Raw genomic sequence first — 72089 nt, 5'->3', positions numbered from 1 at the left:
GCTTGACAACAGTAGTCAATCCCTACCTGGTCAGATCCAAACATGATCTAATCACCATGGCAATCCACATCTCACCCACACACCCAACAAAGGTAACCACCTTCAAAAAACTCTCCAGAGCTGACTTTGGAGTCATAAAAACAGGGGTGAATGACTTCTCTGCACCCATGTCAAATGACAATTGCTGCATGACTGTTGACTCATACATAAATGCACTGTACAAGCATGTACATGAATGCATGGTACTAGCCATTGCCAACAGAATCAAGACGCTGTCCTCCAAACACTGGAAGCCAATGTGATGCCCCCTGCCATTACTAAAGTGTACAACAGAAGGAAGACACTGTTGCAGAAAAAAGCGGTGTCCCAAGACCGATAACCCCCCTTATTAGCCTCAACAACAACTTGAGATCCATCATGGAATCATCTACAGCCAGCTATGAAGGCAGAATCACAGCAGACACTGACAACAATCACAAAAGCCTTTGATAGTTATACCAGCAACCTCCACAGCAATATCCCCAAGTGCAGTGAGTTACTGCACAATGCTAACTCCTATCCTAAGCCAACAGATATTGGCAACAGTCTTGCCAACACATTTAGTGCTAGCCTTACCAATCACTCCTCTCTAAGGGAACAATCACAATGGCAGATGAATGCCAGGCACCCAGCATTACTGCAGCCCAGGTTAGACCTGCATAAACCACAGGCAAGAATACAGCTTCCATAGGACCCAAACATATGCATGGCTATGTTCTACATGATGTACAAATCTACCTGGTACCAGATCTGTGTGCTCTGTTCAGTCACAGCCTCACCTCAGGCTTTGTCCCTCCAAAATGGCACACTGCTACAGTCATCCCTCTCCATGAAGGGGTAGCAAATACAGACCCTAGGGATTATTGGCCCATTACCCTAATGAGTCTACAATGTACAGGTATGGACTGCATCATCAGGGACCTGATTGACAAAGATATAGGTAATCTCCTAACTCTGGAACCCACACAATTTGGCGTTGTGAATGGCAGACCATGCTTGCTCAACCTGGTTGACTTCTTTGAGTGAGTCACCAGGGCTATGTATGGCAGTAAGGCACTGCATACAGCCTATCTCAATCTGGTCAAGGCTTTTGATACCATTCCTCAGTCAGGAATTACTGATAAACACACCAAACTAGGCATCAACCCCTATATCTATAGGTGGGTTGCAAATTGGTTCTCAGGACACACACAGTGTGAAAGAGGTAAACTCCAAGTCAGACTGCTAAGCAGTCACAGGTGGAGTCCCACAGGGATCAGTACTGGGTAGTCTCCTGTCCAGAATCTACTTCTCAGGAGTTCAGCCCAGCACAGCGGAACTCTGGGTGATCAAGTTCACAGAGGACTGCAAGCTGGGAGCCATCATTAATGCCACAAGTGATACAACATTCTACAGAAAAGCCTCACTGAGCCAATGAGTGGTATGGAAACCCTGACCAGAAGCGTAACACCACAAAATGCACCATCATCCCCTTTGGTAAAACACTCAGTTCCCAGTAAGTACCACATCAATGGGAGCCCAATGAACACTGCAGGCATTATAAGAGATGTGGGAACACAGGCTTACAGCAACGTCCCCTTCAAACACCACATTGCCACTGTGGTCAGTTCCCAGTAAGTACCACATCAATGGGAGCCCAATGAACACTGCAGGCATTATAAGAGATGTGGGAACACAGGTTGACAGCAACTTCCCCTTCAAACACCACATTGCCACTGTGGTCAGGAAATTCTTCTATGTGGCACATCAGATTACCAAGGGTTTTGTATCCAGAAAGACAGGTAATCATCTCTGTCTACTCTTCCCTCATTAGACCACTCATCAAGTATTATGGCCCATTTGGCATGTACCTCATTAGACATCTGCAACAGCTGAGGTGGCCACAGAAGTACCTCACAAAGAGGTTCCTAGGCATTAAACATGTGTCCTACACAGACAGACGCAGAAGACTCCAGCTATTCTCTATGTCATATCACCTACATAGATGCTATCTGTTCTTGACTTACAAAGCCATGTCTGACCCAGCTCTTTTAGAAATGCTACATATGAAGACATCCCAATCCCTCCACATCAGACATTGCAGAGACTTCTAACTCATTACCACAATCGACACAACATGCTGGTGGGACAGGTCTCTCACCAAGAGACTGCAAATGTCCTGGAATACACTTCCCATACATGTCATGCAAAGCACCTAGCTGACCCTATTTCACAGAAATCTTGATCATATAATTGCTGGAGCCTTTCTGTGTCCTGACAGAGTGCTCTTCAAACTATCTGGAGATATACAGAGCTGAGTATATTTTTCTGGCACTTCAGAGTTGTGTACTGGTAATTGTTGTTTGACTAATTTTATATCATTGCTGGCTGACTTCAGAGTTGTGCGCTGTTATTTTGATTCAATGCATAGTTTTTCAGATCTCTGCTGACGGTGTTAGTTTTCCCATACCACCCTCCCTATTCCTGTGTTGTTTTTTAAATTTGGAGGCTTTTGCAGCTGCCCGCCCCCACTGTAGATTTGATCTGGGACACTCCCCCCGTCCCATCTCTTTACCTCATTCTACCTAATAGACTCCTTCTGCACTTGTTTTTAGTCATTTTTTTATTTAATTGCATTTTTAAACTGTTTGGTCTAACATTGCTACATACTCAAGTGTGCTAGCTTGCACTGCATTTGAATTGTTTTTACTGCTGTTTTAGCTATTTTTCTGTAGATATAAAAAATATATATATATATATATATATCTATATCTGTGCAGTGACTGAGACCTGGTTCAAGGTTCCATAGAACACCCCTGCACTACCAGGCTATAACTCATACCACACTTTTCGGCCATGTAACCTGGACCGGAACACCAAAGGCAGAGGTGTGTCCATATTCATTAAGGATATCCACACCTCCAGGCTAGCTGCTCAGCATAATGTAGCCGAGGTTATCCAAGTGCAACTAACTCTTGGCAAAACTGCAATCCAAATTGTAGCTTGCTACAGATCACCCACCATGTCCCTGGATTCCCACTCCTCTTTTCTTGATGTACTGGAAAATATTAGGGTTCAACCAAACACCCTAATAATGGGCAATTTCAACTACCCCACCATTAACTGGGAAAACTACTCATGTACCAACTTCTTCGCTCAACTCTTTCTGGAATTCATAAACTCCAATGCCCTGGATCAACTTATCCACACCCACACCAGGGGCAACAATATCCTAGATCTAGTCATTACCAACATGAATGACCTTTGTTCCACACCTGAAGTCAATGCCTCATTGGTCCAATCCAACCATAAGCTAATTAACCTAGATATCCACAACCTGCCCCCACCCCCATTAAAGAAACCAAGGTAAAAAATTTCTCTAAAGCCAACTTCATGCTTCTTAAGACAGATGTGGTGAACTTCATGACACCCATGCAGATGGACAATACAGTTACAACTACTGAATCCTACACAATTGCACTTTATAAGCACTTACGTGAGTGCATGGATCGTGCTATCCCAAACAGAACCAAGACGCTATCCTCCAAAAAAAGGAAGCCAATCTGGTGGTCCCCTGCCATAAACAAACTGCACAAAAGAAGGAAGAAACTGTTGCAAAAGAGAGTAAAATCCCATGAGTGGAGGAGCTCACTGGTGAGCCTTAGTAAGAAGCTGCGATCCCTGATAAAATCCTCCAAAGCTAGTTATGAAAAACAAAATCACCACTGATTCTAAAGACTACCACAAAGCATTCTATAGCTATGTCAAGAATCTCAATGGCAACAATCAGATCTGCTCTGAGTTACAGCACAGTGGCACTAAATATACAGACCCAACTGATATTGCCAACATCCTGGCAGATAGGTTCAGTGCTAACTTTACCCCCCTCTCACCCTCTAAAGAGCCCATCTCTATACCGGAAGAATGCAAAGTTCCTGTAATCACAGCTGCACAGGTAGAAACTACACTTTCCAAAGCCAAGAACACAGCATCCGTGGGACCAGACAACATCCAAGGCTGCATTCTACATGAACTACAGAACGAACTGGCACCCCACCTAAGTACCATGTTCAATCATAGCCTCACCTCAGGCTTTGTGCCTGCTGAATGGTGCACAGCAATAGTTATACCACTCCACAAGGGGGGAGCCACCACGGACCCTGGGAACTACCTCCCCATTAGTCTGATGAGCCTGGTCTGCAAGGCCATGGAACATATCATCATGGAACTTATAAACAAAGACATTGGTAATCTCAAAACTCTGGACCCCACACAGTTCGGGTTTGTCAAAGGCAGATCGTGTCTCCTAAACCTGATAGACTTCTTTGAAGCAGTCAACAAAGCCATAGACAATGGTAAGGTGGTTCACACAGCCAGTCTAGATCTTGCCAAGGCTTTTGATACCATCCCCCACTCTGGAATTATAGATAAACTCACTAAACTAGGTATAAATCCCTATGTCATAAGATGGGTTGCCAAATGGCTCACTGACAGAACCCACAGTGTGAAAGTAGTAGACTCCAAATCCGACTTCAGACCAGTGACAAGTGGAGTACCACAGGGTTCAGTCCTGCGTCCTCTCCTGTTTGGTATCTACTTCTCTGAAGTACAGGCTAACACAGAAGGTCTTTGGCTAATGAAGTTCGCAGATGACTGCAAACTAGGAGCCATAATCGAAACTCCTAATGATGTGGATATCCTACAAAAGGGCCTTTCTGAGACTGATGCCTGGTGTCAAAGCTATGGCCTCAAGCTCAATGCCAAAAAGAGCATTGTCATTCCCTTTGGTAAAAACTCTGTACCGATGAACTACAACATAGGCAGTAGTATACTTAACACCGAAAGTGTGATAAGAGAGTTTGGGACACAGGTGGACAGTAGTCTCTCCTTTGGTAATCACATCGCCACAGTAGTCAGGAAATCCTTCTACGTGGCACACCTCATCACAAAAAGTTTCTCATCCAGAAAAAAAGAGGTCATTGTTCCCCTCTACTCTTCACTCATTAGACGCATTATAGAGTACAATGCCCCTTTTGGTATGTACCTCACAAGACATCTACAACAACTGGAAAGGCCGCAGAAATACCACACAAAGAGGATTACTGGCCTCAAATAGATGCCTTACACAGATCGTCTCAAAAAACTCCAGCTTTACTCTGTTGCATATCACCTACTCAGAGGTGATCTCTGCCTAACATACAAAGCTATGTCAAACCCAAAGCTGTTGGACATGCTCCATTTAAAGAAATCCTAATCCCTCCAAGCTACACGCTCTAGGGACCTAAACCTTGTCACCACAATAAACAGAACACACAGGAGGGATAGATTTCTGCCCCAGAGACTTCCCATACACTGGAATAAACTACCTATCTATATCAAACAAAGCTCCTCATTAGCACTTTTCAAGAAAAATTTTGATGATTGGATGGGAAATAGGAAATTCATCATGGGGATCACCTCTGTGGCTCTACTCGACAGTGGCACAGGAAAATAATTTTCTTTGGTGGCAAAAGCCAGGGTAGCTTTTTGGCTGGGCTTGTATAGGCCCCAGGGCTGATAGCCTAGTACCTACCTATGAAACTATGAACCTATGATGAGTAGACAGTTCACCCCAAGGAATACTGCAGTGGCTCTACTTGATACAGGAACTGGGAAGTAACATCAAGCGGCACAATGGCAGGGCTCTTCTATGGGCTGGGCTTGTAAAGGGTCTTGGGCCATTAGCCTACTACACACTTAAGAACCTATAAGAGGAATGACATCAGCAGGTTTGATAAAGTTGGGCAGTGGGCGTTAAACTTATCAAAACAATTTGTCCTACTAGCAGACACACACACACACACACACACACACACACACACACACACACACACACACACACACACACACACACACACACTCCAAATGTGAGGGTAGAACTCCTACCTAACTAGTTATTTGTACCATAGTGTTATGCAGTTATTGCATGTGCTAAAGAGCTTACTGAGCTGACAGCTGGCCAAAGGTACTGATATGGGGAATGACATCAGCAGGACTGAAAAAGTAGGGAAGTGGGTGGGAAACATATCAAAATACTTCTGTTTACAAACATACACACATTTGCCAGATAGAAGAGTAGAACCCCCTATCTAACTAGTTATTTCTACTATAGTGTTAGCCATTTATCACATGCACTACTAAGCTTACTGGGCTGACAGCTGGCCAAAGTTGCTGATAAAGGGAATTACATCATCTGGACTGATAAAATAGGGCAGTGAGAAGTGCTGTGGGTGGGAATGGAATAAAACTGTTTCACCCACAAATAAACAAACACACAACTCCTTCAGTCTTCCACACACAACTGTAACTCACACACACACACACACACACACACACACACACACACACACACACACACACACACACACACACAGTCGCCAGTACTGGGTTTAGAACTCCTACCTATATAGTTACTTGTACTATAATGGTACACAGTTATCGCATGCACTACAGAGCTTATAGGGGTAGCAGGTGTCCAATGGTACATCTAAGGTGAATGACAGCAGCAGATCTTGTGCAGTTGGTCAATGTGAAGTGTACTGAGTGGGAACAGTCTGCTAATATTTAGACCTACAGAGACACACACACAGGCAGGTGATATGATATTAATACCCCAACCTCTTTATTATTACACAGTGGAGCTCACATTTTATGCTTGCATGTGCCACTGTTTAACACCAGTATACCACTGTCCACAGCAGAACATCACTGTATGCCATTCAGGGTACCCATGTGTGTCACCAATGCTACTGTATCTGTCCCCCTGTGTCTCTCTATCTATCACTATCTGTCTCTCACTTCCCCACATTTATGTGTGTGTATGCTTGACATATATAGTTATCTGTTGACCATGTATGTCTGCATGTGTGTCACACAGAACAGATACGGATATATCACATATGGGCCACCTACAGCTACCTGGAGGTAATCTTGTCTGATGTGTGTGTTTGTGTGCAGGAACAGTTAAGGTGTACATAGCTATCTGTATGCGCAGCTATATCTACACAATATAGTCATATAGACCAATGTAGGATCCAACATGTCATGTGATTCTCTAAGTGTAGGAGCATGCCCAGTGTGACCATGTATAATTAGAGTGGGACTCCATTTCAAAGATAAGTGTACTCCGGTCCAGGGTTTTGTGTGCTACAGACATACCTCTCGGAGGTACAGAGGACTTTCCTCGAGGTGATGTTTTTTTTGGCAGACATTTTCTGACATATCTGTATTTTGACAGTGCAATGTATTGTGTCACTACCTAGTGTCAGACATCCTCAAATCATCACAGTGCTTTACCAGAGGAATACTAGTGGTATGATGCATAGACTGATATTATAATGGCAGCAATCTACATTCTTGTCCAACAAGGCAAGTTGGGAGGTGTGGCTACAGCCAGTCGAGTTATAGTCCAGCAACTTGTTGATATACTGGCTGGGGATCTTCTGCTTCTGTGGTATCTGTGTAACCTGGGATGTGATATCCTGGTGTGGCCATACCTGTCTGCTGTACATTTTTTGGCAGATTGCCCAGATGTTTGGCTAAAGGTTTTGTCCAGTCTGCATAAACATGTGTTTTTATGGCAAGTTATTTCAGTATAATTGAAGAGTTATGTTACAAATTATTGAAAGACATTACTGTGTCAGCCTACATAACCTTTAGACAAGTCCTGTTGCTGCAAACCCCTCACCCTACCAACTTTCTCAGTATGTCAGGGCAATATTTACAACACATGCCTATCATTGTGCCTTTGTTCCACATTTCCTTCTGCCCTTATTCAGACATGGTCCTGTCAGAGATTTGGTGTTATGGGCGTGGGTACAGACTGCATTGTACTGTGCAGGCATGCCCATTATAAACAACAGCAGACATAAAACAAGGAAAAAAGCCATATTGAAAATGACCACTGGCAACAGTACCAAGAACCATGATTATTCACAAAAGCCCTAGCACCTCGGCTACACAGCCCACAAGAAGTTGAATATATGTGTAGTATATTCAGCATAGCACTGTGACTTTCAGGTATGTTAGTGGCAGTGAAATAGGTGTCACTGACATGCATAATCATTGGCACTGCAGTTTTCTGCAAATAGCCCTGTGACAGACAGCCTGTACCTAGGGCAGTACAAGATGACAGTCAGGAGAACATGCTGGCCAGATCATGACAGCATTGACCACACATGGACATAGCTCATTGACCCCTGCATATTGAGCACATGCAACATGTTTTCTTGTGCATTAGGACATCCCTACCAATCTGTGTTGTGCTGCTATTTTCCTGCAAATATACATGTTACTGCATTTCTGTGGGTATGTGGGGGGGGGTCACACCTGTCAACTGTAGACATTTGCAGAGACTGTGCTGATATTTGTTTTACATTTTGAATCCATTTACCATACTATTGTGCCCTGTCTTGGGGACTACATACATATCAGTAAGGAGCACAGGTGAAATTGTTATGGCATACATTTGCATGTCAGACTTGTTACCCTTCAGAGCCTTATTGCAACTGCGAGACCTGCTGTGCTATGACTGTGTGTGTCTGTGGAGAGGGGTGATTCAACATTGCTGCCATTTGTGGAGCTTTTCCCGATATTTCTCTCTGGTTTTCTACAGCAGACTTGCTGTGTGGGTCTGAGGGGTGGGTATGGGACCCCACACTGACATCCATGGCTGTGAGCTATGACCCCCCCATTTAGTTGGCCCCTCACATATACAGCAGTCGGATTTGCCACCTTGGGTACTACTGCATAGTGTTGGGAGGCCAGTATTGGGCAGACATTTCCTGGTGTCCCACATAACTGTCAGTTGTCTGCTGCTATCCCAATAGTCCACCCCATTCCCTTGCATGCATGCAATAATACCATAAATATGCTAGCAGAACATACTGATACATTAATTTACTGTTGAGGCAACTGACATACCTTGTGCCTGTGGCAGTTGTGTGTACGGAGCTTGAGGGCTGCCTATGTTGGATGCACACTGTACACTGCCTATACATGGTAAGTTACAAATAGCATGATGTGTGTGTCATCCCTTTTTACTTTGTGTGTGAGTAGAGAGAGCTGTCAGACCCAGGGTGCCTACAGTGTCAGTGTGTGCTATGCATTGCCTCCTTGTCAAGGCCTGCCTCTTTGTCAAGGCCAGGCTTTACTGGGCACACCTCCGTCTGCCTACAGGGGCTGGCTCAGAGGATTCCTCGTCTGAGTCCCTCTGTGCCTGTGGGCACTTTGGCAATAGTGGGGGTCTGTGTGGCCCTTCCCCATCCTGTTCCTCCTGCAGATGTTTCCACATGATCATATTGTGTAGCATGGAACATACTATGAGCATGTGTGCAGTGGAGAGTACTGCAAGGCTCCACCAGATATGTCCAGGCAGCGGAACTGTGACTTGAGCCTCCCAAATACATGCTCTATAATGATCCTGGTTTGTGTATGTGCCTCATTATGGTATTCTTGCATGAGTGTGTGTGCATTTCTTATGGGTGTCATCATCCATGGCTCCAGTGCATAGCCAGCATCCCCCACCAGATGGCCATATGAGATGCCCCCCCTGGCAAATCCCTGATACAGCTGTGAGGAATGCCAGATGTGGGAGTTGTGATAGCTTCCAGGGATGCCAGCACACAAATTCATGATAATGCCCTGGGCATTGCACATGACCTGGCAGTTTATGGAGGGGAAACCCTTGCAGTTTATGTAGACCCTACCGTGCTCACCGGGTGGTGCTTTGATGTGGATGTGCGTGCAGTCTATGGCACCTACTACCTCCATGTATTCAGCTACACGGCGGGAGAGGCGCATATTGCTGGTCAATTCCTCACGGGTGTTGGGGAAGTATATGTGGTCATGGGCATTTGGTAACATGGCATCCAGGAACTGATGGAGTACTCTGGATGCAGATGACTGTGACACCCCCATTATATCCCCAGTAGGTCTTTGGAAAGTATCTGTAGCTAGTATTCTTAGGGTTCCACATAGCTTAGTATCCACTAGGATGGGTTCCCCTCTGTTCATTCTGGATGTGAGGTGAGGCCGGTACAGCTCCATAATTTTCTGAAATATGTCCCTGTCCACCCTGTAGCTCTCTACTATCTCCAGGATATGTAGCCCCTGGTAGGTTACCCTGGGTCTGAACACTCTTCTTTTCCTCCTGAGTCTGTGGAGGTTGTCAGCATTATCCTCCTCTCCACCCTCAGCCTCTGGCATATACTGATGGGTCAAAGCAATGGCAGCCCCTAACATTTTTCCAGTCATAATTCCGCTGTATGTGTACACCAATGGTGCAGAATTTGTGGGACATACCAGACTGTAAGGTGTTTCCATACTTTATACTGTGGTGCTACAGATGCTGCCTGTATGGTTGGCTCACTATGATACATTCCAGCTGCCACCTATGTTACTCATGGCTTTGATTTGGCCACTGTGAGTGTTAGAGGCATTACTGGTAATTTGTGCATGATTGCCTTTATTCTGCTGTTGCCTTCTTTTTTAATTATTTTTTACTTACATCTCCTCCAACTTTCAGCTATGCAGCCACCTGCCAGCTGTATTATTATGTGCTTTGCCTGCCCATTGTAAGTTGCAAGGGTCCCATATTACTGATTTCGACTTCATATTTCTCCTTTATTGTGCTGTTGCCCTTTAATTTGTTTTTATATCTCCTCCTATTTTCAGCTATGCAGCCACCTGCCAGCTGTATTATTGTGTGCTTTATCTGGCCCATTGTGAGTTGCAAGAGTCCCATATTAGTGATTTCTACATCATTTCTCCTTTATTGTGCTGTTGCCCTTTATTTATTTAATTTTTTTACATCTCCTCCCATTTTCAGCTATACAGCCACCTGCTGGCTGTATTACTGACTGCTTTCAATGGCCCTTTATTTGTTGCAGTATCCCATATTGCTGTTTGTACTGCATTTCCCTTGTTCTGCTATTTCTTTTTACTTTTCCTATGCCCTTCCTGTTTAATCCCCGACGCACAATCCAGACCCATTTAGCTAGTGTAAACAGCAAGAAATGGCCTGACCTGGCCGTGAACATGCTCCTCAGTTAATGGAATAAGAGTAAACAACCTCAGACACACACCCTCACTTAGCTGTGCTTAGCTAAGCAGAAACCAGCCAACAGAGCTCCAATGTGCTTAGAGCAAGCATGGCATCCCCCCTTTTCATGTTACTTGCTCCTCCTGCCTATGCGATCATGTTAAAGCACCTGCATGGTTAGGTGCAGTCTGACACTTAGAAGAAATCTGAGATTCAGTATAAGTCCCCTCATTAACATACCCCACTGCCTTAAGCCCTAGTTACTGCACTAAGCATGAGCCTTCCCCCTTAGCAAACACTGTACCCGTCCATTGTTTACTTTCTGCATGCCATTGCTTATAATGGCAAAATGCAGAATTCCCTAATGTTCATGTTTTCACCCTTCTTTTTTCCTTCTCTGCCCCCTTCCACTAGCATACCGCTTCCCATGCACTCAATGGCTGGGATCGGCCATCAAAAATAAAACTTTTAACTATTTTTCTTTGAAGGAGTTTTGCATACCAATGGCCATATATTTGACCATTGGCATGCATAACTGCTCTAATACATGATTTATTGCGTGCTGACATGCCCTTGCTGTGTAATTTGCAGAAATGTATTTGGTTAGTAGCCGAATACATTTCTGCACCTTACACTGTTCCAGGGAGACCTGATGACTTTCTGGATTGCTAGATCAACTCATTTACATGGTTTTCAACAGCAAATGAGCTGATTAGCATCCATCATGGATTTCCATGCTGGAACAGTGTAGGGCCACTTGTGCACATCCAAACGGCATGTACCTGGATCACAAAGTGGCCATTTTCCATGCAGGAGCAGTTACACTGTTCCTGCATGGAAAATTTCACTTCATGAATCCTGGGGAGGGAAAGAAAGACAGAAAGAGAGAGAGAGAGAGATAAAAGACAGAGATGGTTAACAATAATTTAGGGTGAAGAACATTTGGAAATATTTATTTTCATAAAGAGAGGATACAGTTCTAAGATTGTAAGTAATTGGTTCAAACTACCACAGAAAGTACTTTTTGTGAACACATAGAAGAGAAATAATTAGAAATGATTATGTGTGTACGCCAGTTTCAAGAAAGACCAGGCAAATACTGTGAAGCAGAATATAATGGTTAGGGAATTTTAACTGTAATTTAAGAAAGAGTAGATGTGAAGACACCTGAAGTAAAAAAAAAAGAAGAAAGAAAAGTATTGATATTGTTTATCATGTTTATTTTATTTTTGTATGGTATCTGATTGTTAAACAAACACTGCCTTTGGTTCAAAAATATGACTAGTGTGATCATGGATTGTGCAAGCATCCCTCATAACTTAATGGTTGCAAAAGCTTACTAACAATCAACAAGGTGGAAAATCACAGCTTTAGTCACAGCTAATTAGTAATTCTGCTGACAGCTGAATCAGGACCTGCACTGAGAGATGGAATTCTGTGGTTATGGCTAAGGAGGCAGATGAGAAAAAAATTGCTGAGCAAAGTAGGCTTATGGACCTTAGTTACTACACATGTTCTAAGGAGGGAGAATATGGTAAAAGTGACACACTACTTTAAATGGGCCACAGCACTGCTTAAATCTGTTTATTAACCATAAAATATGGGTGAGAATGGGAGTGTAGGACAGTAGGAAAAAGGGGCATTAGGCAGAGAATAACACATAAGGAAAACAGGTAAGTTAAGAGTTGGGAGCTGAGAGACAAAGGAAGGCTATATCTCCTCTACTGTGTGTGTGCACACGAGCACGTGTGTGCGCGCGCGCGCGTGTGTGTGTGTGTGTGTGTGTGTGTGTGTGTGTGTGTGTGTGTGTGTGTGTATGTGTGTGTGTGCGTGTGTGCTTGAGACAGGTGTCCTTTTTTCAACTAGAGAAGCAAGGAAAGGATGTAAGGGAAGGTGAAAGTGTGATAGGAAGTTGAGAGTCAGTTGCAGGAGCAACTATGCAAACATATAACATAAATAAAGTCTGATGGAGAGGTGTTGATATTTTGAGAGAGGGAGAGGACATTGCATTCAGAGCCATACAAATACATGTAAGAAAATGTTGATAAGAAGGAAATACTGGGATAGAGCAAAGGTAGAATACATTGCTCCATATTGCACTGCCTGTGTGATACCCAAGAGAGGTCAGGCACACCCTGACGACCCTCCCAACCATGCCTTGCTGAGGTATTGCTCACAGAGTCAGGCATTGAAGGGGCTCTGTCAGTTACAATAAGTATGTTTCTAAGTGGTCAATGCAGTATTCCAGCTGCTAATCCAAAATTTACATTATCACTTCCATCATCTCCCTGTGGGTCACAGACTCACCACAAGGACTGATGACATTCAAAGTAGGTGAAGCATCACTAGGGTCAGTGCAAATAGCTTACTGTCTGTCTCCTACCAAAAGCACTGGGATGGCAGCCTTTGATGTAGTTTGTGTAGATGCGAGGGATGATGTGGCCTGCTGAGGGACTATGGAGCAAGCTTTGTCCACTGGCAGGCAGTGCCATGACAGCTGCAGTACAAAATGCAAAGTAAACTGAGCAAAATAACAAAACAAATATAAAACATAATTTTAAAGAAAGGATAATGACAAAGGAATGGGGGGATAATAGAGAGACAGACAGACAGACAAAATGTGTCCTGTCATCAGTATTATAAATATGTGAAAGAAATTAATAAGGACAGCCTATAAATATCTAAGAACTGCTGCATAAACATACAAAACTGTCTAACTGCACAGCTGTATTGGTATCCTACAATGAGTGGTCACGTGTCACCACTCTGAGAATTCTAGTACTAATGACTATGAAAATAATGTGTTGGAGTACTAAACTGCATAAAAAATGCAGGGATATTACTGTGAATGAGTGGCCAGTTGCATAGTATACCTACCCTGTATTGTAACATTTCCATTTGTACAGTCCTATTACTGCACATGTCACATACAGACAAACTGAATAACTGTAGCCTTCATTCTCTAAATAGCATCAAGACTGCAGTGTGAATACCTGCACACCTAAACAATCACATCTAAACCAGTTCAGCATGACTCACATGCATGCTGCTGCCTTAAAATTAATGCAATTATCTCTTACCAAAACAATTTTTATTACAAAAAGTAAGTAAATTATATGCACCCATGCTCCAGGAAAGTATTTCATCCTCCTCTGATGCAGGAGACTATTCTCCTGTATGGAGTTTGGAGTTGTAAAATAAACTACTACATTCAACAACATGCCAGGAACTCAGTGGTTACTAAGCAGGACAGCAATTTTCTCTCTATAGTGTGGGCATTTGCCCTTACTAGCAGCTGTTCTTCCCACTGGCCTAGAAGGTCAAGATGGCTCCTCCACAGGTCACTGTAGTAGTGCCTGCACTGCTCACCAGGAAGGGTATGCCAGTGGCATCTCACACTGCTCAGGCAAGACTGTGTTAGGCATCCATTTTCTACTGGGGTCCTACTTAAGACTCCCAAATTAGGTATTCCAGGTTGTCCCTCTGCAGAAAGTGCAGGAAGATTTTGTGACTCCTTGTATACCAATAGTGAACTATTGACACACAGTGCCATCAGAAGTACTAGTCACTCATTTGCTTTAAGTCCAGACAATTATGGCTGGTTTCTTGTGGTCATGCCGATTGTTTATTTTTGTGAGATTTGCACACCATAGAACCTCTTAGTAGAAAGATATGTGGCATGGAGTCCATCATGTAGCACAGAATATGTGTGCATATCAGGATGGCGTAAAGGAATGAAAATAGCACAAAATGTATGCACTGTTCTTGTGAAGCTTAAGTTTGACAACTAAAATGCTCTCCAGTATTTTCTTCAGCTGCAAATGTAACATATGTTTAAGATGTCCCTGTTGGGGTTATTGACCTGCCTCATATGTTGAGAGTGCACTGTAGGTGTTCATGCAGGTCACAAGACTAAGAAATCCACTTAGTATGACTATGTCTGCATGCTTGAGGCATAGAAAGTGTAATTCATATAGCATTCATGAGTTAGGCCATAATTAGTATAAGCATGACCTCAGAGCCTCACATTTACGCAGCATAAATCCTGACTTGTCCAAGAGTTTCATCACACTATGGAAGATTGCTGATAGGTAAGCAAAAAATTACAAACTGGTCGGCATTTTGTATGTGCCTGAAGCTTCAAGCACACACACACACCTGGTAACAACTCTTGTTTGCGAGTTATAGATGAAATTTTACAACATTTCATTTAGCTTCTTTGCCTCCAGAAAGTAGTGTTTTGTAAACCTTGCTAAGCAGTGTGCATCATGAAAGAGTGGTACTATTTGTAAGCTAACACTAAAGAAAGGTATAGTCATGCCAAAAATGTAAATTAAAATAAGATCACATAGGTCAAGTCACTTGAAGTAAATTAGCAATTCAATATTATAGTTGTAAATCATACATCATCCCTTAGTTAAATACAGTGTTTGTTCTGTAATAGTGGAAACTGCAGCATAATGATTATGGGCCAGATTCACTAAGGCTTGCACAGAGTATAAGACTAGAGTAAGACTCCATGCAGCCAACATGTCTGCTGAGCGATCCAAGAACAGCCGGCAGGGGTGTGCAAGAGAGCTCCTAAAATGACTTGTGCACGGACAGGGTTAGTTTATGCAAATTACCTCATTTGCTGCTGAAAGCTATGCAAATGAGGTAAATTTGCAATCCAGGAAACACTAACCTGTCCAAGCAAGAGTAGTGTTATTTGCAGAAATGTACTCAGTTGGCAACTGAGTACCGTTCTGCAAATAGCAAAACGGAGCCATGACAGCTCCAAATAAAGGATGCATCCAGTTGAGGAAGCATGCCAATGGCCAATTATATGGCCATTGGCATTTTTATGTGTTGCAAAATAATAAAAAAAAATGTTTTTCCTCGATCTCCGATGTTTAAGCGTAGCGCAGCGCCGCGCAAATGTGCTGCACTCTAAAAAACATAAAAACAAAAAATAAAAGCCACATATTGAGATTTTATTCAAAATATTCAACTGCCATGCAAGTGAATGGCAGGCTGAAGACAACATGGCTACTGAGTAGAGGTTGCTAAGGGGGGAAGCTCAGTCTAAGAGATGTAACCAAGCATTAGTAGGCAATCCTATGCAAATGAGGATAAGGATAGTGAATCCCAATTTTCCCTGCTATGTGAACCATGTCCCTAGAGTGTAAGAGTTGGATAAAGGGAGTAACAGAGTAGAAGATGGGTGACATCATGGAGGGGTATGTATCAAAAAGACTGTAAGCTGATTGGAGCAGAGTGGCATGTGTTTGCTGTGAGTTACTCAGGACTAAAAGATGTGTGTCTACAGTTGCCTAAACTGAAACCCAGAAACTGAAGGTGTATGCCGTGGCTATCACTAAAGTTTCTTGCAAAGCTGCTTACACTGTGTGCACGCGTGTAAACCCGTCTAAGCCTGTGTGCGCCCGTGTAAGCCTGTGTAAGGCCGTCTAAGTGTGTATACATGAATGTGCACCTGCCTACGCCTGTGTACACTTGTGTAAGACTGCTTAAGCCTGTGTGCATGCGTGTGTGCTCATGTGCACGTGTTTGCGCTTGTTTGAGCGGTGCTGCCCCCTGTGGAAACAAAAAGGGAAAAGGAAGGAAAATAAGTAGTAGGAAGTTAACCAAGGAGAACTAGCAGAGCTGCCAGGTGAAATCAATCAGAATCAGCCAATTACACAGGCAGTTCAGTATCCAGGCCCAGCCCAGCACTTAAAGTTCTGCAAACAACATTCCCCCATGTTTTTCTCAGAAACACTGCAACACTGCAGTCAACAAAGAGAAGTGAAAACTTAAAAAGCTTAAACTGAGACATAAAAATGTTAGAGGCTGCCATTGCTGTTATAAGGCAACATGTGCAAGATGCTGAGGGTGGTGCCATTGCAAATCCTGCTGAGCAACCCACAGTGAGGAGACGGAGAAGAGTGTACAGACCCAGGGTAACCTACCAGGGGCTACATGAGCTGGAGATAGTGGAGCGCTATAGAGTGGACAGAGAGCTCCTGCAGCAAATTGTAGAGCTGTGCAGGCTACACCTCACACACAGAACCAACAGAGGGGAACCCATCCCAGTGGAAACCAATGTATGTGTTGGCCTAAGAATACCAGCAACAGGTACCTTCCAGAGACCAACTGCTGATATGATGGGGTTTTCACAGACATCAGCATCAAGGGTACTGCACCAGTTCCTGAATGCCATGTCAGCACATGTCGGTGATCATGTATATTTCCCCAATTCCCATGAGGTATTGGCCAGCAATATGCGTCTCTTCCAGCAAATAGCGGAATACCCTGAGGTAGTGGGTGCAATTGACTGCACGCACATACACATCAAAGCAACAGCTGGTGAGCGGGGTAGGCCTACATCAACCACAAGGGCTTCCACTCCATCAACTGCCAGGTCATGTGTGATGCCCAGGGCATAATACTGAACGTGTGTGCTGGCTGCCCTGGAAGCTACCACGATTTCCATATCTGGCATCTGTCGCAGCTGTACCAGACATTTGCCAATGGGGACATCCCTGACAGTCACCTAGTGGGGGATGCTGGATATACACTAGAGTCGTCGCTGATGACACCCATCAGAAATGCACACACACCTGAACAAGAACTCCATAATGAGGCACACGCACATACGCAAAATGTAATCGAGCGTGTGTTTGGGTTGCTCAAGTCACGGTTCCGGAGCCTGGACACATCTGGTGGAGCCTTGCAGTACTCACCAACTAGGTATGTGCCATGCTACACAATATGATCCTGCGAAAACAGCTGTAGCAGGAACAGCATGGGGCAGGGCCAAACAGCCCCCCACCATTGCCAAGGCCTGAAAAGGCACAGCGTGACTTGGAGGAGGAACAACCTGAGCCTGACCCAGTAGGCAGAAGGAGGCATGCCCAGTATGCCTTGTCCTTGGCAAAGAGGCAACGCATAGCACATACACTGGCTCAGTAGGAACCCTGGAAATGATACCTCTCTCTGACTCGCACATAAAATAAAAGGGATGCCTAACTTGACACTACCTGTTTCCAAACATGTATAGGCAGTGTAGTATGTGCATCTGACATAGGCAGCCCTGCAGCACCACCTGAGGCATGATTGACATGTTTTAAGCAATATAAAGCAGTGCTAAGCAGCTTTCACCAATATCTAGTATATGTAAACAAAATCACTTGTGGACTGTTGGGCAAGGTCAGGGACAGTTGGGCAAAGACAGTTAAACATGATCATATCTGCTTTACTGTTCCTTAAGCAGTTTGGTCTGGCCGGCATGAAAATAAAGAGCAGTGACAGGGCTTGAACCCAGGATACTGTGCACTATATTTACAGTACTGAACCACTAAGCCATGATAGCATTGCAGTGGCACAGACACAGCAGGGCAATTGTACACTAATGCAAATGCAAAGCAATGCTGTATCTTGCCCCTAAAGAGGCAAATGGGTAACCTCCCCCACACACATATGCAGACAGAGAACATCAGGCCAGGTGTTGTGATGTGGGTTGTGTAGGCTATGAAGTCGCAAGCTAATATACGTGGCATTGGATGCTAAGATCTGTAGTACATTAGTATGCCTCAAGCCAGTATGATAGGCAACAGTACAGACTCTAATGGTGTCCTGTAAATAGTACTGCAGGCACAGCAAATGTGTATGAGTGTCAGGTGAAACCCACATCCTATGTACATCCACAGTAGCAATCTGGTGTGCCCACGGGTAAAAATGTACAAAGAATAGCTGTCCTCCCTGTATGTAGAAATGTTGAAAAGTCTATGCAAAGTGTCTCATGGAAGCCCTGCAGGCACAGCATGATCTCTGTTGATCTATGACGCAAAGATGAGCCCTGCTTCAAAAACACAACTTTATTTACCATACACATATTGTATAAATGTGTATACTATGCGTGCTCACACACTCCAACAAATGTAGTGGATTTCATTCAGCATCACACTGAAAGGTCATACTGGGCATGCTCACACACTTAAAGAAACGAAGCAAATGTTAGGCAGGAAGATACTGAAAGGTCATACTGGGCATGCTCACACACTTAGGCTAAATACGGATGTGATAATAAGGGATCTATGGACAAATGTGTATAGTCATCTCTACTTCCAGAAACACATTCACAAAGTGGTCTGAAAATCCTGCTATGTGTTCACACAAACTGCCAAGGTCTGTGCATGTAAGTCAAAGGAGGTTGCCACTAGTCAGCAGTCATCAGACCTGTCAGAGAGTACCAAAATACACTTGCGATGAATCTGACTATGCATGTTCAGCAGCTAGAAAGACCAATGAAGTACCTTAACAAGAGGATTACTGGCCTCATATAGTTGCCCCATGCAACAAGACTGAATGTAACCCAGTCTGTACTTTGTTGCATACTGTCTACTCAGGAGATCTCTGCCCAACAGACAGGTCCATGTCATGGTTACACTCAGATCTGTTCTGAGTTACAGCTCAATGGCACTAAATGTACAGAGCAAACTGATATTGCCAACATCCAGGCAGATATGATCAGTGTTAACTTTAACCCCCTCTTACCCATGAAAGAGCACATCTCTATAATGGAAGACTGCAAATTTGCTGTCATCACGGCTGCACATGTAAAATACGCTTTCCAAAGCCAGCATCACAGCAGCCATGGGACTAGATAACTTCCCAGGCTGTGTAGTATTGACTTCCCTGAAGTAAACATTAACATGGGAGGCCGGTGGGTACTGAAGTTTCCAGAGGACTGCAAGCAGGGAGCCATCATTGTAAACACTAAAGATGTGGACATCCTACAAAAGGGCCTCTCTGAGACAGATGTCTGTTGTCCAAGCCATGGGCTGTAGCTCAATGCCAAAAGGTGCATTATCATCACCTTTGTTAAAAACTCTGTAGCCAAGAACTACAACATAGGTGGTAGTATACTTCAAACTGTAAGTGTGACAAGAGACCCTGGGTCGCAGGTGGCCAATGGATACAACTGTGATAAGCAGATTCCCACAGTAGTCAGGAAACCCTCTTATGTGGCACGCCTCATCACAAAATGTGTCTCATGCAGAATAGAAGAGGACATTGTTCCCCCCTACTCACCACTCACTAGATCTATAAAAGAGTACAACGCCACTGTTGCTATGTACCTCACAAGACAACTACAACAACTGGAAAGCCAGCAGCAATACCTCACAAAGAGTGTCAGTGGCCTGAAATACATGCCATACACAGACCATCGCAAAATGCTCCATATGTACCCCCTTGCATATCGCCTACTCAGAGGTGTTCACTGCCAACATACAAAGCTATGTCAAACATAGAGCTGTTGGATATGAGCCACGTTAAACACTCACAATCACTTTGACCTTTGGACCCAAAACCACGAGTGAAATGCAAAAGGAAGGTGTGTAGCCATTTACCTTATGGATATCCACACCTTCAGGTTACTGGCACAGCATGAGGTCTTGGAGACCATGCAAGTGCAACAAAGATTGGGCAAAGCTGCCCATCAGATTATAGTGTGCTACAGATAACATACCTTGTCTCAGGAACCTCACTCAGTATTCCGGAGAACAATGGCAAATATACAGGTCCTATCAAACACCATTATATAAGGAGATTACAACTACCCAAACACTGAGTGTGTGAATTACTCATATACAACATCCCTTGCCCAATGTGTCCTAGAGTTAAGAAACTCTAACACCCTGGAACAGCTGGTCAGCATGTCCATTAGAGGTGACAACATACTGGACATGATCATCACCAACATGGCGTACCAGTGTTCCACAACAGAGATAAACTCCTCGCTGGTAATATCAGATCATTAAGTAATCACACTGGACATCCACATCCCGCCCCCACGCCCAGTCAATGAAACCACTGTGAAGACATTTGCAAAAGCAAACTGCACACCTCCCAAGACCAAAGTGGAACGTTCCGAAGACCTCTTGCTATAGGATAATGGTATGCAATCTGCATAATCATTTACAAGTGCATCCTATGAGCATCTACAGGGATGCTGGAATGAGACATCACAAATAAAACCAAGATGCACTCATCCAAAAATAGGACAACAAGCAGGTGTTTGTTGTCCATAAATAAGCTAGACAAGAGAAGGAGGAAATGAACACATGATAGATCCAACTTCACTAAAGGAAAGGCATCACTGATCATTATCAGGAAGAAACAATGATCGCTCATAAAATAATCCAAGGACAGTTTCTAAAGACAAATAGCCAAGGAATGTAAGAATAACACCCACAAAGCCTTTGGTAGCTATACCAGACATGTAGGTGTCAACTTCCAAATATGCTGTCAGCTACTGTAAAAAGGAATGAAATACATCAAACCAACTTTCATTGCCTACATCCAGGGGGACAAGTTCAGTGTAAACTCCCCCCATCACCCCCAAAAGGGCCTGTGTCCATCACAGAAGGATGCAGAGACCCAGATGTCATGGACATTCAGGTAAAGACAGCCCTCACCAAAGCTAAGAACATAGCATCCATGTGACTGTATGTCGTCCCAGGCTGCTTCTAATACTAGGCCCATAAGGAACTACACCCTCACTTACATTCACAGTCCAGACTCAAGCGTACCACAGGCTATGTACCCAAAGAATGGCATACACTAACAGTCATCCAGCTTCACAAAGGGTGTGCCAAAACAGAACCTGTAAACCATTGCCGAATATGTCTACTCAGCCGGGTCTACAGAGCTGTTGAGTAAATTGTCATGGAACCCATACACTGAGACATTGGAGATCTCAAGACACTGGACTCTACACAACTTTGCCTTGTTAAAGGCAGAGCCTGGCTTCCAAACCTAGTTGACGTATTTAAAACAGTTACCATGAACATAGATGGAGGAAAAAGTAGTCCACACAGCCCACCTGGACCTCAGTAAGGGTTTACTTTACCATTCCCCACTCTGTCATCATGGACCAGTGTACCAGCTTGAACATTAACAGCTATGTCACAGGATCGGTGGCCAAGTGGCTCACAGATCAAACACACCTGTTCATAGTTGTGGGTTCCATGTCCAACTCTAACCCAGTCATAAATGGCATCACACAGGTCTTGGTCCTGGGACCCCACTTGTTCAGTAGATACTGCTCAGAGGTACAGGCACGCATGGCAGGTGTATGGCTGAACAGGTTTGCAGATGAATGGTAACTGTGGTCCATAATCGACTGTACAGCTGACACAGACATCCTCCAGAAGTGTCTTACAGAGACAGATACCTGGTGTTAAAACAATGCCCACAAGCTGAATGGCAAAGAATGCATAGTCTTCACCTTTGGGTAAAACAAAGTGCACACAAATTACCACATAGGTGGTAATTCAGCATGTACAGAGAAAGTCATTATGGCCCTGGGGACACAGGTAGATAGTAAACTCACCTTTGATGATCACATGGCCAAAGTGTTTAGACATTCCTTCAATGTAGCCCATATAATGTCACCTAATGTAACCCACTTTGTATAGTCTGATGATGTCACCATCCTACAAATATACCTGTGGAAAGGCTAACTTCCAGTAATGTGTATAGCACATTGTGTTAATGCGTACTCCTGTAGTATGATGAAGTAGTTAGGTAGGGGTTTGAAAATTGTGTGTATTTGCGTGTGTTCTCCTTGGGAAGGGGCAACCTTTTAGGAGAGTAGTAAGAGACCTCAAAAGCAGTAAACTAACTTTTGTCAAGTCTGATGATGTCACCATCCTACAAATATACCTGTGGAAACAAGAACTCCTAGTAATGTGCATAGTGCATCGTATTAATGTGTATTCCTCTAGTATCATGAAGTAGTTAGGTAGGGGTTTGAATCCTTCAGTGGACAGCTGTGTGTTTGTGTGTATTCTCCTTGGGAAGGAGCAACCTTTTAGGAGAGTAGTAAGAGACCTCAAAAGAGGTAAACTAACCTTTGTCAAGTCTGATGATGTCACCATCCTACAAATATACCTGTGGAAAAAAGAATTCCCAGTAATGTTCATAGTGCGTCATGTTAATGCATACTTCTCCAATGTCATGAAGTTGTTAGGGCAGGGTTTAAATCCTGCACTGGACAACTGTGTTTGTGTGTGTTCCCCTTGGGAAGAAGCAGACAACTGTGTTTGTGTGTGTTCCCCTTGGGAAGAAGCAACCTTTTAGGAGAGTAGTAAGAGACTTCAAAAGCAGTATACTAACCTTTGTCAAGTCTGATGATGTCACCGTCCTACAAATATACCTGTGGAAACAAAGGCTCCCAGTAATGTGCATAGTGTGTTGTGTTAATGCGTACTCCTCTAATATCATGAAGTAATTAGATAGGGGTTTGAATCCTGCACTGGACAACTGCTTGTGTGTGCTCTCCTTGTGAAGGAGTGACTTTTTAGGAGAGTAGTAAAAGACCTCAAAAGCAATAAACTAACCTATGTCACGTCTGATGATGTCACCATCCTGCAAATATACCTGTGGAAATGAGAACTCCCAGTAATATGCATAGCATGTCATATTAATGCGTACTCCTCTAATATAATGAAGTAGTTAGGTAGGGGTTTGAATCCTCCACTTTGTGAGTGTGTATGCTGTATGTGTGTAACACTGTTGGTCAATGTGTTGTAGGTTTTGCTTTTACCACTGTATCACATATCAGTATGCATTGCACATGTGAACTAGCTGTGCAAATGCATGTATGTACATGTTACCTCAATGATTGCATGTGTGGGAACCCTGCTTTCCCCAAGAACACAGCTGACATCCTTGCCAGACTGTGCTGCTGCTTCCCAGACCTTAGGTGACATCTGTATGCTTGTAACAAGCCCAGCCACAGCAGTGATCCCTGGCCTATGTCATCTGTGTCAAACAAAGTCATTACGGTTCCTATTGGAATGTGTGAGTGAGGGTCTATGGCTGAGGTATATGTCAGACCTGTTCAAACACAGCAAAGTCTGTCAATGATGACTTTCATAACAGGTGTAGAACAACCTATGTGGATATGCATACAGACCCCTTATTGCTTATGTGATCCACCAAGGGATTCCAAAATACCTTTGGAAATGTGATAAACAAAGGAGAGATGACATAACACTTGGTTGCATGTACACATCGGTACCTGTTCATCATGTTGGTGGCTACTACCTATGCGGTACTGTGGGGATAATATGTTCCATAAAGGTGGCTGACTATGCTTAGCTTGGCTTATAGCTTTACAGCATGTGTTTGACAACAGGCATCTGTCCATATGATACCCTTGTGGAGGATGTGTGTGTCATCTGGAGAATGCATTATAGGCCACAGTATGCATTACCAGACATGGACGGACATATCCCTACTGTGATTGCTTGTACCTAAGAGAGCTATATGCCAAACAGGAGTGGTGTCAGTAATGGGTGCAGGTGAATACCAGTGGTTACTGCCATTGTATAGTACCTGAAGGATCCAAATGTTGCTGTGTGTCCTACATCTGTGTGTCGTTTGGCAAGACATCATCTAACGATTGGTTATGGTCAGGCTGTTGAAGTGATGTATAGTACCAAAATGCAAAACAATGACAGATAGTAACAGTATCACCTACAGCACAGTGTCAAACCATGTCATACACACATGTGTAGTCAGGTTCCGGAATGTGTGTAGTACAATGCATACTGGCCACCAATAGAAACTATGGAGTGTTACTGTGTAATACAGAGAATGTCACCCTGGCCATGTGTCCACTATGCACATACATGCAGGCAGTGCCCCTCCACCATGTTCACAACTGTACACCTGCAAATCTGTGCTACACACATCCCACACATACTGTTCACTGTCTAACACATGCTGCCAATACTGCACACATCAGCCAAGTGGCACATGGCTGGACAATACACAATTGGATCCAACACTGGTGTAAACAACACTACAATGACAATCATAGCTTTAATGCATCATGCCTGCTCAGCTACACCTTCAAGCATATCATTACACTGTACTGCTGACAACATGCTAACATTGCTATAATGCTATATAGACACCCTGTGCATCAGCACCATGGTAGCCTGTTCCTGCATCGAAGTTACAGATGACAGGAGGCGGCACAGGTTTCATCATATGCACAGGGTGTGTTGTTGGTTTGCCAGAGGCCTACAGTGGACCATCCAATCGACATGTATGTGTGTGTGTGTGTGTGTGTCTGAGTATGTGTGTGTGTGTGTGTGTGTGTGTGTGTGTGTGTGTGTGTGTGTGTGTGTGTGTGCGGGGCAAGAATACTGGAATGGGCCAATGTTGTTGTAATGTGTGTGGGTATGTTTTAGCCCTAGGTGTCCGTAGTATGTGTGTGTGTCTGCATGCACACAGTTCCACCATGTGGCTGCCATATATGGGTATTTGTGGGACAGCCACAGACTGTACCTGCGAGGCTTTACAGATCACTGTCTCTGGCCAAGGATACGGTACCTGTGCCTGGCAGGGGTGCTACTGACACTATCAGGTGCTAAGCCAGACTGGGTACTATCCCCAGAGGTGGATGGTTGTACACTGGACACAGGTCCCTGCTTGGACTGTCCAGAGCCATGCGCACGTGGTCTTCTAGGATGTTCTATGAACAGCCCACCCCAACATTGCTGGGGCTGGTACTGGCACTACAGGAGCAGCTGTGGCTTGAGGGACGTCCGTGGTGACTGCCAGCTGCTGATGTTGCTGGCATACGTCCACATCGATGTCTCAACTGTCCCACACTGTCCTGATACATGGACATCACATTGCAGAGGATATCTAATGCCTCTCCCCAATGTCTATCAGTGACCTCAGTGTAATTGTGGATGGTACCTGCTAGGTAACGGATACTCTCAAGTACAGCAGTGTTATGTTGCCTCTGTGCCTTTAGTCCCTGTCTGGTGTACCATTCCATACGTGCTCGTGCCTCCATGACAGCCTGGAACATGCGTGAGGTAGTAAGTCCTGTGGCATGTCTGCCAGGGGCATGATGAGCAGCAGTGCTCCTACAAGAACCCCTGAAAATCTGTCTATGTGGTACCCTTCCATACATCTGGGTAGGACTAGTGTAAAGGGATGCATGTGCCATAGATACCACACTGTCCTGGCCAATGCCGACTGTATGCTGTCCCTCACCTAAGGCCATTGGTGATTGATGTATTGGCAGTATGACTGTGTGCATGGATGGGGTGGACAGTTGTGTACTGTCGATTGGTGGCCCAACGACAGACCCTGGCAAACATGCCTGTGCCTCAACACACCTATCTTCATTATCACTATGTGGCTCAGTGACATCATTTTCCCTGTTGCAGTGAGCCAGACCTAACACAGCACCTGTGGGAGGAACACAGGAAACACACCTTATGACCTGTACATGATGTCTGCACACATGCACACATGCACACATGCACACATGAACACATGCACACATGCACACATGCACACATGAACACATGCACACATGCACACATGAACACATGAACACATGCACACATGAACACATGAACACATGCACACAAATACACTCCTCACTACTGCAGATACCCACACACACACCACAAGCAATCCAAAACATATTCAATAGTGTTTGAAGGTGGGTTACAGTATCACAAGGCAAACAGTCATATCACACATGTCAGCATGCAAAAAATCTGTTGCTCAAGACCATGCAGTGCGAGTGTAGACAGCCCTTGTTCATAACAGTATGCATGGCTTTGATGCATGTGTGTTGTTGTTTAGTGATTGGCCTCACCCTGGAACACAATGTGTACATGGACACAACATTGCTGTGCAAGTATTAAAAGCTCTGCAATGTCTTGTGCACCATCACTCACAGGTATACATACCATGGCTGGATGTGTATCTGTGTGTCACATAGATATCCATTTCTGATTACAGTGTCTGTGTCTGTAGCAGATAATTGTGGACACAGATTTAGCACATGCATGCTATGTATACACACAGGATGAGTGGTGCATGTATATGTGATGGAATACCATTGCTCAACATGGCCATTGTACAGTGGTTATGGTGAGTGTAGGACATATTGTGGGCATGCCAGTGCCAGCCATGACATGGCATGCTACAACATGACTACAACATTAAACATCACACATACCCAATGTGTGTCATGTGACCTATACACAATAGCATTACAAGACATATGTGTCACTTTGTACAAATGGTGATTGCTATGCATATTGTGTATAGGTGCATATGTTTGCACACACACAACATTGAGGTGCATAGCAATGACTGCTATGTGTAGTACTGTGGTCACTGTAACTGGATGGGATGTAGTACCATGAGCCATCATCATCATGCATCATGTGGTTACTCAAGGCTACTAATGTGTGCCAGACCGCCACCTAGCATGCTGTACCTGAACTGCAGTACTGTGGCTACATTCACAATTACACAGCCACTTGTTACATGGGTTTGTAAGATGCCCAATAGGGAGCATTCCCTAACATGAATGTGTTATTTGTTGAAGAGTGTCGCACAGCCCCATGAGAGGCCTCTACCCTCAGGTATATTATGTGTGCTGTGTGGATGACATGTGGGATAGTGAAGTGTGACCTTACAGCGGGTGTCTGGATATGCCATGTGTAGCATGTTAAGGTGTACTGCGTATGACAAAGTTGTGTATGTTGTGTACATGTGTATCAACTATGCCTATCCAATGTCCTGTACGGTGTTGCCACAATTGTGTGTGATGCTCTGTGTATTACATGTGATTGAGGCAGCTACTGACATTACTGAGATGTGCATAGTCTCACAGCAAACATGCACATCATGCATTATGCATAGGTGTGTTATGTGTACATGGCCTATACCTCATCTATGACATGCACATTTCATTAGCAATACTAAATTTATAACACACTCACCAGCATGGATTGGCTGCCTTGCTGTCACACCAGAGGGACCTACAAGAATATGAGACAGTTTGTCAGTGGCCACAACTGTGGCATTGCTTCTGTGAGTTTGCTAAACTACAATAGTACAACAGTCGACTTTCACAGGCGTACACATTATATTCCAAATATCAGTATTGCACAACACTAGGCAGCACAACTGCTAAACACACAGTACACATCTCACATATGCATAATCTACCAATACAGGTAACAGTAGTCTACAGATATGGCATGTTACCTGCACGCTCCATGTCAACATGCTGGGTGGCTCCGGCCTCCATGATGACACATGTATGTTGCTGTTCCTGTTGTTGGCCAGGAGCCACCACGCTTAGGAGCAGCTCCTCCACTCTGGTGGGGGGGGGATGAATGGCTACCCCACCACTTGTGGCAAGCTGTTGTCTGCGGGTATCAGACGCATGCTGCCGGACATGTCTAATTAAATCACTGCAGTGATGGTGTACCTGCTCTTATGTCCGGTTATGCATGCCTATGTCATTTACCCGATGAACAAAATCTTGCCGCAGTGCAGTCCACTCATGCTGGTTCTGGCTGGTTCTAGAGAACAGCAGGCTGTAGTGCTGCACCAGGCTGCTATGTATTTCCTGTTCCTCTGCAGCTGTATAACACGGGTTTTGAGTGTGGGCCCTGACCATGGAAGACAATTAAACAATATGTGTGAGCAAGTCATGTGGCACACTTAACATTCTAAAGTACAGATATCAATTAACTGCCATATATAGTATCCGATTGGCTGTCAGAGGATGCACACGTTCAATACCACATATCAGTGCTCAGGCCACAACTGTCTGACAGTGCCTGGCATGCTCTATATATCAAACCATGTTCTGCACAGCAGCAAAGAGAAGCCAGTATGTAAGACTATACACCAGTACATGGCACACTGTATGTGACACAATGCACCACTGGCCACAGGAGGTATATATCAAGCTAATGCATAAAGACAGATGTAATCCATTGCAATGAATGTACAGTACAGTTACAGTATTCCCAGTATATCACCCTAGTCGTTGATGCAAAACCCCTGCCTAACATATGTGCACAGTTGTTAATATAGGTGGCATACTGCTGTACTATACTATACATGTTGCTAGATACACACGTATACCCTGTAACACACATATGATTGAGGGCATGGTACAGGCATAATTACACACACATCAGACATACATACAACACACAAATGTATGCCAACCCAGATGAGCTTTACCTGTGTATCATACAGTACTGTGTCACTACTTACAAAACCTTATGCCTGAGGTATGTAATCTGTGAGGACTACAGGGAACACACAAAACAGTGTTTCCAAGCAATGTGAACATACACCATACTGTGCTGTTTAGACCTACAGCTTCAGGTAGTATTACAGTTCATACAGGAGTTGGATTCACCAGTAGTATCACTCACTAAGCATACATGTGTTGTTTTAGCCTACAATGGGACACCACAGTCAACAACAAGGGACTACATCACAATGTATGCCATACTACTCTGTCTGCCTAGCAATAGCATACACATCTTTTCCTGGCATCACAGCTAGGATGCAAACTACCATGACAGACACAATTTCACACTAAGCTATCACACCTTTACAGACCTTGCACACACTCACCAACACATTCACCACCACACTCAGTAAACCTCACATAGCAATTATTGCATGAAGTACATATGTGTGTGTGCATTGTGTCATAGGTAGGTAATACGCTATTAGCCCTAGGGCCTACAGCAGCCTAGCCATACGCTACCCTGGCCTTTGACACACATGTAATTTAATTTCACTTGCCCCTCTCAACCAGAGCCACAGAGGTGATTCTCAGGGCGTATTTCCTATCTTCCAAACAATCATCAGGAGTATTTATGACAACTGCTAATGAGGAGCTTTGTTTGCTATTGATAGGTGGTTTGTTCCAGAGTATGGCATGTCTCTGAGATAGGAATCTATCCCTCCAGCATGTGCTGTTTAGTGAGCTGACAAAGTTTAGGGCCCTAGAGCATGTAGCTCAGAGGGATTGTGATATGTTTATGTGGAGGATGTCCAACAGCTATGGGTGTGACATAGCTGTGTATTTTAGGCCGAAGTCACCTCTGGGTAGGTGGTATGCAACACAGTCTAGCTGTGGTTTTGTGAGTCGGTCTGCATAGGGCATCTGTTTGAGGCCAGTATTACTCTTTGTGAGGTATGTCTGTGGCCTTTCCAGTTGCTGTAGTTGTCATGTGAGGTACATACCACATGGGGCTTTGTACTCTATAATGGGTTTTAAGTGTGATGAGTAGAGGGGAACACTGACATATATTTCCCTAGATGACACACCTTTTGTGATGACATGTACCACATAGACAGATTAGATGACTAATGTGGCACTGTGATTATCAAAGGGGAGGCTACTGTCCACCTGTGTCCCATGTTCCCTTATCACACCTTCGGTGTTAGGTAGACTACCACCTATGTGGTAGTTAATGGGTACAGTGTTTTGGCAAGAAGGGATGGCACTGCAGTGTCAACACTGAGCTTCAGTCCATGCCTTGGTCACCAGGCACCTGTCGCAGGAAATATGACCCCGTGTCTCTCTCTCTCTCTCTCTCTCTCTATATATATATATATATATATATATATATATATATATATATAATTTATATATATATATATATATATATATAAAACATATATATATATATATATATATATATATTTATACACACATGCATATAAACATCGATTGCTGTACGTACATATAGACACATATACAGCCCACTTTTCATGGTGGGAATATCAATTATGCGACAGTTGTGAGATATACAGTTATGTAATAATATTGAACAGTGTTGTGCAGAATGCATTGAAGGTGTCCTCAGCGCATGTAGCTTTAGCAGGCCTCACTGGCTGCAACACTGCAAAACTGAGAAATCATACCCACAGCATTTAACCACCTCATGTCGTATACCAGCACTGTATGCTGTTTTCTTTGCCACGCACTGCACATAACAACTTTCAACAACATATATATATATATATATATATATATATATATATATATATATATATATATGTATATATCCACCCTTCGCAAACAGTCGCAGTATGTCCCTTGCCTTATGCGCATGTACAGATACATATAGATACATACTGCTGCCACATATGGATGGTTCACAGTATGTAGAGTACTCTTCAAAAACATCTACTACATGCCAGCAAATACATATGTGTTACATAGCTTTCCTTTGTATTTCTCTGTTCTGTCTGTTTGTAAAGTATTTTCTTTTTAATTATTTTTTTTTTGTTTTTTTTTTGGGGGGGGGGTTCTCTATCTGTTGATGTTGCTCTTTCTTTTTCTGTGTCTGCCTGTTTATGTCTCTTTGTGTTTGTCTGTGTCTCTGTCTCTCTCTCGCTCTCGCTCTCTCTCTCTCTATGTTGCTGCAATGATATTATTGCATGTGTGGACAGCAAATACAGCCTGCTTTCCTAGGTATCTGCACATGTGCATGTGATGGCCTCAGCACCAATTGGTGCCCACCATTTAGTAATTGCATGCAGCCTGCTGTGAGGTAATTGCAGTACTCACTGTCATAGCAGCCCACTGCTATAATATGCTAAGTTAGGTAGGTGTAGCCCTTTCAGCTTTCCAAAGTGGGGCCATGCTTGTTTGCTGTGGACACCGTTGTGTCATTCAGAAGGTTGGTATACTTCTTATATCTGAAACTAGGGTTGTAGCCAGTTATTTGCATGTTGTACTCAAACCTGAATGTTGCTGCTTCCAGTAGACACTTGTCAGTGTAGAATTTTACTCACCCCTCCAAATGCTAACTTAAGATACATGGGAGTATGTACTTTCTTTTCTAATTAGACAATGAACTGCCATACAAAGGTAGTTATTGCAATGTATTCTTCTGGCACATGAACTGTTTGTGAACTACTATACTGTAAATATTAATTTACTCACTTCTGAACAGTTTGCATTTTTTTGCGTTGACATTAGCACAGGCTGCTCAAGACAACTGGACAGATTTCAGTACTGAGTATGCCTACCTACATCCTTGGTAGAGCCTGAATACACAGGTATATTATACTCTTGGGTAGGGGTGCAGAAGTACAGAGAGCATTATTTATTATTTTGTGATGTTTATCTTGCTGAACATATAGGGTTGCTGTGTACCTGTTAGTCTATCAAGGCAAGTAGTCTGCGTAGCTCCCACCTGTGGACATATCCAGATGGTAGCCAGAGGTTAGCCTATTATTCTTTGTCTGTGCACCACACCGGTCTTTTCAGCAGTGGAACAATGGCATTGTCACAGTCGGTTGCTACCAGTACATGGCTACATCCTTTGATATTTCTGTGTTGTACTCCTACATAAGGGTATGCTTGTGGAACTCCTTCCAAAGCTATTTGCAGAGTGTGTAACAGCAGAAAATCTGTTATGCCTGTGTGTTTCTGCCTCTGCCAGGCCTCTGATATGCTCAGGTATATATTTGAACTGCCTCAGGGAAAGGTACATATAAGTGAGGTACACCTGTAATATATTACAGACATTAAGCTGAGACTGTGAGAGAATCAGAGCATATGTATTAATACACCTTTTCTGACGTGTAAGCAGTGTCTACTCTTACTTATTGACATTATTCATTAAGTGTAATTCACCACTCTTCTGCCTAATGTCTGTACTTTTCAGAGGGATTCAGAGGGACACAGCTAACATTTGTTTACAGATCAGGGACATCCCTGAAAAGCAATCACAGTTGGGAAGTATGGCTTCTGCCCTATTCAAATATGCCAGTGTTTATCCTGCTCTGAAACTGTGTGGGGTTTGTAAAGTGCTACTGTAACATTATTTCCTGCTAGAATGGCTGGTTCTCTTTTCACAGTCATGTCATGCAATTCCACAACAACTGCTGGTAAAGATCCACAGAACAGGATTTGCGTTTTGGCATGCCTCTTTTCCCTTTACATTCACTCATTGTAATGCATGATATATTTATTACAGCACCAACTTGTTGTATGTGGCTTAGTGGTACTTCATGCAGTGTAGTGTGTTCAAGGTCCGGGGTTCGAGACTGATGGAGGAATTTTATTTCGCTGCTCAGCAGAACAAGGGCCCTGCAATGCAGAGTGACTAAGGCACTTTTAAGCAGTTGTAAGCTGGTTTGCGTGAGTTTGCATGATGCTTAGCAATACCTAGCTAAGCGCATACAAGCGCACACTCGCGCACCCCCGCCTACTACTGCTTAAAAATGCTTGCTCCCGCTAAACCCCGAGCTAATTTCTTTGAAATTTGAAAGAAAAGAAAATGGGGAGATAGGAAAGTGGTGAAAAAGGGGGCACAAAGAGGGAAAGACAGTAGGGAAACCAGCTCGGGATGTGCAGGATGGGTGTAGGGAAGGTCCATAGCTGACCATTTCTTTACCAGCAACAGCTGTGCATATGTTAGAAATTTGGAGTGAAATTTGAAACCTTCCACCCCCTGAGAGAGGGGTGAGGACAACAATGTATGTTGTACTGCCAATTATAATTATCAGTTTACATGTCCAGCGGACATGTGTGCGAAATGGGCAGCTATGTATGGGGCATGATTTTTTTGCGGGAGCAGATTGCCCATTTTTTTTTTCAGGTGAGAGTGGAATGTGAAGTAGGGGAAGTAGGTATGTTGTGGGAGGTAGGTTGGAGAGGTAAACAGACAAGACAAACAAGAGGCATACAGGGGCAGAATATGACACATGGGGTGGCTAAACACAATTGATGGGGAAGGATGTTTGGAAATCGCAAGCCCATGAGCCCACAGATGGTAACAGTGGAACTCAGATCCCCACCCATGGGCAGTCACCACTGCACCTTCACATCCCAGAGGGTGGCTGTGCTGGGGGCTGTGTAGGAGGGGCAGGCTTACCCATGAGTCGTGCCACTCTTGCCTCCAGCTGGCTTGGGGATCAGCGACTGAACGCTGGATCTCCTTAAGCACCACAGCCCAGACCCTTCAGAGGTGACAGGTAGCCCTTCTCTGCCCACGCTTGCATGGAGGGGGTGAGCCCCATCCCCTGCAGTGCTTCCACCCAAAGGTGGCACAAGACCAATGGAGGAGGGAGGCCCGGGCTGGGCACCGGTCGTGCTGGTGCCAGGTGCAATCGCCAGCTAAGGAGGGACAGGTGGGTCCGCTGGGACCAGCCTTCCCATACGTTCTGTGTTTAGGTGTATTTAATGACAACATAGACAACAGCATTCCAAATTAGTTGTAACAGCATGCAGTAATATTCCCATTAACTCAACACACCAGGGTTTCAACAGTTGAACAGCAAGCATAACACATGCATATATTGAATGACAGTGCACATTCCAACAGCATGCAGGAATGATTGGTGGCAACAGGCCTCCAGGATTGTGATGTTTGAACAGAGCACATGCATCAAAGTAAATGCACATATTTATAGAACAATAGGACATATGTCCCAACAAATGTTTTGAGATTACACATACCCATTGAGGTGCGGAATTGCATTGTTTATGCACATACAGTAGGGTGTAAAAAGATACCTCCATTAACATCTTATATGTACTTATAGTTTACACTACATTCCTATTGACTGCAGGTGTATATCCCTAACATGTATTATTACACTAGCCAACGTGCATTAGGTTGTGTAATGGGTTTCGCTAGTTCATTTTATACCTGACCTATATCTGACATACTAACTGTCCAGGATGCAGATGTTACTGCTACATATTTATTTATTTTATTTATATTTATATATCTACATATCTGGATGTGTTCGCATAACATTTTCAGTTATATTTCTACAGCCCCTTACATTTCTAGCAGCACACTCACATTTCTGGTGAACACATTAACAAGCTACTTGTGTGCCAGATTTACCTATACATGCCAGCCATTAACCAACAGTTGAGGACTGTATATATGCGTCACAGCTACTGGCACTCCCTTCATCCACTTTATATGGGACTGCCCAACTGTGGGTTGACAGCGCTTACTACAACAGTACTATTTAGATAATGCAAGAGTACAGCAACATTTCAAAGTAAGTGACACGGACACACTCCAGGTATTATACCTTTATTAATTACATTACACACTTTTCTAGAGGCTCTCTCATTTATTTGATATTACAGTGCATGCAGAAGACTTATTCAAGATGTATTATACCTTTATTAATAGGTTACAACACTTTTTCAGGCTCACTCACTTATTTTATATAACAGTACATGCAGAGATATTATTCAGGACTTATTTTATCTTTATTAATGGGTTACAACACTCTTTTTCTGGCTCTCTCACTTATTTTATATAAGAGTATATGCAGAGGAATTATTCAGGGCATTTTATGGCTTTATTATTGTGCTACAACAATTTTTTTCAGGCTCTCACTTATTTTATATAACAATACATGCAGAATAATTACTAACCTGCCTGGTGGCACAGCTTTAGCAGCCTATCTGCATAGGCTTGCTGATTTGCAGCATGGACCCCTGCAGCTGTGAAGTAAATGAAGGGATATTGAGACATACCTATCCATTATATAGACTACAATAGCATTTCTTACATACTTCATTCCAGGGCTACCTACTCAGTAGTGGGGCATCTTCACTGTCACAAGCCTCTTGTATCCATTGGTTCAGTTGGTCCTGCGTCTGTCTCTTCAGGTCTGCATGGTGGTGACAGACCTGCTCACCAGTCCAAGGGATGCCTGTGGCACTGGTGAGATCATGAGCTAACCGGTTCCAAGCCTCTGCTTTGTACTCCATCCCTTGGAACTGGCCCTGCAGGAGCCTTGACTCATGATGGTGGACTAGGAGCCAACCCATGTATTTTGACTCCTTGATGCCCCACCATTGCACTGTAAAGCGAGTACCCTCTCCAGCACCTGCCATTCTGACTGCAAATGGGAGCTACAATCAGTTATGGTGACTATTCCCACCTATGGAGCTTAAATATGCCTCATTTCCCGCACTTATTTGTGATTGGCCATTTTTGAAAATTCTCAGCTAACAGCAAACCTGCTTAGCAATGGTTAAACTTCCATTTATAGGTATATGTATGTTAACAGAGCATGTTTATGCTCAGCTGTCATGGCTTAGTTTTTCTGTACTTTGATTATGATGCACAGTATCTCAGGTTCAAAGCCTATTTTACTACTGGCCTGACCAGCTAGGAGGTGTGGCTATGTTTAGCCGACTTTGCTCTACTTTGCCCAACATTGCTCTATGTTGCCCGACATTGCCCAACGTTGTGCTAGTTGGCACAGTGCGCAGCTCCGTGCAAACATATTTTATATGTGCTAGTTGGCACGATGCGCAGCTATGCGCAAAGCCACTGCGCTAGTTAAAGCAGTGCTTAGCTATGGGCAATTATTCTTAAATGTGCTTAATACTGGTAAACGTTGCTTAGCAGTGCTTCACATTTCTTAAAATAGGTTAATCATGCATTCATTAGTATGCATGACCGTTTCACCTTCTTATATATATTTAAAATATCGTTCACTACTACATAGGCCATTTCAATGCATTTTAATCAAATTTAAAAGGTAAATGTCAGGAATTATTTATATGCACAGATTTCCTACTGAAAGGGAGTGGTGGGGCTCGAACCGGGAATGCCTCCTCTTTTTGCGAAGGCTCTACCACTACACTATTGCTATTTGGCTTAATTTGCATATTAGTAGTCTATTCTCCTCTTCAAGGTCTAAACTGCTTACTGTAGCTAAGCAATGGGCACATTTGCGCACACACGTGCAAATACGGGCAGCTATTTTGGGAATAATAAAAAAAATTTTTTACATTTTATTTCATTTTTTACAGGGGTTTTGGATGTGGGGGAGTGTAGTGTTGAGGGTATACACATTTGAGCGGACTCACTCATATCTGCTGACATTTGCAGATTTAGGCATTTGCAGGGGCATGGATATTGGAACTGCTCGGCAGTCTGACATGCCCCCTGCACTCCTACATGGTCCGTGTTAGCCTTAGAGTTGAGTCAGCGCACCCTCATGAATATGCATGGCATGCTGATGTCATGCTCTTAGGTGGCTGTTTCCAAGTAAGACTTAGTTAGTCTTACACAGAGGATTACTGAATCCCCCCTATATCTGTTTTAATAGTATTGCTAGTATAAACTATATGCTTTCCACCTTGAGATCTGATAGTCCACTAATTAATGGTAGTTCAAGACTGAATAAGGTTTTTAATTGCTCATCATCTTTAGGCTTAGAGGCCATACATATTTTTTTTCTTATAAGGCAATGGTTTATGCTAAACATAAGTAATTTAAATGTAAAACTAGCTTGGGGATTGCACAAGTGTTTACTATTTGTGAAACATGTTTAACTTATTATTGTTTTGTATAGTAATGTCTTAATTTATAACTAGGATAGTGCTGTCATCTTACAGCAAGAGGTACCCTTGTTCGATTCCTGGCCAGGGTGCCTTCTGTTTGGAGCCAGCATGTCCTCACTGTGTTCATGTGGGTTTCCTCCGAGTGTTCCAATTTCCTCCCACATTCTAAACACATGCAGTAGGAGATTTGACACTGTAAACTGGCTACAGGAGTGAGTGCGCATGTGAGTGTGTGGAGTGGAAGAACTACTGTGTCAGGGCTAGCCACCCACTGGTGTTAAACTTGGCTCTAGATGATTGTCACTATTGAAGTGACATCCCACTCCATGTAGAAAAATGGGAAAAAGGGTCTGTGGATGAATAGATGTTATCTCTTACCATTTCCTTGAATGTTAACACCCTTAGTGATGGAATGTATTTAGAAAATCTTCCTTGCGACAAACTCTCATACACTGATGTTGATTACTGTATAAACATGGACAAGTAAGTTGCATTCAATAATATGCATAATAAGAGATACACATCAAAATCAATATACCACCCTGGGCACAGGGAAGGGTGTCCATAATCAAAAAGGGCTACCACTCCATTAACTGCCAGGTCATGTGTAACGCTAAGAGAAAAATCCTAAATGTGTGTGCTGGCAACCCTGTCAGTTACCAGGACTCACATATCTGGCACAACTCTCAGCTCTATCAGAGGTTTTCTTGAGGACATATCCCACAAGGTCATTATCCCACAAGGTCATTTACTGGGAGATGCAGGGTATGTACATGACATGTAGCTGATGATGCCAATCAGAAATGCACACATACTCACCAATGAATGATATAATGAGGTACACACTCAGACAAGAATTATCATAGAGGGTGTATTTGGGCTGCTGAAGTCAATGTTCCAGTGCCTAGATACATTAGGGAAAGCCCTGTAGTATAATAACCATACATGTGCTGAAATGGTAACTCTCTGTGCTATCCTTTGCAATATGATTCTGAGTAAAAAGCTTCAGAAGAAACATCAACCGGAAGGGCTACACATCCCACTAGGAAGATCACTACAGTCACATGCAGGTGAGGAGTCAGAGGGAAACCACCAGCCCCTGTAGGTGTAGTTAGATGTAGGCATGCACAATATGCCCTCACCCTGGCCAGGAGGTAATGGTTCGCACACATGTTCACAACCTAAGATGGTAAAAGGTCACCACAGCCACAAGCAGGTGATGAGTACGAGGGGAACCAGCAGTCCCTTTAGGTGTAGGTAGATGTAGGCATACACAATATGCCCTCACCCTGACCAACAGGTAATGGTTTGCACAGGTGTTCATAACCTAAGAGGGTGCAACGTTCACCCTATACACACACACACTCATACAAACACACACACACACACACACACACACACACACACACACACACACACACACACACACACACACACACACATACACACACACACACACACATATATATATATATATATTTATATATATATATATATATATATATATATGTTTATATATATATATATATATATATATATATATATATATATATATATATATATATATATATATATATATATATATATATATATATATATATATATACATCTACATACATATTCAGTAAAACTGATGCCAGGCAATGCTCACAGCCTTTATTTACCCATGAAATGGCTGTGTACTGCTAGCATCACACAGAGTCAGCTGAGAATGAAAACACTTGTTAATGCTAAACTGTCAAGGCAAGTGTTGAACCTGGAATAGGAAAATAAATGCCTAAGGACACAAATGAATGGCAGATCCTTGCATACTGTTACTTGCTAATGTAACTATGTAGAAGGCTGAAGAGCTTTACAGCAAAGATTTCCATACGTGACAGCACTAACATGTTAATAGATGTGTTCTCTATCAACTAATGGCCTCATTTATCAAAGATACACACAATACAATTTTCAAAAGAGCATCGCAAACAGATATGTACTAAGCATTAAGCAGTCAGCTATGCACCCTGGGCATCAGACAAAAGACTCCTCATTGGTCAGATCCGACCATAAGCTAAGCACCCTAGATATCCACATCCCACCCCCACCCCCATTAAGGAAACCATGGTAAAAAATTTCTCCAAAGCCAACTTCATGCTTCTTAAAACAGAAGTGGTGAACGTCATGACATCCACGCAGATGGACAATACAGTTACGACTGCTGAATCCTACACAAATGCACTCTATAAGCACTTACACGAGTGCATGGATCATGCTATCCCAAACAGAACCAAGATGCTCTCCTCCAAGAAAAGGAAGCCAGTCTAGTGGTACCCTGCCATAAACAAACTCTACAACAGAAGGAAGAAATTGTTGCAAAAGAGAGAAAAATCCCATTAGTGGAGGAGCTCCCTGGTCAGCCTCAGTAAGAAGCTGAGATCCCTTATAAGATCCTCCAAAGCTAGATATGAAAACAAAATCATCACTGATCATTCTAGGGACAACCACAAAGCATTCTATAGCTATGTCAAGAATCTCAATGGCAACACCCAGATCTCCTCTTAGTTACAGCACAATGGCATGAAAATTACAGAACCAACTGATATTGCCAACATCCTGGCAGATAGGTTCAGTGCTAACTTTACCTCCCTATCACCCCCTAAAGGACCCATATCTATACAGGAAGAATGCAGAGTCCCTGTAATCACAACTATGCAGGAAAATGCTGCACTTTCTAAAGCCAAAAACACAGCATTCATGGGACCGGACAACATCCCAGCCTGCATTTTACATGAACTTCAAAATGAACTGGCTCCACACCTAAGCACCGTGTTCAATCATAGCCTCATGTAAGGCTTTGTGCAAAGGAATGGAGCACAGCAACAGTTATCCCACTCCACAAAGGGGAAGCCACCACTGATCCTGGGAACTATCGCCCTATTAGCCTGATGATCCCAGTCTGTAAGGCCATGGAATGTATCATCATGGAACTCATAAACAAAGACCCCAGTAACCTTGAAACTCTGGACCTCACCCAGTTCGGGTTTGTGAAAGCCAGATCATGCCTCCTGAACCTGATCAACTTCTTTGAGGCAGTCACCAAAGCCGTAGATGAGGGTAAGGTGGTTCACACAGCCTATCTTGACCTCACCAAGGCTTTCAACACCATCCTCCATTCTGAAATTATAGCTAAACTCACTAAACTAGGCATAAATCCCTACATCACAAGATGGGTTGCCAAATGGCTCACTGACAGAACCCACACTGTAAAAGTTGCAAACTCCAAATCTGACTTCAAACCAGTGACAAGTGGAGTACCACAGGGTTCCGTCCTGGGACCTCTCCTGTTTGGTATCTACTTTTCTGAAGTACAGGCTAACACAGAAGGCCTTTGGCTAATGAAGTTCACAGATGACTACAAACTAGAAGCCATAGTTGAGTATCCAAATGATGTGAACATCCTACAGAAGAGCCTCACTGAGTCAGATGCCTGGTGTCAGAGCCATGGCCTCAAGCTCAATGCCAAAAAGTGCATTGTCATCCCCTTTGGTAAAAACTCTGTACCCATGAACTACCACATAGGCGGCAGTCTACTTAATGCCAAATGTGTGATAAGAGACCTTGGGACCCAGGTGGACAGTAGTCTCTCCTTTGATAATCACATTGCCATAGTAGTCAGGAAATCCTTCTACATGGCACACCTCGTTACAAAAGAGTTCTCATCCAGGAAAAAAGAGATAATTGTTCCCCTCTACTCAACACTCATTAGACCCATTATAGAGTACAACACCCCTTTTGGAATGTACCTCACAAGAAATCTGCAGCAGCTGGAAAGGCCACAAAAGTACCTCACAAAGAGGATTACTGGCCTCAAACAGATGCCCTACACTGACTATCTCAAAAAACTCCACCTTTACTCCATAGCATATCGCCTACTTCGAGGTGATCTCTGCCTAACATATAAAGCTATGTCAAACCCAGAGCTGTTGGACATGCTACAACTAAAGAAATCCAATCCCTCTGAGCTACACGGTCTAGGGACCTAAACCTTGTCACCACATGCTGAAGGGATAGATTCCTGCCCCAGAGACTTCCAATACTCTGGAACAAGCTACCCATCTATGTTAAGCAAAGTTCCTCATTAGGACTCTTCAAGTAAAACCTTGATGAGTAGATGGGAAATAGGAAATACACCCCAGTGATCACTTCTGTGGCTCTGCTTGACAGGGGCACAGGAAAATAACTTTCTTGGGTGGCATAAGCCAAGGAACCTTGTTGGCTAAGCTTACATAGGCCCTTGGGCCGATAGTCTAGTACCTACCTATGAATCTATGAACCTATTCTTGAATCCAAAAGACAGAATCAAGGAGATGGCACAATTATCATTTTCACAGGATATTGTTGGCAGGGAGGGCTGGAGGCCATGGCTGACATAAAAAGTAGAGAGTGCATCTCAGTAAGAAAGACAGGCAGATAGAAATTTTGATAAATTATGAAATGGCTACTGAGACAGAATGAGCTTTAAGTCTCACAAATTACCCATGCATCTGTTATGTGTGTGTGCGAGTGTGTGTGTGTGTCTGTATGTGCACTCAAGATGAAACGTATGTGTGAGTCTCTGGAAGAACACAGATGAGCTCAGTGCTAGCTCTACATCCTGGTAGGTTGAATAGGTGACACCTGTGTTTGTTAGAGGTCACAGTTTATCATCATCACCCCAACTGTGAGAACTGGCTCTGCCAGGAGTTGCACTGGTATGTCCATGCCCATGATCAGATATGCTGCTGCTAACTGAATGTGACTGATGTCTGATGGATGAGCTCTCCTCACAAGTATGCCCAGGACCACAACCCCATGGCCTACCACATCTGGATGTGGACACCTGAATCACTGACAGGGCAGTGGAAGTAGTGCCATTACTGAAGCATGATCAGGCATGGCCATGTTGGCTAACATCAGATGATACTGCTGATTTACATCCACATAGATGCTGCCCCCTCCCAGCAGACATTCCATTACAGGCACTGCCTTTTCCATCATGTCATTCACCCAATCCACTGAACCGGCCACATGGCAGAGGCAGTCATGCACATCAGCTTGTGCTACATCTACAACCTTAAACATGGCCTCAGAGTCTCTAGGTCAATGTGCCTGTACCTCTGTGAGGGCCCTAAACATATGTTGAGTGGCATGTAAAGACACACCATGATCAAGGGGATGGTGGAGAACAGGCCTCTTCCAAGCACTCCTAACAACCCTGCTGCATGGCACCTTGCCCAAATTTTGGCTATGGTCAAAGTCAACTAACACTGAAGCCACAATAACCACACTATCCTGATCAAGTGTGTCGTCCTCCACCTATCCAATATCAAAGTGCTCAGTGAAATAGGTATGCATATGTCTAATAAGTTTCTCTGAGGGAAACATAAAGGATGGCTGAATGTCAACCTCAGTGTCAGATTCAATGTCTGCTCCTCCTGACTGTGCCTCTTTTTGGTCACCATCATCACCAGAGTCTGCAAATACTCTGACATCAGGTGGTAAGAGTCCTATATTTTCACTGTCAGGATCACTTGTGTTAATAAGCAACAAACATAGGAATGCAATTTATACTATGCTAAGTATTTAAAACTATTTAAATTATAAAAAACTAACACTGATCACACTATCGCAGATGGTATAGATATAAATACACTCACTACACCCACGTCACACATGCAGATGTGTATATCAGACAAATGGTCATCAATAATCAAGAAAAATGTTTGGCTTACCATATGAGGCAGTTCCACACTTCATAGGGAGGACAGTCCTGGCAGAAATGAAGAAGGATAAGGATGTAGTCATCACAATTGCATAACACAGGGGAACAGTGAATATACAATTTTTGTCTATATGCTTGTTAACAATACTTTTAACTGAAACGTGGCTGACACATCCACGCACAGCCCATGTGTAATGAACAGAAATGTGTCATTAAGACTATTAATGTATCAATAGGTTCATAAAAAAAAAACCTAGTAGTTACATTTTTTGATGTTTTACTATACAAGCAAATCTTACAACCTGGCATATGTAAGCTTACCTTGCAGCTCCTCCTGGCACATACTTGGCTCCAACTCACATCAGCGCAGACATCAGACACATGTTGGTGTGCAGTGTCCTTTGATCTCTTAGGAACATTTCATTTGGTGTCAATGGTGGCTCAGTAATAGACTCCACCTCCCTGTAGCCAGCAATTCAAAAACTTGACTGCCATAATCCTATGTAGCATGAAACAGAGAAGGATATAACACATCAATATCACATAAGTAAATTCCTGCTTAAATACACATATACATATCCAGCATTATGTACTGGAGACATACATTTAAGGTATGCCTGCTGTGATATTTAGAAAACATAAGAGTTTATTCTCATTTTTCATTGGCACTTTTGATTTAATATCTTTGTAATCTACACAACTGCTTTTTACTGTCCTTTTTGTTGTGAGATAAAGCTAATATCTGTTAGTGTTGACCTCAGTTTGTAGTGAAATCCTTTGTCTAGAGGCCCATTTGCTTACTTAGTGAGAGAAAGTGAAGAGAACTGGTTTCATCTGGGCAGGGCATTCCTGCAACTGTATTGTCTGGATAATAGGTATGTTTCTGCTTTCTGTGTCTTAAATCAGATATACCTGTTACTCAAGCTGTGCCGAGAGACTTACTTACTGCCTGCTGTGATATTCAGAAAAGATAAGAGTTTATTCTCATTTTTGTCAGCACTTTTGATTTATTATCTCTGTAATCTGTACAACTGTTTTTCCCACCTGCCTACCCTGTTCTTGTGGTGGCCTTATGTCTTGGTTGGTGGCTTTGAGTTGCCCGCCTCTGGTATAAAGTTAATACTGGACACCCCCCCAGTCACATTACATCAGCTCATTTTACTGTTAATAGTTAGAACTTAGTAAAGGCCCACCCCTTTAGTTCTGCATATTGAATTATCTCATTATCTTCTGCTCTTCACTTTCTACTAAAAAAAAAAACAAACAAACAAAAAAAAAACTGTTTCCTACCTTTCCTTGAACTAGTATAGCCCAGATAAAGATTTGCTGTATCCAGGATTTTTTGTAAGCTTCTGAGCAGTGCTCTTCAATTTCTTCCTTTAGATCTGCTAGTTCTCTACTCTCTTGCTCTTTTATTAGCTTATTAGTCTAGCACTTTAAACTATTCCCAGTGCCAGAAAGTCTGCTCTTCAAATTTTGTCCTAGAACTAGCTGGTTTCTCAGTGGAAGCACTAAAATCTAAATCCCTGTGTCTAGCACTTGCTCTAAAACCTGCTGGAAAGCACTAGGAAGCCTTAAACTGATACAAACACTCAATTCTCCTTGTTAATAAAGAGAAATTAATCATAGGCATTAAACAGCCTATAATTGCAAAGTACCTTGCCAAGGTAAGGGAAAACAGCTCTTGTACTTCACAAAACAAGCACTGAACCAGGCATGTCCAAGAGTCAGCTTCTGGTGATTTCTCCTGTCCACCTGGTGAATCTGGGCATACAGGGGCAATGCAGCAATTTCCTCATGTAAACAGACAGCCCTCTCCTCCTACCACCAAACACACAACCTGTGAGAGATACACTTACATAGCCATACTGGAAGCAAAGCTCTCTCCAGCCAAGATTGTGCCAGACAGACAAGAGCAGAAGGTTAACACCTGCATTACACCACAAGCAGCACATACCCCTTCAAAACTCATGCCACCAACATCCACACATAGTAACACTAAACCCTCTTATGCCGAGGCCCTTAACATTAACCTTCCCATGCAACAAGGACCTCTGAAGCTGAAATGCAAACAAACACCAATCACAACCAAAGAGACACATAGCTCAAAACACCAGTGTGCCACCAAATAACAGCCCCTTAGGCAAGACAACATACCCAACACTTTAGTCAGAGGTGACTCTATAGTCAGGCACACTGATGTCCCACTCACCAGGCTAAACAAGGGGAAAATTACTGTCAGCTGCCTGTTGGGTGCCAGGATCCGCCACATAATGTATGCACTCAAGTCACTCTACAACAAGTACAAATATGACTATGACATTGTCCATGTTGGAGTGAATGACTTGAGACGTACCTCCCTGGACTACATGAAAAGAGACATGGAAGAGCTGTCAGATAATGTCGCACAGGCAGGTATGACCCTAGCCATGAGGTGTCTATATTAGAACCCCAAAAGCCCGTTTAAGCGAATACGTAAATGTCGACACATATTGGGTGAACCGCGAGTACACCAAACGCCCAAAACCATGAAATTCAAAATCTCGAATCGGCATAGTTGGCCCTTCTGTGGTATAGCTCAGTAAAGTAAGTGTGCGATAGTTATGGACCTTAGGGTAAGGGTGTGGGTTAAGGTAAGTGCATAGATAGTAATGTATGTAAGATTTAGTGTAGGGTTAGAAGTAGGGTTTTGTTAAGTGTATGTAGGTGGATTATTTATTTTGTTTGGGTATAGCTCATTAAGGTAAGTGTGCGATAGCTACGGACCTTAGGGTTAGGGTGCGGGTTAAGGTAAGTGCATAGATAGTAATGAATGGAAGGTTTAGTGTAGGGTTAGAAGTAGGGGTTTGGTTAGTGTATGTATGTGGTTTATTTATTTTGTTTGGGTGAGTATTATGTAGTGAGTGTTGGGGTTGGCCAACTATGCCAGTTCGAGATTTTGAATTTCACGGTTTCGGGCATTCGGTGAACTCGCAGTTCATGCAACATGTGTCAATGTTTACATATTCACTTACATGGGTTTTCATGGTTCTAATATAGACCCTGCCATGAGCAGTATCCTGCTTTCACCCAGAATGATACCACAGTATAAGGACAAATTGATTGACTTCAACAATTGGCTAAGTTTCTGGTGTCATTCAAAGGGGATCCAGTATCTGTCTGCCTGAGATGACATGATCGACAAACCATGATGCTCTGCCAGAGATGTTCTGCACCTGTCGGCCCTGGGATTCAGGTTACTGGCTAAGGCTCTTGCCACCCCTATAGTGCTTTTTTAGGCAAGGCTCAAAGGACAAAACCACCACCATAACAGATATAAGCATGCAAAATCTGAAGGTAATGCTACTCAATGCTAGAAGTCTAAACATCAAAATGCACTCTTGTGAGGCACTCCTAAAAATGGAGAACATCGATATTTGTGCAGTAACTGAGACCTGGTTCAAGGCTCCAGAGAGCACCCCTGCTATTCCGGGCTACAACTCTTACCACACAGTTCAGCCAAAAATCCAGGACCGAAGCACTAAAGGCAGAGTGTCCATATTCACTAAGGATATTCACACCTCCAGGCTAGTTTCCCAACACAATGCATCTGAAATTCTACAGGTGCAACTAACACTAGGTAAGACTGTAATCCAAATTGTAGCTTGCTACAGATCCTCCACCATGCCCCAGGATTTTCACTACACCTTTCTAAACATATTAGATAATATTAAGATACAACCAAACACCCTAATACTGGGTGATTTTAACTACCCAGCCATTAATTGGGAAAACTACTCGGGTACCAACACCTTTGCCCAACGGTTCTTGGAATTCATAAATTCCAATGCTCTGGACCAACTAATCCATAGTCCCACCAGGTGCTCAAATATCCTAGACCTGGTCATTACCAACATGGAAGATCGATGCTCCACACCAGTGGTCACCCCCTAGTTGGTCAGGTCTGACCATATGCTAATCACCCTTGGCATCCACATCCCACCCCCAACCCCCAGTAGTGAAACTGCCATAAAAAACTTCTCCAAAGCCAACTTCATGCTACTCAAGTCAGAAGTGACAAACTTCATGACATCCATGCAGATGGGAACTGAAACTTCGTCCGCAAATCCTTCACTAAGGCACTGTATGAGCACATCCACTCGTGCATGAATCATGCCATTCCAAACAGAACCAAGACAGTCCTCTCTAAAAAAAGGAACCCAATCTTGTGGTCCCCTGCCATAAACAAACTATACAACAGAAGGAAGAAACTGTTGCAGAAAAGAGGAAAATCCCAGGGTGCAAAAAACTCTCTTACCAGCCTCAGTAAGAAGCTGAGAACCCTCATAAAATCCTCCAAAGCTAGTTATGAAAATAAAATCGCTAAAGATTCCAAGGACAACCACAAGGCATTCTATAGTTATGTCAAGAATCTAAATGGCAATGCTGAGATCTGCTCAGAGCTACAACAGAATGGCATTAAATATACTGATCCCAAGCATATTGCCAATATCCTGGCCGATCGATTCAGTCCCAACTTCACCCCTCTCTCACTCCCTAAAGGGCCCATCTCAATACCAAAAGATTGCCAAATTCCTGTACTCATGGCCAGACAGGTAAAAAACGAACTCTCCAAAACTAAGAATACAGCATCCATGGGACCAGATGACATCCCGGGCTGTGTACTACATGAACTACAACATGAACTGGCACCTCACATAAGTGTCATGTTTAATCCTAGCCTCACCTCAGGCTTTGTGCCTAATGAGTGGCACACAGCTACAGTTATCCCATTCCACAAGGGGGGATCCACCTTGGATCTGGTGGACTATCGTCCCATCAGTCTGACGAGCCTGATCTGCAAAAGCCATGGAATGCATTATCATGGAACTTATAAACAAAGACATTGGCAACCTTCAACCACAGGACCCCCACCCGGTTTGGTTTCATAAAGGGCTAATCTTTTCTCCTGAACCTGATTGACTTCTTCAAATCAGTCTCCAGAGCTGTGGACAAGGGTAAGGCAGTCCACACAGCCTATATGGACCTTGCCAAGGCCTTTGACACCATCCCCCACTCTGAAATCATAGATAAACTTACTAAGCTGGGCATTAATCCCTATGTCACTCGATGGGTTGCCAACTGGCTTACTGAGAGAACCCACACTGCAAAAGTAGCCGACTCAAAATCCAGCTCCAGATAAGTGACAAGCAGAGTACCTCAGGGTTCAGTCCTGGGGCCATCCTTGTTTGGCATCTACTTCTCTGACGTACAGGTCAGCATTAAGGGACTCTGGCTAACAAAGTTCGCAGATGAATGCAAACTAGGAGCCATTATTGAATGATGTGAATATTCTACAAAAGGGCCTTGCAGAAACTGATGCTTGGTGCCAGAGCCATGGGCTCAAGCTGAATGCTGAGAAATGTATATTTATCCCCTTAGAAAAAAAAACATGAACCCATGAATTACCACATAAGTGGCAGTACATTAAACACCAAAAGTGTGATAAGGGGCTTAGGGACACAGGTGGACAGTGCTCTCACCTTTGATAACCACATAGCCACAACAGTCAAGAAAACCTTCTGTGTGGCACACCTCATCACTAAGAGCTTTTCATCCAGATAAAAGAAGGTCATTGTCCCACTGTACTCATCCTTCATTAGACCCATTATAGAGTACAATGCTCCATTTGGTATGTACCTCACAAGACATCTTCAACAACTGGAAAGGCCACATATATACCTCATTAAAAGAATCACAGGCCTAAAGCAGATGCCCTATGGTGACCGTCTAACAAAACTTAAGCTAAACTCTGTTGCATATCGCCTACTCAGAGGTGATCTTTGCTTAACATACAAGGCCATGTCAAACCCAGTGCTGTTGGATATGCTACTCATAAAGAAATCCCAATCCCTCAGAGCCACATGCTCCAGGGATCTAAACCTGGTCATCACAATGAACAAAACATGCTGGAGGGATAGGTTCCTGACACAGAGACTCCCCATACTCTGGAATAGACTGCCCATGCATGTCAAGCTGAGCGCCTTTTTGGCCCTCTTCCAAAGGATCCTTGACAATTGGATGGGAGATAGGACATTCACCCCAGGGATCATGTCAGTCACCCTGCTAGACAGGGGACCAGGAAAGCAAATATTCTGGGAAGAAATAGCCGGGGAATTGTTATGGCTAGGCTTGTATAGGCCCTAGGGCAGATAGCCGAGTACCATCCTATGAATCTATGACCCTATGAAAGTTAAGTGGTTGTACCATATCACAGTCACACACAAACTAAAGTTTAGTCCAAAACAAGAAATACAACTTTAATAATGTATTGTTAGCCACTGAAGTAACAGATGACTGCACATTTTCAAGAAGAATCCTCTTGAAGCTAAACTTTTGTTGTGGCAACACACAAATGGTAATCAGCTAACCCACCTCAAAGCAAAAAGCAAATGAAAGTTTGTATAGACCAAGTAATATCACATAATTCAAGTTATATGTTTTCTTCACAATTCTCACAATGTGTACACATGCACTACAGAAAACCCAATCTTATATGATTACCAGTCATCCCTCACAGTTGGCAGCACTCCACTAGAGGTGTCTGTGGGCCATCTTAGAAGTATAATACCACTGTGTCATTGACTACATGGTACATTACACTTCCCTGAAATAACATAGAAGATTGTAAGATTACCAAATTCAACAATAGCACTTGTGATGAAACTTAATATGCTGTAATATCTGGGAAAGTAAACACTCACCAAAAATGCCTATGCTAACAGTTAAGTATAAGACCATACTGATAAAAGTTCCATTTTCCAGTGCATATATATGAAAACTTTCTTTGTGACATGCTAACAAATCTAGAATCATGCCTTAGCAAGATCAGAAGCTTTTCCCACAGATAAATGAAAATGAATATGAATCTTGTGTGTTCTCCAAATACACAAGTCTCCTCACCCTACCTACATGGTTACCTTTTTTTAGTATAGATTCAGCCCTCTGAGCATGGTGAATATACAAATGAGGTGTGAACTCATTAGCATAGCTGAACCTAAACTTCTGTCATCATGTATCAGATGTAAACATAGTATAGTCACTACATCAGTGTTAGTTGTTAAAGGATTCCAACTGTGATTGATTAGTGGGAGGGAGAATGAAGACACAACAGTAATTCAGACTACCCAGGATATACTTACAAAGTATAGAAGTAACTTTATCAAGCTTATAAATGGAACTGTACAGCACACATTTCTCATTTTTGTTCACTAATACCCAAACTCTCCTAACTTTGCTGAAAACTGTTTTTCACGGTCATGTAATTTTATCATATATTTAAGGGAAAATGATTCACAATGCCCTATGACTTAAAGTGTGTTAAAATGTATTCTGTAATGTTGTTTGTGTTTCCATATATATATATATATATATATATATATATATATATATATATATATATATATATATATTTATATATATATATATTTTAATATTAGTATCTGCTTGGTACACAGCTTAACACAAATATGGCGAAATGGATTAATACTTTAAAATTAATGGAAGTTGCTTCTATGAAAATGACAGCATAGTGTAGAGCTGTGACTCAATTGTGTGTAGCACACCTGGTAAACACAATGAAGCACACAGGACATAGTATATGTAGATCATTGTTCAAGTCCCACATTTATCTTTTAATTATGAAAACTAATAAACAGTTTTTGCAACAGTATTGCATGTTCAGCTTTGTCTTGTTTGCACTTTGCTCACCTTTGCACTAACACAGCTTAATGCTGCAGACAATAAGCAGATATTAATAAACGTACCACAAGAGAGCAAAGCAATGAAGAGGTAAAAATCACTGCAAAACAGTCCCATACACAATCCAAACAATGCTCCTTAGTAGCAGAAAGTTCAAATAAGCGTATTCCAGTTGATGTTAAAAAACAGGTTTATTGCAATAGAGGTAAGCGCTTTCGCTAAAAAGCTTCATCAGACCATAATACATTTAATCTAGCACATAATGAGAACTTAAATACTTTAAAAGGCGGGAAATACTAAAGTGTTCTTAAAGCTGTATTACAACAAACAACAAAAACAACTAAAAACAGCTAAAAGCAATAAAACAATAACAATATCATTATTCCGAGTCCAGATGGTAACTCATTAATGAACATCGAACAACATTTTATATTTAAATCAATAACATATATCTAAAATATCACAGTCATTTAATATACTTTAATCTTCTCATTTTCAGGAAAGGTCTCAAAGGAACTCTACCATTTAAGCCTGGAACTCTATCTGATCTAAATTTAATAATCCAAAAGGTCTCTCTTGCTTCGGTATATGTCTCTATATCCCCTTTTCTATGTGTCCTGTATACCTGTTCCAAAATTCTGAATTTAAAAAAATGGTTGACGCCAGCAGCAAGAATATGCTTGGCAAGGGCATTCGATATATTGCCCTTCCTGATATGATATACATGCTCACGAATCATGTCTCTGAGACAGTGATTCGTTTTGCCAACATAGTATGCTGAGCATGTCATGCAGGAGGCCATGTATATAACATATTTGGACATACAATCACCTCGGACGCAAAAAGTATGATTACTCAACCCTAGGGGATGTATAAATACAGAGTCTGTTAAAATATAGGAACAAAAATGGCAACTGTTGCATGGCACTGTATGAAGGGGACCCAAAATGTCATCTGATGGAATAGTCTTAGGATAACATAACAGATTTTTAAGATTCTTTTTATTCTTATATACAAATTTTGGTTTATCACCTATGATACTTCTAATCTGAGGATCTACCTGTAAAATATGCCAATGTTTCATAAAAATATCCTTGATGAAACCTATATCCTTAGTATAGTATACTGGAAAGATGACGGATGTATCGATGGTGTTTGCCCTCATTCCACCGTTATTAACAGTGTACTGCTCAAGTGCTCCCTCAGAAAAATACGGCCTCGCTGAATCTTCTCTGTGTGCAAGAACCTGCATAGTCCCAGGTATGAGATCACTGGAACTATAACCCCTAGCTATCAGCCTACTGCTTAAATCATCTAGACCTGATCTAAAGGCAGAAGCCATTGGAGTGTATCTAGAGGCTGTCATAGACTGTCCACATACAATGTTCTTGTATATATAACCCGGATGCATACTGTGTCGATGTAATAACGTGTTCCTATGGCACGATTTTCGATACAATCCGGTATTAATCATCCCATTGGTTAACTTCTCTATGTAGATATCCAAAAAGGATATCCTCATATCCGATCTATCAACAGAGAACCTTAAGAAGTCAGTGGATGAATTGACCTCTTGAATGAAGACATCTAGTTGTGTGGACGTCCCTGTCCATAAAAAGAACAGGTCGTCCACAAAACGCCTGTAAAATGGAATATATCTGATATACCAGGCATTCTGAAACAAGTACTTGGCTTCCCATTCAGCCATTCTTTCTGCAAAGGGATGGCGTAGCTATGGGCACACCATGTGCGAATAGCTACGCCAATCTCGTTATGGCTGAATGGGAAGCCAAGTACTTGTTTCAGAATGCCTGGTATATCAGATATATTCCATTTTACAGGCGTTTTGTGGACGACCTGTTCTTTTTATGGACAGGGACATCCACACAACTAGATGTCTTCATTCAAGAGGTCAATTCATCCACTGACTTTTTAAGGTTCTCTGTTGATAGATCGGATATGAGGATATCCTTTCTGGATATCTACATAGAGAAGTTAACCAATGGGATGATTAATACCGGATTGTATCGAAAATCGTGCCATAGGAACACGTTATTACATCGACATAGTATGCATCCGGGTTATATATACAAGAACATTGTATGTGGACAGTCTATGAGAGCCTCTAGATACACTCCAATGGATTCTGCCTTTAGATCAGGTCTAGATGATTTAAGCAGTAGGCTGATAGCTAGGGGTTATAGTTCCAGTGATCTTATACCTGGGACTATGCAGGTTCTTGCACATAGAGAAGATTCAGCAAGGCCGTATTTTTCTGAGGGAGCACTTGAGCAGTACACTGTTAATAACGGTGGAATGAGGGCAAACACCATCGATACATCCGTCATCTTTCCAGTATACTATACTAAGGATATAGGTTTCATCAAGGATATTTTTATGAAACATTGGCATATTTTACAGGTAGATCCTAAGATTAGAAGTATTATAGGTGATAAACCAAAATTTGTATATAAGAATAAAAAGAATCTTAAAAATCTGTTATGTTATCCTAAGACTATTCCATCAGATGACATTTTGGGTCCCCTTCATACAGTGCCATGCAACAGTTGCCATTTTTGTTCCTATATTTTAACAGACTCTGTATTTATACATCCCCTAGGGTTGAGTAATCATACTTTTTGCGTCCGAGGTGATTGTATGTCCAAAGATGTTATATACATGGCCTCCTGCATGACATGCTCAGCATACTATGTTGGCAAAACGAATCGCTGTCTCAGAGACAGAATTCGTGAGCATGTATATCATATCAGGAAGGGCAATATATCGAATGCCCTTGCCAAGCATATTCTTGCTGCTGGCGTCAACCATTTTTTTAAATTCAGAATTTTGGAACAGGTATACAGGACACATAGAAAAGGGGATATAGAGACATATACCGAAGCAAGAGAGACCTTTTGGATTATTAAATTTAGATCAGATAGAGTTCCAGGCTTAAATGGTAGAGTTCCTTTGAGACCCCTCCTGAAAATGAGAAGATTAAAGTATATTAAATGACTGTGATATTTTAGATATATGTTATTGATTTAAATACAAAATGTTGTCCGATGTTCATTAATGAGTTACCCTTTGGACTCGGAACAATGATATTGCTTTATTGCTTTTAGCTGTTTTTAGTTGTTTGTTGTAATACAGCTTTAAGAACATTTTAGTATTTCCCGCCTTTTTAAGTATTTAAGTTCTCATTATGTGTTAGATTAAATGTATTATGGTCTGATGAAGCTTTTTAGCGAAAGCGCTTACCTCTATTGCAATAAACCTGTTTTTTAACATCAACTGGAATACACTTATTTGAACTATCTGCTACTAAGGAGCATTGTTTGGATTGTGTATGGGACTGTTTTGCAGTGATTTTTACCTCTTCATTGCTTTGCTCTCTTGTGGTACGTTTATTTATTTGATTTTGGCTTTGCACAGTAGAGCATTAACTCCGAGTGGTGAATTTTTTAATTGAATAAGCAGATATTGTCAATTATTGTTACATCTTTTGCTTTTCATCATGTAAACATGTTAAGTGGTGTTGTGTGGCAGTAGCATGCTTCCACAACATCTGCAGACTTATCAATTTCTAAACGATACATTATAACATGTGTGGTCTTCCATCATGCAAACACACTAAGTGACGTTGCAAGGAGGCCAGCACTCAAACACAGTACAACAGATGTAAGTCAATGGCCACAATACAGGTGAACCAGGATTCTAATACAGCAAACTCTAAGTTTTATTAATGCTGGCCGATTGTAATTTACATAAAAATGAATAATATGCAAATAATTATACATAAAAATAACTATTTCTAGCAGGTGGATTGAGCATACATGTAATATTATATATTATGTGTCTAACTTTGTGTATCAGTAGAAATATGGTTATTCAATTAAAAATTCATTTTCTGAACTTTCATATCACACACAAAGTCTTTAATGTGTCTGTATAACTAATGAGCATGTCTGACAAACAAGTCCTTAGTGGTAATGACTACTCTGGTCAGTAATGAGTATACAAAAATATACCTGTTGCCCAGCTTTCCCTGTGGAAACTGATATAAGTTCATGGCTACAACACATGTTTGCCAGGGTTCTACGTTAGCATACTCCAAATGTTATTAATGCCATTCCACTCAATGTTTACAAATAAAGAACAATATACATATAATTATACATAACAATAACTATGTATATCAGTGGCTATCGTATGAATTATGTGTGTGACTGTGGGTACACTGACAATTATGGTTCTGTATTTAAAAGTGTCTTTTCTGCCTGGGGTAGACTTCATACTTCAACAATATTCATATACACATGAATGTCTAAATCAGGACCTGGTCAGGTCACACACATGCATGGTTAACCACTCACTCTTTAATGTGTCTGTATAATTAATGAGCATGGATGACAAATACTTCTTTTGAGGCAAAGAGGAAAAAAACAACTATATGGAAGAATAACTGTCTATTTTACAAATGTTTGAAATCCACATTGTACAAATTACTTTTTTTCAGTGTGTAAAGCCACACAAAAAATGTTTCAGGTCATAAAATATATACCCCCAATACATGTTTAAAAGTTATGTCATCTAACAAGTACAGCAGCATCCAACCCATAAACTAATGGCAACTGTCAATTTACCCTTCGTATTTCATAAACTGCCTTCATCTCCGTTTGGCAATGTTGCTCTCCACTTAACATCATGCAAATGTAGTTGGCATGGTTGTGTGGGTTTGTGCACTGACAGTTAAATTCAATACAAATTAGCAGGAAAACATTTTAACTGTTGTTGTATGACTTGTGTGGACATGGCAGGAATTAGAAAGGAAGGTGCCCAATTTAGGGGTCAAAGATGGGGTGTAGAGGAGTCCAGAATAATCATCGGACTCCTTGTAAAGTGTCACAGTCATAGGCTATTGCATGGGGACTATACTAGGTCTAAATATAAGTCAGAGGCTTGCAATTTTGCTGTCAGGGCTGTCTCCAGTGCGATTGGCAACCTACATACTGGAGAGCAATGCAGACACAACTACAATGACCTGGAAAGGTGGCTAGATGAGTTTAGGACTGCTGACATCCCACACTTGTGTAAGTATGCAGATAAAGATACTTTAAATTATATTCAAGGATGGAAATAAGCAAGATTGGTATGAATAATGCTCTTCTTTTTTCCCTCCTCTTTATTTTACAGCTGCCTAGGAGATTTTACTGAACAGGGAAGTCCATGCTTACTGCTTAAAAATACTAAAAGAAGCAAGGGGTATGTATGCTCACAAAATTATTATTTATTGAAAGTATTGCTCTTCTATACATTAGTAGCAGATTACAAGCATGCATATCTTAACTGTAAAATCAAGCATGCATGCTTCATTCTGCAGCTCAAGGTAATTGTAAGAGTCAATTGTAATAGTGTATATAGATGCTGTGGGTTCAAATCCCACAGGTAAATACATTGTAAAATAATTAAAAATATATTAAATATTAATTTCAATAAAATTGGCATAAATTCCATGTTCTTAACTTAATTTGTATTATTTGTAAACGCCTATGTGCAATATATGCATTTTTCAAGGATTACTTGGAAGAATTCTCAGTCATACTTTGTAGTTTTTAAAAAGTATTGTGATGAAAGGAGATACTGCCAGCACAGCTATCTGGAATTTTTAAAATAATTATATGTCATTTATGAATATCAGTATGATTTATATAAGATGCTTGTGTTACAACTGTATTAGAACTGTATGTCATGTGTATATCAAACTGCTTGTACAGACGCATGTGTTGAAAAGGGTATTTGCAGAGTGCTGTTTGAAATGCAGCCATGGTGTGCTCTACTGGAAGAGAACAGAAATGTACATGCAATTTTAACTGTTTAAGTGTATGTATTTTAATAGTAGAAACTGGAATACAGGAGATAACTTCAGAAAAATAATTGAAATTAAATTACTTTATTGCTAGGCCATAAAATATGGTATATTTCAGTTTCCAATACAGTAAGAGACACAATGTCTGCACTAAGAAGCTTTCTGTATTGTCTTTAGGGTGAAGTAATTACTAATTTTGAAAGCATGAAGGAATGCAATTGTTTTATGATTTCAAGCATCTGCCAGAGATATGAGGAGAAGCCCTTGTTTGTATATTTTTATAGATAGATGCTAAATACTGTCAGCTTCATCAATGACTGTTTGGCCTGGGAACTAGCAGTCAGATGACAAGAAATTATGCCATTCTGCAACTTATTCCAGCAGTAATATTTGAGCTATTAATCTGAGAAGTCTCTTAGTGAGACAGAGCATTCTGTATTATGTCTTGGACCTGGCAACATCTAGAAGACCCATTCACCACATCTGCCTTGCTCTATTAGTAAGTTCTTAGTTTGTAGTAGAATTCTTTTAGATTCAGTCAGGAGTATATAAAGTGCTTAGTTTAGATACTTTTCTTTATTTATTTGAGACTGTCTTGCAATGTTGTTTTGAATATTTTCTGTGGTTTTGAACTCTGATGTCACTGTGAATATATACTTAGTATTGTCTTGTTCTATTATTATTTATTATTAAATATATTTAAACCTTTTATTGTGGCTGATCTGTGTAAAGATATTTAAGTCTTGAGAGTACTCGCTTATTTATTTGGTGACACTGTGTGGGCCACTGCTAATAGCCTTGCTCTTGGTCAAACTACTATTTGTGTTAATATTAATATTGCACAATAAGATTGGACACCTATTGTTAAGGGCTTTACAGTAGCTGATAAGGAGTGACTGGTGGCAGTAATAACTACCTTATAGTCTAGGCAGAAAGGGACATAACTAGTAAATCTGTGCAAGTCTTTCCCGTGTGTGTGTGTGTGTGTGTGTGTGTGTGTGTGTGTGTGTGTGTGTGTGTGTGTGTGTGTGCAAATCAAACCTTAAAAAGAGTGTGTGTCAGCTACTTGGTCAGGGACACATATGTTTACTGTTGACATAAATCAATTGACTGATGTTTGTTTTTATACATTACTTCACTGTACTGATTGCTTCTACCACTATTAAAAACTTATCACATTTAGTTATATAATACCAACCTGGGAACATGTGCAAAAAATAAACTGAGCTGGATTCAAAACCAGTGTTATTTCTTCGCAAAATATGAGTTTCCTGCCCTTACAAATGCTGCCACAGAGAAAGAAAGGCATCAGGTGTTTTTATTACTCTCAGTACAGTCCAAAGTGCTGACTGCCAAGTCTCTCCACTTAGTGTGTTTGTGCTGAGGAAAATGAACCATATTAAGCAGAGACCAGCATTTTCTTGTTGCTTAACTCCTCACCAATGGGAAGACACTTTCAATAGTACTTCATGTTTTAAAAATGATAACACATTTCAGATATAAAGTACAGTGTGAACATCATATTATCTGTCAGCTATTCATGCCATAGACTACATGCATAAGTACTTCTCAAGTTTAAGCTGTATTTATGCAATATGAATCTCAGATGTGCAAACACTTTGCCATTGATCATATCAGTTGCTTTGTGGTACACTATGGAAAGAGCTGATTAGCATGCATTAGTATGCTTAATGCACACTTAGTCTTCATTCCATTTTAATCCATGTAAACACACAACCAAAGGGTAGGCACTTGTTAGAGACTGAACACATATTTGCTTAGACTCGTGTGTGCTCTGCACTCATGCACTTGAAAATAGATATGTCAGTAGTAGTCTCCTAATGTCATCTACACTACAAACACAAATAGCATAGCTGCATTGTTATATCATCTAGAGCTTTATACTGACAATAGAGGTCCGAATGGAGAGATGATAAAATCAGCAAAAGGAGAGAAGTATTGGTGGAATTGAATTCATCTTCAAGTCTTGGTGAGCACTTTCATGAAGTGTACCTTGTTTTTTAAACAATCTCACCAAGATGACACTGATATATAGACTTTATTTTATGTACCATATATCCTAGACAGAAGTATGTTAAAAATAAAGAAGATAGCTGGGTGCACAAGTCCCAGGATAAAAAGTGTCCAATCCTAGTAGATGCTTTGGTATTAGGACTGGAAAAAAATGACAGTGTAGAATTCTCAAGACATGAAAATATTACTAGAATGGGGCTAGGCCAGGCCCAGGGGGAGGATGCCCCCGCCATTGTAGAAGGAAGTAGCAGTAAAAAATCACAAAAACTGATAGGACAGAAAAGAGTCATACAGATGATAGAGTGGACTGTCGAGGATAAGAGAGAAATTATGTATTGCTACTATTACACAAGAAGCCCAGAATTTACAGACAAAAGATATATGAAAAGATTAAGAAAGAAATTAGAGAAAGAAAAATACTTCCACAAGAAACACTGTCAGACGCTTCAAATAAACATTTGTGTTCATTAATTCAACAGATCCATAAAAAACACTATATAGAGCAAGAAACATTGTGCTGTTTGGAAAAAGAAGCGACTAAGGAAGTGTGAACATTTAAAGAACAAAATTTAGAGATGTTTGAAGGGCATAAAAAAGAAATATGGACATGGAAAAGAAAGAGACATCTTATATGGTGCAATATTAATGCAAAGGAGAAAGCAAAACTAATCAACATAAAAAAGACAGCCCCAAATATATTCTAAGAGGAAATATAGGTAAAGACATCCAGATATTGAAAATTCCACAGTGAAAAAAGTAAGATCACAAAGACGGAATGTAGAGCAGAAGACTGGTCAAGTAGAAGTAAAAAAATAGAAGGTGAAGTTAAAGAATATTTGCAAAGTGAAGGTTTCAGTGTAGAAAGTCTAACACCAGTCATATGACAGCATAATGGAACAACTAGTCACCAAAGTAAGGAGAAACAAGAGGAGCATGAGACATCCGAAGAAGAAATATGGACATGGGAAAGAAAAAGATTAATATGGTGCAATATTTATGCAAAGGAGAAAGCAAAACTAATCAATGCAAAAAGAGCAGCACCAAAGATATACAGGCAAAGACATCAAGATATGAAAAATTTTACAATACAAAAAATAAGAAAACAAAGAGGAAAAGTAGAAAAGTGGATTAGTAACGGAGAAGTTAAAGAAATAGAAACTGAGGTTATGGATTACATGCAAAGTGAAGGATTTAGTGTAGAAATTTTAACTCAGATAGCAACAGAACAGGATAGATCAATGGCACCCATATTATGGAGAAACCAGTGCAACAGGAAAATCTAATCAGTTGACATATTGGATCCTCCCATAGTAAACAAGTACAAAGGTTCAGTTGGAGCTATACAGCAAGGGAAAGAACAGGGAACTGGCAACTCTGACACTGTTAATGATGTGGAGTGATAGGCCAGTGAGCTCCCATATGAAAGAGCAATGGATAACATGGGGTGAAACTGAAAAGAATGTGGCTCAGGAAGAATCTCTGGAACTTTCTACAGAATGCCCGCAGGAAATGGCAAACAAAGAATGTGCCCTCAGTTTAGAAGAAAATTATCTAAGTAGTTACTTGATTTAATAGAGATGGATAAACATATTAAGATCAATAATAGAAATATATTACAGAAGGTCAATAAAACCCAAAAGATAGAAGTTTGATAAAATAAATGAACACAGTAATTAGGACTGTCCATAGAGATTCATGCAATATAACAGAAGTAAATAGGATTCATTACTGTGCAGTCAAATTAATAACAGATAAAGTCTTACCACAAGAAGGGAATGGATGGGGAGAAATAAAATGATATCATAGAAGTATCGAATAGAGAAAACAATAAAGAAATTAAGACAAGAAGTGTCACTGTTAGAAGAGTATAGAAAATGGAACAGATCAACAAAAATTCTCAGAAAGATAAACGTGGTAAAAGCAATGTGCAGTATTATAAAGGATCACAATTTATCATGTACTATCACAAATAATAAACTAAAAATATCAGCACAGGCAGAAAAAACTTAGAAGATACACAGATAAATATAAAGGAAAAGTTCAAAATAAGCAATTTATTGATGACCCAAAAGGTTTTGTAGAGAATTGGGAAACAAGGTAAAAGGAATTGAAAGTTGGAGAAGCTGGGCAGGATTCACAAAGCCTCCGTGTAAGAGTTACAAGGCTTACACGGAGGCTTCAGTTAAACGGTGTGACGTCAGCATGTCATGCATATGCATGAGGGCATGCTGAATCACACCTAAGGCTTACACGGTCCGTGGAAGACAGTAGGGGGCGTGTCCATAGGCCGAGCCCTGCAAGCGGACATGCCCCCAGAAGAGTAAAAGTGCCCAAAGTAAACCCCCACGACAGAGTACATGGAAATGTGAATAAACACAACACAACACATGCCCCCACAGACTATGAACATAAAATTATATAAATGAACATGTTATATTTTTTTTTAATTGTAAAGATGTTTGCCCGTGAGTGCACTCATTTGCGCGGGTGTGCCCGTAACTCAGTCACAGTTAGCAGTAAGTGGAAAAGCATATAAGAACTAACTATGCAAAATAAGCCAAAAAGCAATAGCGTAGCGGTAGAGACGTCGGCTGAAGAGCAGGCAGTCATGGTTCAAGCCCCTACAACATCAATTTTTATTTTTAGTGAAATAAGCACGAAACAAGTCCCTGACATATATGTACACATATAAAATTATATTTTATGTAAAATGTAATGAAATAGGCCATTTATTTTGAAGAAATGTGAGATAATAAAATAATAAAAAATGCCAGATGTGCCTTTAGCTGAGCTACAGTTTAACAAGGTGAGTGCATCTGCCTGTAGGTGAGCAGTGGTTTAACAGATGTAAAATGAGTGCCTGAAGGTGAGCAGTGGTTTAACAGGTGCAAAATGAGTGCCCGTAGGTGAGCAGTGGTCCAACAGGTGCAAAATGAGTGCCCGTAGGTGAGCAGTGGTTTAACACGCTGAAACTGTCTGCCCCTAACTGAGCTGAGCGTAATATGCGTGTTGACAGCCAAATGAAGTGTAAACCAGCGTAACCCATTTGCGCGGAGCTGCGCACCGCGCCAACAAGCTAACCGACGGGCAACATTGAGCAAGCTGTAGCAAAACTGCCTTTATACAGACACACCCCCTAGCCTGTCTAGACAGTCATAAAATATAAAAAGCAGTGGTCAGGTTCGAACCCAGGATACCATGCACCATAGTCAAGGTACTGAACCACTAAGCCATGACAGCTGTACTTAGAAATGCAGTAATAGTAAATATATAGGAATGAATAGAAAGAGGAGCATGACAAAGCAGGTTTTGTGAAGCTGATACAATTCCAAAATGGCCAATCACAGATAAGTGTGGGAAAAACGGCATATATAAGCCCCATAGGCGGGAATACCCAGCATAACCGATTGTAGAACTAACTTCCAGCTAGAATGTCAGGAGTAGGTGAGGGTAGTTGCTTCCGAGCACAGAGGTGGGGCATTGAGGAGTCCAGATATATGGCCTGGCTCCTTGTCCACAATCATGAGGCCCAACTCATGCAGGGCCAGGTCTTGTGGGGAGCATATAGGGCTGAGGCATGGGACCGGTTGGCTAATGATCTCACCAGTGCCACAGAGATTCCAAGGACTGGTGAGCAGGTCCGTCACCACCATGTGGACCGGAAGAGATGTAAGCAGGACCAACTGAACCTTTGGATCCAGGAGGCCCGGCAAATGCCCAACGCCCCACTACTGAGTAAGTTACATTTAATTATGTATGTAAGAAATTAACCTAGCTGATATTATGGAGATGTGTATTCCAATATTACTTTATTTATATTACAGCTGCAGGTGTCCGTTCTGCGAACCGCAGAGCCTATGGCGATAGGCTGGTGCGGTTGCACCACCAGGCAGGTCAGTAATCCTCTTCCTGTAACTGTAAATAAATATAAAAGTATGACAGTTAGAAAAAGAGTGTAGTGTAGTCACTAAGTAATAAAATGTGCAAGTAACAGTGTAAGAGTGTTAGCAAGTATTGCTCGATTACAAAAGTGTGTTGCAGTCTGTAATCCAAACAGAAAAATGAAAATGTCTGAAATAAAGTCTGAAATCAAGATGCCCCACCTGTAATATAATAGCACACAACCTGCAGCAGGCTGAAAAGTACAGCTGCAGAAGATGAGCAAATCACGTGTGAAATATATCCCTGTTGAAATACTGAAACATGACAGAAGTGAGACTGTTGGAAAGGATTGTAATAACTACAGGTAAAACATGTCAATAAAGCCTACAAGTAAGTACCATCCTGAATTGTAAAATTAAAACAAGTGAGAGAGTGTGAGAAAGAGTTATGAATCCACCAATAAAGTAGTAATAACTCCTGAATAAAGTATACTGCAGTTAGTACAGAATGAAATGAATGTGACAAGCAGAACCAAACTGCAAAATGTGTTCAAAATGTCCCTTCAGCTGGAATGTGTATCTCAAAATCTGGATATGTTGCTCTCAGTCTGCAATATGCAGATAATATGATTGTCTGAAATACCAAACATCCACAGTTGTCTATAGCTATATAAAGCAAATGTAGCAGTAAGATGTATCTGAACAAAGCCAGATATGAACGTGTATGAATAAAAATGAAAATGTATATTGATGTACAGTAACAGTCCTATCACCAACTTGAAGTAGCTATCACATAGGAAACTGTAGGTAGAACAGTAGTGTGTATATATCTGCAGTTATTAGAAATGTACAGCATATGTATTGGTATTTGATGGTGTTAATTATATTTTCTTCACCTTACCCTATAACCACATATAATCCATTCCATGTGAAATTGGCATGTGCAATCACAATTAACACCCCTGGACATTTGTCCTGTTGGGTCATACATATTTGCATGTACGTTGATGCATTTGCCCTGTTCATACATCCAAACCTGATGGCCTGTTGCCATCAATCAACCCTGCATGTTGTTGGACTGTGTATTGCTGTTCAAATTATGCATGTGTTATGCTCGCTGTTCAATGGTGTGAATATCTGGGTGTTTGGTTAATGGGAATACTAATGCATGCTGTTACAACTAATTGCGAATGGTATTGTATGTTACTAACCCAAACTGTCATGACATAATGCAAAACATAGGATGACAGGGAAGGCGGGTTCCAGTGGACCAACCTGTCCTACCTCAGCTGGCGAATGCACCTGGCAGTAGTGCCCAGTCTGGACCCTCCTCTGGTGGCCCTGTGCCACCTGCGGGTGGAAGTGCTGCAGGGGATGGAGCTCGTCCCCCCTCTGCAAGTGTGGCTGGAGGAGAATCTCCACTCACCCTCTGTAGCGTCCGGACTGTGGTGCATAGGGAGATCCAGGAATCTGTTCTTGGGCCCCTATGCCAGCTTGAGGCACAGGTGGCACAACTTATGGGCATGCCTGTTGCCCGGCCTACACAGCCCCCTGCACAGCCCCATCCTGGGCAGTGAAGGTACAGTGGCAACTGCCCATGGGTGGGGATATCAGTTCCACTGTTGCCATCTGTGGGCTCATGGGCTCTGGATATCCAAACATCCGTCCCCGTCAATTGTGTAACCCCCCCACACGTGTCATACACCGCCCCTGTATGCATCTTGTTTGTCTTGTCTGTTGACCTACCCAACCTACCTCCCCAGCTATACCGACTTCCTTTACCTGACATACCACTCTCACCTGAAAAAAAAAAGGGCACTCTGTACCCACAAAAAAATTATGCCCCATACATAGCTGCCCATTTCGCACACATGACTGCTGGACATGGAAACTGTCAATTACAATTGGCTGTACAACAAGTATTATTGTTGTCCTTACACCTCTCTCAGGGGTGGAAGGTATCAAATGTCACACCAAATTACAAACATATGCACAGCTGTTGCTGATGAAGAAATGGGCAGCTATGGGCCTTACCTACATCCCTCCTGCAAAACCCAAGTTTGTTTTCCTACTGTCTTACCCTCTTTGTGACCCCTTTTTCACCACTTTCCTGTCTCCCCATTTTCATTTCTTTCAAAGAAACTAGCGTGGGTGTGCGCACGAGTAAGCACTTTTAAGCGGTTGTAAGCGGGTGTGGGCGGAGCTGAATGCCAGTGCGCATGCGGGAGCTCCACGCAAATCAGCGCTAACCCGGTTACAACTGCTTAAAAGTGCCTTAGTCACTCTGAATGACAGGTCCTGTAGTCAGTTCAAAAGCAAAATAAAATCCCACTGTCAGTCCCGAACCCAGGACCTTGGAAACAGTAGTCTGCATGACTTACCACTAAGCCATGACTGTTATATAAGAGCATTGTGCTACAATAAATATATCATGTAATAGTAGGAATGAATGTAAAGGGAATATAGGATGTGTAGTACACAAAGCATGTCATGTATATTTACTGTCAAATCTAGTGGATTTCTATAATAGTAGTGTGTGAACAGAAACAGCCATGCTAGTTGGTAGCTAGTAGGTAATAATGTCAGTTATTATATATATATATATATATATATATATATATATATATATATAAATATATGTATATATATATATATATATATATATATATATATATATATATATATATAGTTGTAGGTGTCAGTTTACATACACACTTAGTACAGGAAACAGGAGAGATAAATGGAGAAATGTTAATCTACAACACAGCCTGAATTATGAGAGAGATACTAACCTTTACACTCACAGAACAGTGTCCACAGCATACCAGCATGGTCCCCGCCCTTACAATCTGAAAGGGCAACGCCTATCTCACATACCCTTTTATAGCACTGTCCTGAAATCACAGTGAGAACTGCAATCAGTACACAACTGGCTGCATGCAATCAGCAAATTCTGGCTAACAACTGGTGCAGAGGCCATCACATGGACATATGCAGATACCTACAAAAGCATCCTGTACTCCCAGTCCACGCATGCAATACTTTCATTGCACCGTCTGGAGGCAGAGAGAGAGAGAGAGAAAGAAAGAAAAAAAGGAAATAAAAACACAAACAAAAACTACACTTAAGAAAAACTAAGTTGAAGCTGTCATCAGTGACAGTATCAAGCTGGGCTAGCAGCAGCAGGAACCTATACTAACGGTAACGCAACCAGCTGTGACAAACACAGGTAATGTAAAGTAACAATTTAATAGTCTACATACTGTGAACCCTCCATATGTGTTATTGGTCTGTATCTATATGTATGTCTATGTGATAAGTTGTGTGTACGTTGTTTTACCCAAAGGGGATGACTATACATTTCATGCCATTCAGTGTTAGGCCATAATTCTGGCACCAGTTGTCCATTTCAGTGAGGCCTGTCTGTAGGATGTGTGTGTCAGCTGGTGTATCGTTTGCAGTCATTTGGGAACTTTGTCATCCACAACCCGCCCATGTTTGCTTTCACAGCTGAGAAGTAAATGCCAAACAAGAGGGGTCCTAGTTCAGAGCCCTGTGGGATACCACTTGTGACTGGCTTTGAGTCTGACATGGCTCCTGCAATGTTGACTTTATGGATTCTGTTGTTCAACCAGTTTGCAACCCATCTTGTGACATATGTATTAACATTTAAGCTGATGAGGTCATCTATGATGCCTGAGTGGAGTATTGTGTTGAAGGCCTTAGTCAAGTCCAGGTAGGCTGTATGGACTGCTTTGCCCTCATCAATGGCTATAGTGACTGTTTTGAAAAAGTCAACCAGGTTCAAAAGGCAGGATCAGACCAGCCAAACTGGGTGGGATCAAGTATCTGTAGGTCCACAATATCGCTGTATATGAGTTCCATAATGAATCTTTCCATAGCTTTGCAGACCAGGCTGGTTAAGCTTATGGGGCGGTAGTTCCCATGGTCAGTAGAGGTGCCTCCTTTGTGGAGTGGGACCACTGTTGCTGTACGCCAGGGTTCAGGTACATATCCCGTAGTAAGGCTAAGGTTAAATATCAGTTTTATATGCGGTTGTAGCTCCTCTTGGAGTTCACGTAGCACACATCCAGGGATACCATCAGGTCACATTGATGCTGTGTGTTCTGCTTTGCTGAGGGCTGCCCTCACCTGGACATCTGAGATGACAGGGAGGTTACATTCAGCTGTGATAAGTATTTCTCCTTTTGGGGGAGAGGGAGGGGGGGATATTTGCACTGAACCTGTCTGCCAGAATGTTGCCAATATCTGTGGGTTCAGTGAATTTTATGTAGTTGTGTACTAACTCTGAGCATATCTGTGGCTTTTGGTCCATGTTTCTAACAAAACTGAAGAAGGCCTTGTGGTTATCTTTAGTGTCCTTTGCCATTTCTCTCTCAGAGTTGGCCTTGGATGTTGTTATGAGAGAACTTAGCTTATTACTAGTGCCGATCACAGATGCCTTCCCTTTATGTAACTCTGCTCTGTCCTGCAGTAGCCTCCTTCTATCGTTATACAATTTGTCTTTGGCTGCACCAGACAGGATGCTTAACCTTTGTGCATAGGGTCTGGGTTAGAATTGTGTGTATATGTTCCATGCATTCTTGGGGATATCCGTGGGAAGCATTTGCAAAGGGGTCAGTATTGTGGGTTGTGGCTTCCACTGGCCCAGTGGGCTGCATGGATACCATCTCAGTCCTAACAAGTGAAAATCTGTCTATTCACATATATTTCAAAGTAGTCTATTGTGCTGGTGGTGGTGGTGGGATATGTATATCCAGGCCAATTATTTTGCATCTAGATCACACTAGTGGATGACGTTCCACATACAGTACCTTGTTATGAACCCCCAGAGTGAGGTGGTGCATTGGACCTGTCTCAGTGTGCTGACTGATGAGGCTTGGTACTATGTTGTATGGAATGTGGCAGGTATTGTTGCACAGATGTCAGCTGAGCACTGATATCTGGCCATGTACATGTGTATCCACCAAGAGACACACACGTGCTACATATGGGAGTAGTAGTATATCACTACAGTTGAGTATCATGTATAGCATGTGTGCCATATTTTGCTGACATAGTTTGCTGATATCCTGTTTGCGTTCTCTTTCAGGAACATGGTGCGTCAGCGAAATCCTGCCTACTCTGCTGCAGAAGATGAAGAGATACACCAGAGCCTGGTGCGGGTTTATGACATACAGTTTTCCCACACCAGCCAGAATCAGCAGGAGAGGGCTGCACTGTGGCAAGACCTTGTCTGTAGGGTTAATGACATTGGCATGCATAATAGGACATATGAGCAGTACAACATCACTGCAGTGATTTAATCAGAAATGTCCGTCAGTGTGTGTCAGATATCCACAGGCAACAGGTTGCCACAGGAGGTGGGGTGGCCACACATCCCCCCCTCACCAGACTGGAGGGGCTACTCCTAAGTGTTGTGGCTCCAGCCCAGGAACATCAGCAGCAACACACCTGCATTATGATGGAGGCTGGAGCCACACAGCAACACGACATGGAGCGTGCAGGTAATATGCCATATGTACACTTGACTGTTCTGTACACTGTTAGTTTATGCATGTGTAAGGTGTGTCCTTGGTATGTAGCTGTCAACATAGTATGTAATTGTGCAGGTGTGATATTGCCAATATCAGCAGCTGACATGTGAAAGGCAACTGTTGTACTACTGAACTGTATCATACGCAGTATCAATGGCACAGTTGTGCCCACTGACACTAATCCTCTCATTTCTGCAGGTCCCTCCCGTGTTACAGCAAGGCAGCCCAGCCATGCTGGTAAGTGTGTTTTAACAATACCTATAATAGTCCTGATAGTGCTAGTAATAATAGTGTACCTCAGTAGTGCTCTGTGTGTATACTGCGGGGTGTGCATGTGTGCATGTGTGCGTGTGTCCACATGTGCACGTGTGCACATGTCCACGTGTGCATGTGTGCATGTGTCCACGTGTGGATGTGTGCATGTGTGCATCACTGGCAACATTGTGTAGACATTGTAAACTGTGTTTTCTGTCTTCCTCCCACAGGTTCTGGTGCTGCTCTGGTGTCCTGCAGCAGGGAACCTGAATCTGGTGCCACAGGTACTGATAATGATGATATCTGTGTAATGGCACAGGAAGGTATGTCAGGGCCTGTCATTGGTCAGCCAATTGACAGTACACAGCTGTCAACCCCATCATTGCGCACAGACATCCTGCCAGTACATCCTATGTCACCAATGTCCCTAGATGATGGACAGGATACAGTGGGCATTGACCAGGGTAATGTGGTATCTGTGGCACATGCTTCCCCACACAGCAGCCATGGGCAGGGTCCTGAGATGGTACCACACAGACAGTTGCCCATGGGTTCTCATGGGAGCATCCGAGGGCGTACTGCCTCTGGCACACATGCCCAAAGAGGTCTGTCAACCTCAGCTATGTTTCGGGCTGTCATGCAGGCACAGTCACGTATGGAAAGGTACACCAGACAGGGTCTGAGGGAGCTGAGAGCATGTCGCACATCCATGACTGACAGTATGCGTGACATCGCAGATGCTATCCGTAATTTCACCGATGTCATAGACAGACATTGTGGGGACATATTACAGCAGTTCCACAACTACATGTCCATGAGCCAGGGCAATGGTGGAAAGTTGCGGCGTCGACGTGGCCATATGCCAGCAACATCAGCAGCTGGCAGTCAGTGCGGATGACAACAGGCCCGCGGATGCCCCCATAGTGCCAGCAGCAGCCCCAGCAATGCTGGGTCTGTGCTGTCATCAGACCGCCCCAGGAGACCACATGCACGTGGCTCTGGACATTTCCAACAGGGACCTGTGTCCAGTCAACAAACACCCACTTCTGATGACAGTACCCAGTCTGGCTTAGTACTGGATATGGTCCGTAGCACCCCTGCCAGGCACAGGTACCGTGTCCATGGCCACAGACACTGATCTGTATGACTTGCCAGGTGCAGTCTGTGGCTGTCCACAAACTCCAGTATATGGCAGCCATGAGGTGGAACTATGTGCATGCATACACACATGTGAAATGTTAACACCTAGGGCTCCCACATACATGCACACACTGCACCAATAGTGCCCCACCCTGTACTGCTGTCCCTCACCAACACACATAAACATACATGTCAATTGGTGGTATCAGTGGCAGACTCAGGCATACCTAGTTCACACCCTGTGCATATGATGAAACTGTGCCACCTCCTGCAATCTCCAACATCAGTGCAGGAACAGGTTAACATGTTGCTGATGCACAGGGTGACTACATAGAAGTGTATTACTAGTATCATGTTGGTAACAGTATAGTGTGCTGATATGATTGTGTGTATATCTCAGCATGCCTGATGCAGTAACTGTATGACTGTCCTGAATTGTTATCTACACCCATAGTAAGTACCATAGTGTAACAGCTGCACATTATTGCATACCGGTGGTAAGGATGTCAACAGATAGCCACATGCATAGGTAGCACAGGGGAGAAGGTAATACAAGTAGTGATACGCAATGATGGACATGTACACTAATGGTGGCATGTTGCCCACAACGACTATGCAATGTGGATGTTTGCGCATGTTGATATGTGTGCAGTACCAATTTAATTTAAATTAAATTATATATTAAATAATATCAGTTTTACCATGGACATCTGAGCTGTGCATTCATGGGTACATGTTTATAGTGCCTGCATATTTGCACTGTTACCTACTGGAAGTGGTACCCCTTGTTTGTTGTACAATGGACTACTTCCAGCCCTGCTTACTGTAGCTTTGCTTGCATGCATGTTTGCTTGAGGTTCCCTGGAACACTGATTCCACCTGCAATGCAGATTTACAGAGCTTCTGTGGATTCCTAGTGACATCTGCATAGTGTACTATACATATGTCAATGTCTCACTTGACAGAACATCACTGTCTGTCCTGTTCGCATGTACGTTGCCTGTGACACATTGCATATGACTTACCTGGCATTTACCCATGTGTGCAGTCATAAATGCCAGTGCTATGAAATCAGTAGCAGTACACTCACACATACTCACCTTCAGTATGTTGTTCCCCATTGGCCCTATGTGTTGGTAATCACCATGGCAATCACACTACTATGGTAGCATGTGCAAAGGTAACCTGTGAATCACCTCTATGGTCCAGTTGTGATATATGTGAGTCATGTGGCAATGTCACAGCTGCCACATGTATGCAGTCAACACCCTCACCTGGCCAAGAACGTACAACACATGTGTGAGATGCAACCACATAGCCAATCTAGGGACTGAGCACTCTGAACCAAGTACTGCCATACCCTGTCAGGTGGCATGACATACTACAGTGACTACAATACCAGTCTGACATAGACCTGCACTGACAGCAATCCGAACACACTGGGGCATACTTGGAGCCTCAGAATGGCATCCTGCCTGAGCATCACACACCTCCACAGCTGGCACACAGGCATACATTAAGTCGGAACAGAGCACACACCACACATGACACACACATCCCGCGTGCCAAACACTCACAGCCTGTAGGGCTACACAACACACCTGCTACAGATGTGTCCGGTACCTCTCTTGGCCGGTGCAGTGGGGTCCCGCTCAACAGGCTGTATATGGTGAAGGTCACAGTGATATGCCCGTGGGCACTATGGTCCACCACATAACACATGCATACAGGTCAGTCAGAGGCATGGACACATATGACTCAGTCATTGTTCATGACACTATGGATGACCTGAGACGTACCTCCCTGGACTACATGATAGGGAACATAGAAGGGCTCTCTCAGCATGTGGCACGGGCTGGTATGAGCCTGACCTTGGTTGCCATCATACCCTCACCAGGTATGCTACCACAATATGTAGGAAGGGTGTTCTATGTCTACATTCTGCTCAATCTCCAATGTCATTCATAGGGTATCCAATGGCTGTCAGTGTGTGATTGCATGCTAGGGAAGCCACAATGATTTGTGAGGGGCAGCTTGCATGTGTCACCCATGGGCCACTGTATATTGGCGAAGCCTCTTGATACACACATAGTGCCTTTTGTTGCAGAGCACAGATTACATAGCCACCTCTGCGGGTATCACACGGGATAGGACACTAACAGTAATGCTACACAACACCAGCAGTGTACACCGCAAGATGCATGCACTGGACACTGTCCTCAGCACGGTAAACTGCAATATCTGTGCAGTAACAGATTCCTGATTCACTGCTCACAGTTGCAACCCATCACTGCCAAGTTATACCTCATACCATGCCTGTCGCCCCCTACACATGTACCACATATGAACAGGGGGGAGGTATCTCAAGGCACCACAGATACACACACCTCCAGGTTGTTGGCACAGCACAAAGCATCAGGGCCTATCCATGTGCAGCTAACAGTGTGTTGGGCTGCCTTCTGGTTCATAGCCTGGCACACACAACCCTCCCATACACAGGAAATCCACCTGTCCTCCCTAACAACACTGGGAATATGATGGTCTCTAGATATGTCTTTATAT

Source organism: Protopterus annectens, chromosome 2.part0, assembly GCF_019279795.1.
Source record: "Protopterus annectens isolate FY-2018-M chromosome 2.part0, PAN1.0, whole genome shotgun sequence".
NCBI lineage: Eukaryota > Metazoa > Chordata > Ceratodontiformes > Protopteridae > Protopterus > Protopterus annectens.
Note: the sequence above shows the minus strand (reverse complement) of the source record.